At 44.0% G+C, this 56,553-nt stretch overlaps 2 protein-coding genes across 2 annotated transcripts; one reads left to right on the plus strand and one right to left on the minus strand.

The window, feature by feature from the left end:
• The first annotated feature begins 8,233 nt into the window (after positions 1-8,233).
• Positions 8,234-27,537, plus strand: CMTM4 (CKLF like MARVEL transmembrane domain containing 4). The gene is made up of 4 exons (XM_075838635.1): positions 8,234-8,740; positions 19,939-20,115; positions 21,928-22,026; positions 23,212-27,537. The coding sequence occupies exons 1-4, from the start codon at positions 8,555-8,557 to the stop codon at positions 23,383-23,385; spliced, it is 636 nt and encodes a 211-aa protein (XP_075694750.1). The 5' UTR covers positions 8,234-8,554; the 3' UTR covers positions 23,386-27,537.
• A 4,455-nt stretch (positions 27,538-31,992) lies between these two features.
• On the minus strand, positions 31,993-50,770 carry LOC142661258 (CKLF-like MARVEL transmembrane domain-containing protein 3). Its single transcript, XM_075838637.1, has 5 exons — positions 50,639-50,770; positions 43,316-43,471; positions 41,109-41,204; positions 39,455-39,581; positions 31,993-32,218 (listed from the first exon to the last, which is right to left on the minus strand). The coding sequence occupies exons 1-5, from the start codon at positions 50,753-50,755 to the stop codon at positions 32,190-32,192; spliced, it is 525 nt and encodes a 174-aa protein (XP_075694752.1). The 5' UTR covers positions 50,756-50,770; the 3' UTR covers positions 31,993-32,189.
• Between the last annotated feature and the right edge of the window lie 5,783 nt (positions 50,771-56,553).

Consider the following 56,553-nt stretch of genomic DNA (forward strand, 5'->3'; position numbering starts at 1 on the left):
ATTAGTAATAGTAGTAGTAGTAGTAGTAGTAGTAGTAGTAGTAGCAGCAGTAGTAGTGGTGGTAGTAGTAGCAGCAGCAGTATTATTATTAGTAGTAGCAGCAGCAGCAGCAGCAGTAGTGGTGGTAGTAGTAGCAGCAGTATTATTATTATTATTATTAGTAGTAGTAGTAGTAGCAGCAGCAGTATTATTATTATTATTAGTAGTAGTAGTAGCAGCAGCAGTAGTGGTGGTAGTAGTAGCAGCAGCAGTATTATTATTAGTAGTAGTAGTAGTAGCAGCAGCAGCAGTATTATTATTATTATTATTAGTAGTAGTAGTAGTAGTAGTAGTAGTAGTAGCAGCAGCAGCAGTATTATTATTAGTAGTAGTAGTAGTAGTAGTAGTAGTAGTAGCAGCAGCAGTATTATTATTAGTAGTAGCAGCAGCAGTATTATTATTATTATTAGTAGTAGTAGTAGCAGCAGCAGTAGTGGTGGTAGTAGTAGTAGCAGCAGCAGCAGCAGTAGTAGTAGTAGCAGCAGCAGTATTATTATTAGTAGTAGTAGTAGCAGCAGCAGCAGTAGCGGTGGTAGTAGTAGCAGCAGCAGCAGTATTATTATTATTAGTAGTAGTAGTAGTAGTAGTAGTAGTAGTAGTAGTAGTAGTAGTAGTAGCAGCAGCAGCAGTATTATTATTATTAGTAGTAGTAGTAGTAGTAGCAGCAGCAGCAGTATTATTATTAGTAGTAGTAGCAGCAGCAGTAGTGGTGGTAGTAGTAGCAGCAGCAGTATTATTAGTAGTAGTAGCTGCAGCAGCAGCAGTAGTGGTGGTAGTAGTAGTAGTAGTAGCAGCAGCAGTATTATTATTATTATTAGTAGTAGTAGCAGCAGCAGCAGTAGTGGTGGTAGTAGTAGCAGCAGCAGTATTATTATTAGTAGTAGTAGTAGTAGCAGCAGTAGCGGTGGTAGTAGTAGCAGCAGCAGCAGTATTATTATTATTAGTAGTAGTAGTAGTAGTAGCAGCAGCAGCAGTATTATTAGTAGTAGTAGTAGCAGTATTAGTAGTAGTAGTAGTAGTAGTAGTAGTAGCAGCAGTATTATTATTATTAGTAGTAGTAGTAGTAGTAGTAGTAGTAGCAGCAGCAGTATTATTATAAGTAGTAGTAGTAGTAGTAGTAGTAGTAGCAGCAGCAGTATTATTAGTAGTAGTAGCAGCAGCAGTATTATTATTATTATTATTATTAGTAGTAGTAGTAGCAGCAGCAGTAGTGGTGGTAGTAGTAGTAGCAGCAGCAGCAGCAGTAGTGGTGGTAGTAGTAGCAGCAGCAGTATTATTATTAGTAGTAGTAGTAGCAGCAGCAGCAGCAGTAGCGGTGGTAGTAGTAGCAGCAGCAGCAGTATTATTATTAGTAGTAGTAGTAGTAGTAGTAGTAGTAGTAGTAGTAGCAGCAGCAGCAGTATTATTAGTAGTAGTAGTAGCAGTAGTAGTAGTAGCAGCAGCAGCAGCAGTATTATTAGTAGTAGTAGCAGCAGCAGCAGTATTAGTAGTAGTAGTAGTAGTAGCAGCAGTAGTGGTGGTAGTAGTAGCAGCAGCAGTATTATTATTATTAGTAGTAGTGGTGGTAGTAGTAGCAGCAGTATTATTATTATTATTAGTAGTAGTAGTAGTAGTAGCAGCAGCAGCAGTATTATTATTAGTAGTAGTAGTAGTAGCAGTAGTAGTAGTAGTAGTAGCAGCAGCAGCAGTATTATTAGTAGTAGTAGCAGCAGCAGCAGCAGTATTATTAGTAGTAGTAGCTGCAGCAGCAGCAGTAGTGGTGGTAGTAGTAGTAGCAGCAGTATTATTATTAGTAGTAGTAGCAGCAGTAGCGGTGGTAGTAGTAGCAGCAGCAGCAGCAGTAGTGGTGGTAGTAGTAGTAGTAGTAGCAGCAGCAGTATTATTATTATTAGTAGTAGTAGTAGTAGTAGCAGCAGCAGTAGTGGTGGTAGTAGCAGCAGCAGCAGTAGTGGTGGTAGTAGTAGCAGCAGCAGTATTATTATTATTATTATTAGTAGTAGTAGCAGCAGCAGTAGTGGTGGTAGTAGCAGCAGTAGTGGTGGTAGTAGTAGTAGCAGCAGTATTATTATTAGTAGTAGTAGCAGCAGCAGCAGTAGTGGTGGTAGTAGTAGTAGTAGTAGCAGCAGCAGTATTATTATTATTAGTAGTAGTAGTAGTAGTAGCAGCAGCAGTAGTGGTGGTAGTAGTAGTAGCAGCAGCAGCAGTAGTGGTGGTAGTAGTAGCAGCAGCAGTATTATTATTATTATTATTAGTAGTAGTAGCAGCAGCAGTAGTGGTGGTAGTAGCAGCAGCAGCAGTAGTGGTGGTAGTAGTAGCAGCAGCAGTATTATTATTAGTAGTAGCAGCAGCAGCAGTAGCGGTGGTAGTAGTAGCAGCAGCAGCAATATTATTATTATTATTATTATTATTAGTAGTAGTAGTAGTAGTAGTAGTAGTAGTAGCAGCAGCAGCAGTATTATTAGTAGTAGTAGTAGCAGTAGTAGTAGCAGCAGCAGCAGCAGTATTATTAGTAGTAGTAGCAGCAGCAGCAGTATTATTATTAGTAGTAGTAGTAGCAGCAGCAGTAGTGGTGGTAGTAGTAGCAGCAGCAGCAGTAGTGGTGGTAGTAGTAGTAGTAGCAGCAGCAGTATTATTATTATTAGTAGTAGTGGTAGTAGTAGTAGCAGCAGCAGTATTAGTAGTAGTAGTAGTAGCAGTAGTAGTAGTAGTAGTAGCAGCAGCAGCAGTATTATTAGTAGTAGTAGCAGCAGCAGCAGTATTATTAGTAGTAGTAGCTGCAGCAGCAGCAGTAGTGGTGGTAGTAGTAGTAGTAGCAGCAGCAGTATTATTATTAGTAGTAGTAGCAGCAGTAGCGGTGGTAGTAGTAGCAGCAGCAGCAGTATTATTATTATTAGTAGTAGTAGTAGCAGCAGCAGCAGTAGTGGTGGTAGTAGTAGCAGCAGCAGTATTATTATTAGTAGTAGTAGCAGCAGTAGCGGTGGTAGTAGTAGCAGCAGGAGCAGTATTATTAGTAGTAGTAGTAGTAGTAGTAGTAGTAGTAGTAGCAGCAGCAGTATTATTATTATTAGTAGTAGTAGTAGTAGTAGCAGCAGCAGTAGTGGTGGTAGTAGTAGTATCAGCAGCAGCAGTAGTGGTGGTAGTAGTAGCAGCAGCAGTATTATTATTAGTAGTAGTAGTAGCAGCAGCAGCAGTAGTGGTGGTAGTAGTAGCAGCAGCAGTATTATTATTATTATTATTATTAGTAGTAGTAGTAGTAGCAGCAGCAGCAGTATTATTAGTAGTAGTAGCAGCAGCAGTATTATTAGTAGTAGTAGTAGTAGTAGTAGCAGCAGCAGTATTATTATTATTAGTAGTAGTAGTGGTGGTAGTAGTAGCAGCAGTATTATTATTAGTAATAGTAGTAGCAGCAGTATTATTATTAGTAATAGTAGTAGTAGTAGCAGCAGTAGTAGTAGTAGTAGCAGTATTATTAGTAGTAGTAGCAGCAGCAGCAGTATTATTATTAGTAGTAGTAGTAGAAGTAGCAGCAGCAGTATTATTATTATTAGTAGTAGTAGTGGTGGTAGTAGTAGCAGCAGTATTATTATTAGTAATAGTAGTAGCAGCAGTATTATTATTAGTAATAGTAGTAGTAGCAGTAGTAGTAGTAGTAGCAGTATTATTAGTAGTAGTAGCAGCAGCAGCAGTATTATTAGTAGTAGTAGTAGTAGCAGCAGCAGTATTATTATTATTATTAGTAGTAGTGGTGGTAGTAGTAGCAGCAGTATTATTATTATTATTTGTAGTAGTAGTAGTAGTAGTAGTAGTAGTAGCAGCAGCAGCAGTATTATTAGTAGTAGTAGTAGTAGTAGTAGCAGCAGCAGCAGTATTATTATTATTATTAGTAGTAGTGGTGGTAGTAGTAGCAGCAGTATTATTATTAGTAATAGTAGTAGTAGTAGTAGTAGTAGTAGTAGCAGCAGCAGCAGTATTATTATTATTATTTGTAGTAGTAGTAGTAGTAGCAGCAGCAGCAGTATTATTATTAGTAGCAGTAGTAGTAGCAGCAGCAGTATTATTATTATTATTAGTAGTAGTGGTGGTAGTAGTAGCAGCAGTATTATTATTATTATTTGTAGTAGTAGTAGCAGCAGCAGCAGCAGCAGTATTATTATTAGTAGTAGTAGTAGTAGCAGCAGCAGTATTATTATTATTATTAGCAGTAGTGGTGGTAGTAGTAGCAGCAGCAGTATTATTATTAGTAGTAGTAGTAGCAGCAGCAGCAGCAGTAGCGGTGGTAGTAGTAGCAGCAGCAGCAGTATTATTATTAGTAGTAGTAGTAGTAGTAGTAGTAGTAGTAGTAGCAGCAGCAGCAGTATTATTAGTAGTAGTAGTAGCAGTAGTAGTAGTAGCAGCAGCAGCAGCAGTATTATTAGTAGTAGTAGCAGCAGCAGCAGTATTAGTAGTAGTAGTAGTAGTAGCAGCAGTAGTGGTGGTAGTAGTAGCAGCAGCAGTATTATTATTATTAGTAGTAGTGGTGGTAGTAGTAGCAGCAGTATTATTATTATTATTAGTAGTAGTAGTAGTAGTAGCAGCAGCAGCAGTATTATTATTAGTAGTAGTAGTAGTAGTAGCAGTAGTAGTAGTAGTAGTAGCAGCAGCAGCAGTATTATTAGTAGTAGTAGCAGCAGCAGCAGCAGTATTATTAGTAGTAGTAGCTGCAGCAGCAGCAGTAGTGGTGGTAGTAGTAGTAGCAGCAGTATTATTATTAGTAGTAGTAGCAGCAGTAGCGGTGGTAGTAGTAGCAGCAGCAGCAGCAGTAGTGGTGGTAGTAGTAGTAGTAGTAGCAGCAGCAGTATTATTATTATTAGTAGTAGTAGTAGTAGTAGCAGCAGCAGTAGTGGTGGTAGTAGCAGCAGCAGCAGTAGTGGTGGTAGTAGTAGCAGCAGCAGTATTATTATTATTATTATTAGTAGTAGTAGCAGCAGCAGTAGTGGTGGTAGTAGCAGCAGTAGTGGTGGTAGTAGTAGTAGCAGCAGTATTATTATTAGTAGTAGTAGCAGCAGCAGCAGTAGTGGTGGTAGTAGTAGTAGTAGTAGCAGCAGCAGTATTATTATTATTAGTAGTAGTAGTAGTAGTAGCAGCAGCAGTAGTGGTGGTAGTAGTAGTAGCAGCAGCAGCAGTAGTGGTGGTAGTAGTAGCAGCAGCAGTATTATTATTATTATTATTAGTAGTAGTAGCAGCAGCAGTAGTGGTGGTAGTAGCAGCAGCAGCAGTAGTGGTGGTAGTAGTAGCAGCAGCAGTATTATTATTAGTAGTAGCAGCAGCAGCAGTAGCGGTGGTAGTAGTAGCAGCAGCAGCAATATTATTATTATTATTATTATTAGTAGTAGTAGTAGTAGTAGTAGTAGTAGTAGTAGCAGCAGCAGCAGTATTATTAGTAGTAGTAGTAGCAGTAGTAGTAGCAGCAGCAGCAGCAGTATTATTAGTAGTAGTAGCAGCAGCAGCAGTATTATTATTAGTAGTAGTAGTAGCAGCAGCAGTAGTGGTGGTAGTAGTAGCAGCAGCAGCAGTAGTGGTGGTAGTAGTAGTAGTAGCAGCAGCAGTATTATTATTATTAGTAGTAGTGGTAGTAGTAGTAGCAGCAGCAGTATTAGTAGTAGTAGTAGTAGCAGTAGTAGTAGTAGTAGTAGCAGCAGCAGCAGTATTATTAGTAGTAGTAGCAGCAGCAGCAGTATTATTAGTAGTAGTAGCTGCAGCAGCAGCAGTAGTGGTGGTAGTAGTAGTAGTAGCAGCAGCAGTATTATTAGTAGTAGTAGCAGCAGCAGTAGTGGTGGTAGTAGTAGCAGCAGCAGCAGTATTATTATTAGTAGTAGTAGTAGTAGCAGCAGCAGCAGTAGTGGTGGTAGTAGTAGCAGCAGCAGCAGTATTATTATTAGTAGTAGTAGCAGCAGTAGCGGTGGTAGTAGTAGCAGCAGCAGCAGTATTATTATTATTAGTAGTAGTAGTAGCAGCAGCAGCAGTAGTGGTGGTAGTAGTAGCAGCAGCAGTATTATTATTAGTAGTAGTAGCAGCAGTAGCGGTGGTAGTAGTAGCAGCAGGAGCAGTATTATTAGTAGTAGTAGTAGTAGTAGTAGTAGTAGTAGTAGCAGCAGCAGTATTATTATTATTAGTAGTAGTAGTAGTAGTAGCAGCAGCAGTAGTGGTGGTAGTAGTAGTATCAGCAGCAGCAGTAGTGGTGGTAGTAGTAGCAGCAGCAGTATTATTATTAGTAGTAGTAGTAGCAGCAGCAGCAGTAGTGGTGGTAGTAGTAGCAGCAGCAGTATTATTATTATTATTATTATTAGTAGTAGTAGTAGTAGCAGCAGCAGCAGTATTATTAGTAGTAGTAGCAGCAGCAGTATTATTAGTAGTAGTAGTAGTAGTAGTAGCAGCAGCAGTATTATTATTATTAGTAGTAGTAGTGGTGGTAGTAGTAGCAGCAGTATTATTATTAGTAATAGTAGTAGCAGCAGTATTATTATTAGTAATAGTAGTAGTAGTAGCAGCAGTAGTAGTAGTAGTAGCAGTATTATTAGTAGTAGTAGCAGCAGCAGCAGTATTATTATTAGTAGTAGTAGTAGAAGTAGCAGCAGCAGTATTATTATTATTAGTAGTAGTAGTGGTGGTAGTAGTAGCAGCAGTATTATTATTAGTAATAGTAGTAGCAGCAGTATTATTATTAGTAATAGTAGTAGTAGCAGTAGTAGTAGTAGTAGCAGTATTATTAGTAGTAGTAGCAGCAGCAGCAGTATTATTAGTAGTAGTAGTAGTAGCAGCAGCAGTATTATTATTATTATTAGTAGTAGTGGTGGTAGTAGTAGCAGCAGTATTATTATTATTATTTGTAGTAGTAGTAGTAGTAGTAGTAGTAGTAGCAGCAGCAGCAGTATTATTAGTAGTAGTAGTAGTAGTAGTAGCAGCAGCAGCAGTATTATTATTATTATTAGTAGTAGTGGTGGTAGTAGTAGCAGCAGTATTATTATTAGTAATAGTAGTAGTAGTAGTAGTAGTAGTAGTAGCAGCAGCAGCAGTATTATTATTATTATTTGTAGTAGTAGTAGTAGTAGCAGCAGCAGCAGTATTATTATTAGTAGCAGTAGTAGTAGCAGCAGCAGTATTATTATTATTATTAGTAGTAGTGGTGGTAGTAGTAGCAGCAGTATTATTATTATTATTTGTAGTAGTAGTAGCAGCAGCAGCAGCAGCAGTATTATTATTAGTAGTAGTAGTAGTAGCAGCAGCAGTATTATTATTATTATTAGTAGTAGTGGTGGTAGTAGTAGCAGCAGTATTATTATTAGTAATAGTAGTAGTAGTAGTAGTAGTAGTAGTAGTAGTAGTAGTAGTAGTAGCAGCAGTATTATTATTATTAGTAGTAGTAGTAGTAGTAGTAGTAGTAGTAGCAGTATTATTAGTAGTAGCAGCAGCAGCAGTAGTAACAGTTGTAGCAACCTTTTCATTGACCAAACCAGTTGTTTTTTTAAATATATGTCAATTGATGCTGAGCATCTGTACAATGTATATAGTGAACATGCTGCTCTGTTTAATGTACAGGGTATCTATATGAAGATAACGCTAAGTATTTATACTATTGCCGCCGACACGTGAGGAGCTCATCGTTGTCAATCTGTAAACGCCCCGAAAAATGGCTGAAAATACAGGGACTTGAAAGCCTCCAAACATCTGCCCATTGATTTCGGTGTTTCGTTCCAATAAGGCGTTTTACGGAGTGTAAAAACACGTCCCATAAAAAAGAAGTGCATGTCACTTCTTTAGCCGTCTTTGGGTCCGTTTTTCATTGACTCAATAGAGAAACAGCTCCAAAAACGGATGTAAAAAACGCAAGTTGCTTAAAAAACGGCTGAAAATCAGGGGCTGTTTTCGCTTGAAAACAGCTCTGTACTTTACAGACGTTTTTTTGTTTGCCGTGTGAAAATAGCCTTGAAGTGGAGTTCCATTGCCCTGCTGTCTTGTTATAACTATTATTAGAATGATTAGTTATGGAGAGACTTGTACTGTAGCAGCGCTAGAACCTGGCAGAACATGCCATCACCAGAAGTACCGCCAGCTACCCACTGGCAGGGCATAGCAGGGAAGGAGTCGCACTTGGGGCGTATGGGCGGAGCTATAGTAATGATCCTACCCGTGACGTCACAAAGAGCCTCGCCTATGATTGGCCGGGGCGCAGTTTTACCTGCAGAGCGCGTCTGTGTCGGGATCACGCTTCTAGTTGCGCGTCACCGCGGAGAGAGCCGGGGCCCAGGACTGCACGGAGCAGCGGCGAAGCACATCCCGACACTAGCGGAGGGGGGTGTGGAGCTCCGGGACTGCGCCCTGCACGGTGCTGTCTGGTGGTCGCGGCGCTACAGGTTGCTGCATGGATGATTGACATGTGGGGCTCCTAATCCCGGGGCTGCACAGTGTCTTGGTGTGAAAACTGCCCCTCGCCATGAATTGTGGCCCCCAGCACTAATCCGCTCCTGGAGCCCCAGGCATGAGAGTGGCAGAGGACATGGATGGCTTTGAAGCGGAGGCATCTACAGCCTCCATGGTGTCCGGGGCCAGCAGCCCTTACCAGCCGACCACCGAGCCAGTGAGACAGAACCGGGGCTGGAGGGGCGTCCACTGTGATGTGCAGTACATCGGATCAATCTATGGGGTCCTGAAGTGCAGCCAAGTGGTGAGTGTTGGGGGGCAGGGCTGGAGGAGGGGGCATGCAGGGATCATTACCCATTGATGGATGTATTACTATGCATGATTGATTCATTGCATGTAACATTTAAACCCCCCCCCCGCCCCTAAAATAAGGGGTAACATCCCCCTATACTCAGTCACCTCACCATTGTTTCTAGTACAGCTGGGTGACAGCCAGCTTTCCCAGACTCCTGAATGGCACATCTGCATAGTTTTGCAGTCATATAACTAGGCAGACTTGCATTCTGGGCTGTAGGAAAGCTGGGTGACAACCTCTGGGGGTTGTATTGTCACTTATCTTATCTAGACTTGTTACCAGGGAGTCTTGTGACTTTGTATGCAGCCGTGCCCCAATGTATTATAATGTATGCCACCCAGATGATATCACCAGTGCCCGCTTATTAACATGTAATGGGCGCATATAAATGCTGTATGGTCTGCGGCCGCCCTGATGCTGTGATAAGGGGCAGTGCCAGCGTCCTAGTTTACCCTGTGACCTCCGCTTTCTACTGCGGCGCCCTTTTATTTGTCACTGAGGTCATTGGCCCTCATAGGAGTATAGGACGGTAACCCTGGAGCAGTGATCAGGTGTTGTCCTTCACAACCCTCGTGACTGGTGTCTGTGCTGGTGGAGGAAGGAGAAACTGGAATTAGATCTGTTCTACTGGTGGAGAAAGGAAGAAGTGAATGTTGTGCTCATCAGCTTTAAAGGGCATTTCCTTAAAATAAAAATCCCTAGTAAATCGAGGTCGTCTGACTCTTCTGAATTTTGGAAAGCTGGGTAATAACCTACTGAATGGCGGCTGTGGCCAGTTCTGTAATGACGTTTCTATATTATTGGGTAGATCTGCTGTTCCGGGCTCCTTTTAGTTGGGTGACCATTCTGGGAGCATTAATGGCCGCTGTATTAGTTGTCACCCAGCTCTTCCAGAAACGAATAGAACTAAAAAACTGCTGAATATAGACCATGGCTGAGCAGGACAACTCCAGGAGATAGGACGTGGACATCCGCAATGTCACAAACTGTTGTTGTTGCGGAAATGGTTGATGGAACTCTAAAGCTGGACGTAGACTTGTTTCTTCTTCTTCTTATCCTCCATAAATCAGTAGTATATGTGAAACTACAACTCTGTCGTGTCAGATTGTCTGTAAAGGAAGTCTATGAAAAAATGTCTTCGGTATCTGAAGGGGAGGAGGGGGTGATGCTGCAGTTGCTGTGAGAGGGGAGGAGGAGCGCCGGGCCGAGTAATTTAGCCACTTCATTGTAATAACTGACACACCAGTTTGTCTTGTGCTGCAGCTAAGCTTCATTCAAGTGGGGCTAAACTGCAGTACCATTCACTGCCTCATGGTCCAGTGTGATGCTGTGTTGGGTACTAGCTTTGCAACTTTATTTTTTTTCTGTTTGTGCTGGAACCCAAGATTTTAGAGATTAGAAACCTTTACCAGAAATGATCACCCGCCACACACCGACTGTGAAGGAAATGCCCAACATCTTACAAGATGGCAAGTCTTCGGATAGGACACAGGTAAAGACCAAATGTCCGGGCAGACGTTTTTCTGCATCACTACTGATAGTTCTTCATCAGTTTTCTGCAGGGTGGACCACTTGACCTACCAGGACATTAGAGCTGGGCAGCCTCGTTGGGTGTGATGCCGTGGGTTGGTGCGGGCAGCCATGTAGCCCTTGTCTTGGTTGGTATGAACCACCTGTGGTTTGGCGGACACATACGTTGACTGGTGTAGTTGGCCAGGTTACCAGATCCTGGTTGGTGCTGCGTGCTTGTATTTAGATTGCGCTTGTGAACTCTTTGCCCTTCGTAAAGGTCAGACACGAAACATATGGTGCTCGCATTCCTGGTTTCGTCCAATGATGAATACGCCGTAGATTAACTCCACTCGTTCCCTGGTTACAAAAATGTAACAATTACAGATTATGATGAAAGCAAATTCCTTCTTGTGTCCGGGATTGTGTGTGTGGGAAGCCGCGTTTTGAGGGGTCTCTTTACAGTCAGAACTACAACCCGTCGGCAATGCAAAAGATGACTGGATCGCTGAGCTGAAGTTAATCCCCTGAACCATCGCTGTTAAAGGGGTTCTCCAGGACTTAAACACTGATGGCCTATGCTTTTAGGACTGGCCATCAGTGTTTGATCGGTGAAGGTCTGATCTATGGGACCCCTGCTGATCAGCACTTCAATGAGGCGAGCTGCAGTACCCGGCATAGCCACCCGTGGGGCAAGCTGCTGTGCCTGTGTTTAACAATGAAGGGGCTGCGGCACTCGTATACACCCCCCCCCCCCCACGATCAAACATTGAAAACGTATCCTGAGGATAGGCCATCAATGTTTAAGTTCCAGAGGACCCCTTTAAGTTCCATGGCCACCATAGAATGATAGATCGGGGGGGGAAGTCTGACCACTGGGACCCTACAAATCGCCTGAATGTGTGAACTGTGTCCTCCATCCTTTCTCATTGGGATAGCTGAAATGAACAGGAGATATATGAAGTAGCCGAGAATTAATAAAAATCCTCTTCACCGCTGCTGTCCTAGTGAAGAAACATGGGGTCGCCGTTCTAGTGATTGGTGGGTTCCCCGTTCTAGTGATTGGTGGGTTCCCCGTTCTAGTGATTTGGTGGGGTCCCCTGTTCTAGTGATTGGTGGGTTCCCCGTTCTAGTGATTTGGTGGGTTCCCCGTTTTAGTGATTTGGTGGGTTCCCAGTTCTAGTGATTTGGTGGGTTCCCAGTTCTAGTGATTTGGTGGGGTCCCCTGTTCTAGTGATTTGGTGGGGTCCCCTGTTCTAGTGATTTGGTGGGTTCCCCGTTCTAGTGATTGGTGGGGTCCCAGCAGTCTGACCGCCAATGATCTAATGTTTATCACTTATCCTGTGGATATAGGATAAATCATATTCCTGGGTAAACCTCTTTAAATAGTTTAAACTATATTTCTATTCAGCCGTTTCTAAGCAATGTCCACCATGAAATCCTAAAATCAACATTATTGATCCACCCCTGCTCCCCCTCTTCTGCCTATCAGGACATGCTAGGAGTTGTAGTTTTACAACCGCAGTTAAGTCACAGGTTGCAAATCACTAATTTACGCTGCTTCTCTGTACGGAGCTATAAGGCCTAATGCACACAACCGTGTGGTCCGCAGAACCACGGATCCGTTGTCCATATTTGCAGTCCGTTCGTCCACAAACATCTGTGTGTCATCAGTATTCACAGATTCGCAAAGAAAAAAGAGGCTGGAATTGATGTCACGTGATCGTTCAGGAGCCAATTCCCTGGCGTTGCTTGGCGATGTATCCGTAATTGCGACACATGGACGGCAACCCGTATGATGTCCGTAATATTCACGGTCCCATAGACTTCTGGGGGTGAGTGTGCTGCAAATACGGACAGTAAAATGACATGTCCTGAGTCTTTGCGACCCCCCCCCCCCCCCCCCCCCACACACACGGATCAGTGAACATTACATTTGTGTGCGCTGGGTCCTGGTGCTATCGGCAGATTTGCGGATAGCACACGGACAAAAAAAACGACATGTGCGTTAGGCATTAGACGTGTGTCTGCAGGTAAAGGAACCAGCCGTCCCTCCTGACAAATCCCTGTCTGGACCACAACCCTGGAATGTGCTGAGCATCCCCTCCAGTCCTCGGATGCTGAGCTTTTGCTGCTGTAGGTTTTTAGGATTGACTTGGTATGACCAGTAACTTCTGTGACAGGAAGTCGCTGTCTGTGCACTTAAGATATAGACAAGTCAGCGAGAAATTCTCCAGCAGCTGGAGGAAGAAAACGTTCTCCGTTCCAGAAATAAATGGCTTGTGGTTGAACGAGGCGAAGAGCGGCCCAGACTGAGGAATGTGTTGTTGGATTCATCTAGGAGCTCGTGCCCGGTTTCCTTGCTCTCAGAAGCAACGCATTAATCTTGTGCCAAATTCCAAGACTGTGTCTACACGTGTCATGGTCAAGACCTGAAGATTGTCAACATCCTCCTCTAGTCACTAATCGGGTCCTGGTGGCTCATATTAGATGACGCCTCGTGATGTCTCCGGTTTTTTGTTTTTTTTTTCTCCAAAAACAAAATCTTTGTCTTGGCCAGCACCTGACGCATAATCTCACCTGAGGTAAAAAACGCCCAAAAACCCTGGTGTGACCCTGGCTTTAGCCAACTATTCAAAGCAGAATTCATCCTATATACATCTGTGTAATCTAGTTTATAGGGACAGAGGTGCAGCATCAAACAGGGTGTCCAATGGCTGCCTCCTGATCTGGACCACCCCCAGTCCAGCGCTGTCAACTACAACTGCCTAGTGCAGGGTCAGAGGGGGCGGTGCATGACAAACTTCAAAATAGAGAATCTTTGTCATGCTCCACCCCTTGGGCATAACACAATGTATCCTCGGGACATTAGAGGATTAGCAAGATATTGTCCAAACTTTTCCCATATATATATATATATATATATATATATATATATCTCATTTATATTCGTTGTATATTTTGGACATTCCTTTAAAACCGTTTTCTTTGCGGCAGAAACTCCTTCTTCAGTGTTATAAACTGAAATCCTCTGTATTCCAACACCTCTGAGGAGTTTACATTGGCACTGAGTGAGGCGGCTCCTTATTTAACCTTCTAAAAAGACAACAAAGACTAGGTAGGGAACTCTCACTGCGGATCATGTTACCGGAGCATGAGAATACGGCCGCTGTGACGAGCATTGTATAGGTCGACACCAAACGTGGCAAAGCTTCAGCACCAGGATAAGCCGATGCCCGCATGCACCCTACAGGATGTGTCTGACATAAGCTGCAGATGATGGGACTTTCACTTGAGGTGTCTGGGGGTGATGTAGTCCTCAAGACCATGAATGGCTGATCATTCAGCCGACACCCCGATCAGATCTCTCGCTGTATTGTCTGAAGTTGGCCTAAGGCACCCGACATATAAGACTTCACCAGATAAGTGAACGCCCTGCGAAAGATGAGCATGATCTACTTAAAAGGTGACTTGTTGGGAAACCTGCAAACAGCTGAGGGGCAAGTATAAACATATGTGATGAGGATGATATATGCAGATGGGTCTCCTATGACCTGTGCCTACTGGAGACCCCTCTGGTCATACGTGGGTACGTTCTTGTAGGGGGCATCGGTCTGCAGACACACGTAAACTAAGTGAATACCCCCTGCCCCCCATCGAATGCCATTTTTCTTATACACCCAAAATCCTAATCTAATCTCTCCATATATCGTATTGAGCTCTGTTTCTCCTGATACAAAGCTCCAAATGATAACATTGTCTTCCTACCGCCACTACTAGGGGATAATTGGCCCTACGTGCGGTTGTCGAACTTCCTAAAAAATGTTTTAATACTGCTCGCCCTTGTGTCAATAATCAAAAGCATTAATAGTCACATGATCCATCCCCTGCTGCTCGCTCCCTGTTCCCCTGTCGGTCTCTGTTCTTTCTGATCCAGCGATGACCTGTTGACATCACTGAGGTCACCGCTGCAGCCAGTGGTTGACTACAGCGGTCACATGTCGTGTCGGCACTTTATCGCTGGAGCAGGAAGAACCGTATTACTGCTTCTGTTTTAGCGCCATTTCAAAAAAATAATTAATGGTTGGACAAGTTGATTAAACTTTTCAATAAAATTATATGCAGTAAGCGCCCTCCAGTGGTGGCTGCAGGCAGTCCGAATACTATTATTTAACTACCTATGCAGAAGATTCGTAGCTTTGTATCAGGGAAAACCGACAACAATAAAGCAACCTGCACAGAACGTTGAATCAATGATGTGTTAAACTGAAGATTCACTTTTCAGTATAGAAAGTACAAACTACATGTCTACTTATAAAAAGATGGACTCCAGCACTCCGTGGTTTTAAGTTGCGGCATTCTTTTAATCAGAAAAGGGCAAAGGAACTTGTGCAACATTTCGGCCTTTAATTCTGACCTTTATCAAACGCCATTGCCGCTGTCTAGAAGATGAGATTGCTAGATAATGTAGCGCTAGGGATCGGTAATGATCACCAGTGATGGGCGCAGTGAGGGTGATCATTACCGATCCCTAGCGCTACATTACTCAGCAGTCTCATCTTCTAGACAGCGGCAATGGGGTTTGATAAAGGTCACAATTAAAGGCCGAAACGTTGCACAAGTTCCTTTGCCCTTTTCTGATTAAAAGAATGCCGCAACTTAAAACCACGGAGTGCTGGAGTCCATCTTTTTATGATTTACGGGGTGGGAACTCTACAAAGAGCCCCCAATCATTTACACAGAGTGCCACAGATAATATCAGAATATATGTCTTAGTCCAACTCAGAAAAATCTAATTTTCAAGGCCCGGTCATGTTGGTTATGGTTTCATGCTCTCCTATTTTGCTGGATATTTCTTTTTCATTATAATATTTTATCAGGGACACCTAGAAACTGATCTGCTGATCCCTATGGAGAAACCTAGAGCACATTTCTCAACGGGGATCATAAGTCCCTACAGGACCCAGTATCCTTCCCTCCTCCGGTGATGTGGGAGCAGGAGATGGGTTATAAATAACTTTTCTTGCAGTTTGTTTACAGTGTATGGTCTATTAATTCTCTGAGAAGGAAGGAAACCTGTAATTATGTTGTCAGAAGCGTCACATTTGTTACCCCGCCGCCGCTTCTCTCCATATACTGCTGCACCGGTTCTGTTTATTTGGCTGACGATATATTTAGTAAAGGAAGAAGTATCTTGTGACCATATTCTATGTTGATGTGGATAGTCCTGGCCATGTATACACTGCGTGGTCCATGATCTGTGGCCACCTGAACGTTACACTCCAAAACCATGGCCATAAAGAAGTAGGTCACCGCTTGTTCTCCACCAGATTTCCAAACGTGACTATGGGGTTGGCGTCATTTGTGAGGTTGGCTGATGATTCTTGGGCCACCATTGATGTTTTAGTTTGTCCTGTAGGTGATCTCTGGAGTCGTGGTCAGGCCCGCCTGCAGATTCTCAAGTTCTTCCAAACCAAACTCTGTCAACAATCGGTTCAATAGTTTGGACCTAATTGTACCAAAATGGGATAGAGCCTTTCCCAAACTTAAAGCCCTTCTCTGAAGAAGTGGTCTCCGCCTGTGGTCCTCTTTCTCAAGCTTTTGAAAAACTTTTCGGCATACCTTGACAGTCCCAGGATTGTCTGGGCATGCTGAGAGTTGTAGTCATACAACGGCTGGATCAAGATTTTACTGAGGGACCCAAACAACAAAAATATACTCCATCCTTGGCATTGACGTGTCCTTGCTTTGTACATGTAACCCCCCCCCCCCCAGTCATCATTCTCGTGCCTATACATTTTTCTGCTGTATTTGCTGTTTATGTTGGAAATGTTTATTGCAGCTATAAATAATTTTCTCGGCAGCGGCTGAACTTGTGAAATCCTGGTCTGCAGTGCATCTGCCTTTTTATACAGTGGTTTAAAGGGGTTGTAGAGGTTCAGAAAAACATGGCTGCTTTCTTGCACAAGTGGTGCCACACCTGTCCATGGGTTCTGTCTGGTATTGCAGCTCCATTCTATTGAAGTAAATGGAGCTGGACTGTAATACCACACACAAGCTGTGTACAGGTGTGGCGCTGTTCCTAGAAGAAATCAGCCATGTTTTTCTAATTCTCAGCAACCCCTTAAGTGATATTTAGTAGCATTATTGATATGAGCAGCTTTCAAAACCTCTTGGCTAACCCAGCTACACGTCTTATTTACTGCATATCCATAGGATATGATCTTCAGTCTATTGTCGGAGCTCCCCTTAATTGTATGGGCACCTTAAGTAGCATGGTGAATGGTAGCAGCGTATCTAGTACTACCGGCGTGGCACACTGTTTCCTTAAAGGGGTTTTCCCACAATTGACACTTATCACCTATCCACAGGCTAGAAGGACCCACTGATCACTAGAACGGGGGGGGGGGGGGGGGGTCCTGAATCCAATGAGGAGCTTGAATGGAGTGCTGTTGAGCAGGGGCCCTGCCACCCCATTCGATGTCTATGGGGCTGATGGAAACAGCTGAGCACTGTACTCCTCCTCTCTGCGATTGTGCTTTGACGAGTAAGGTGAAGTTTGGGACCCCCATTTTAGTGATCGTGGGGGGGGGGCCCAGCGATCAGACACTTCTAACCTATCCTGTGTATCGGTGATAAATGTAAATTGAAGGAATACCCCTTTAAGTAAGGAAACTAGCTTATAGGCTGTACTAGGTCCAGGGCCTGATATAAATAAACCCCTTCTGTAACCTGTGGCTCTCCAGTTGTTGTCAAACTACAACTCCCACCATTGTGGTCCTGGCATGCTGGAGTTTGTAGTCTTGCAACACCTGGAGATCCACACGTTCCAGACTCTTTTCTATTTCATACTCTACATGAAGCTTCATGGGCGCTTCTGTTTCCTCCGCCTTCGGTCGTCGTCCACCTGTAACCTGAAGCAGCCCAGTAATGGTTCCTTCCCCTCCTCCTGTATGATATGAAGCCGTACCCGTCTATTGTATGCTCTGCTGCGTTATTTCATACTTCGGTGCTCCCAGTTTAGTAGATGCCGGGTGGGAGTCTGGTCGCTCCGCGCTGTGATTTATCCTTTCCGACACTCCAAACGGGAAATATTAACTTCTCGCTTCCTTCATCTGGGAACCTTAATTCTTAGTGATGGAGAATCCTCGGGGAGGTCTTTCTTAAAGGCAGACCATAGATTATTTATAAGGAGTGCAAAAGAAGAATTTCCCCCCCCCCCCATCTTTGGTGAATGGGGGGGGGGGGCGATTACTGGCTGCAAATTTTGTGAATTACAAAGTGCATTAGGTAATGGAGAGCGGCCTGTGTACACTGGAACAAAGTGCAATGCTCATAGTGAGGGATATTTACGAAGCAAAATGTGCAAAAAAGTCGCATGTGCCAAATTTATTAGGTTTTAAACACTATTTATAACTCCCTTGAGTTTTTTAAAGTGTCTAGAAAAATAGACGTGGCTCAGGAGTCGTAAACTGCACCAGATTGATTAACGCCATGTTATTTTATGTGCAAAATTATGTAAAGTGTGCCAATCATTAGGTGGCATAAAAAAACGTTGCACCAAATTTATCATACAATGTGCGCCATTTTTATAAATTTGGTGCAGTTTCAGCTGTGTGTGTGTGTGTGTGTGTGTGTATATACATATACACACACACACACACACACACACACTCTACCGTTCAAAAGTTTGGGGTCACCCAGACAGTTTTGTGTTTTCCATGAAAACTCACACTTATATTTATCAAATGAGTTGCAAAATGACTAGAAAATATAGTCAAGATATTGACAAGGTTAGAAATAATGATTTTTATTTGAAATAATAATTTTTCTCCTTCAAACTTTGCTTTGGTCTTGGAATGCTCCATTTGCAGCAATTACAGCATTGCAGACCTTTGGCATTCTAGCTGTTAATTTGCTGAGGTAATCGGGAGAAATTTCACCCCATGCTTCCAGAAGCCCCTCCCACAAGTTGGATTGGCTTGATGGGCACTTCTTGCGTACCATACGGTCAAGCTGCTCCCACAACAGCTCTATGGGGTTGAGATCTGGTGACTGCGCTGGCCACTCCATTACAGATAGAATACCAGCTGCCTGCTTCTTCCCTAAATAGTTCTTGCATAATTTGGAGGTGTGCTTTGTGTCATTGTCCTGTTGTAGGATGAAATTGGCTCCAATCAAGCGCTGTCCAGAGGGTATGTCATGGCGTTGCAAAATGGAGTGATAGCCTTCCTTATTCAAAATCACTTTTACCTTGTACAAATCTCCCACTTTACCAGCACCAAAGTAACCCCAGACCATCACATGACCTCCACCATGCTTGACAGATGGCGTCGGGCACTCTTCCAGCATCTTTTCAGTTGTTCTGCGTCTCACAAATGTTCTTCTGTGTGATCCAAACACCTCAAACTTCGATTTGTCTGTCCATAACACTTTTTTCCAATCTTCCTCTGTCCAATGTCTGTGGCTTTTGCCCATATTAATCTTTTCCTTTTATTAGCCAGTCTCAGATATGGCTTTTTCTTTGCCACTCTGCCCTGGAGGCCAGCATCGCAGAGTCGCCTCTTCACTGTAGACTGGATTTTGTGGGTACTATTTAATGAAGCTCCCAGTTGAGGACCTGTGAGGCGTCTATTTCTCAAACTAGAGACTCTAATGTACTTGTCTTGTTGCTCAGTTGTGCAGCGGGGCCTCCCACTTCTCTTTCTACTCTGGTTAGAGCCTGTTTGTGCTGTCCTCTGAAGGGAGTAGTACACACCGTTGTAGGAAATCTTCAGTTTCTTGGCAATTTCTCGCATGGAATAGCCTTCATTTCTAAGAACAAGAATAGACTGTCGAGTTTCACATGAAAGCTCTCTCTTTCTAGCCATTTTGAGAGTTTAATCGAACCCACAAATGTAAAGCTCCAGATTCTCAACTAGCTCAAAACTGTTTACAGCAGTGCTAACATAATTGCACAAGGGTTTTCAAGTGTTTTCTAATCATCCATTAGCCTTCTAACACAGTTAGCAAACACAATGTACCATTAGAACACTGGAGTGATGGTTGCTGGAAATGGGCCTTTATACACCTATGTAGATATTGCATTAAAAACCAGACGTTTGCAGCTAGAATAGTCATTTACCACATTAACAATGTATAGAGTGTATTTCTGATTCATTTAATGTTATCTTCATTGAAAAAAACAGCTTTTCTTTCAAAAATAAGGACATTTCTAAGTGACCCTAAACTTTTGAACGGTAGTGTGTGTGTGTGTGTGTGTGTGTGTGTGTGTGTATATATATATATATGTATATCAATTACCCCCCCATTATTGCGTTAATGGTTTTGCATGGGAGGGTCAACCCTCAGATGGTCTCAAGCACTGGACCCATCATGACGGATGAGAGCCATGGGGTGGGCTGATCAGTTGAGGACAAATAGGGCTTTGAATAATGTATCATACAAGTCTTCTAGGTTCTGAATATGTTGAGATGTCTTTAAATCGCGACCATACTTGTAATCCTATTTGGGAGCGTGTTTTGCCATAGACGGTGGGGTGTTCGTGTATCGGGTGTATAGTTTCTGGGGTTCGTCTCGTCAGTGTATATGCACACAAGCTCTACGTCTAAGTACGTTTTGTGTTTTTGCCCTCCTAGGTCTTGGCTCTCCTCGCTTTCATCTGCATTGAGACTATAATGGAGTGCTCGCCGTGTGAAGGCCTGTATTTCTTCGAGTTTGTCAGCTGCAGCGCGTTCGTGGTGACCGGTGTTCTGCTGCTCATGTTCAGCTTGTCCCTACATGAACGAGTCCCTCACATCAACTGGATCCTGACGGTGAGTGCTTAGGAATCCTTCCCCACACTCCTGACCACTGTGTATAGTGGCCTAAGCGGCTCATGTGGCATTGGTGGCTGTGTCCAGTCACGTGTTATTTGCCATTTCACTCGACTTTTAAAGGGGTATTCCAACTACAGACATTTAGTGGCATCTCCCCAGGAAAACCGGAGTCCTCTGACCGTCGTTCAGCAATACAAAGCGGCTGCTTAAAGGGGGCACCAAAGGGCTTTCTTGTTTCTGTAACTCCAATAGGCTTCAATGGAGAAAGCCCCGCACACGTCTCGCTCTACATTTGGTTTCCTCCACATGCTGCCGTCAGTGAACCCATTCGCCCGATACATGTGGGACCCCCACCTATCAAACATTTTATATCCTGTGGATGTGCTATAAATTTGTAGTTGGCTACATATTAGTGATTCTTACCTTACTGTTTTCTCAGAGTTGGTCTATGGTATTGGAGGGAGTCTATGGCTGCCTCTCTGCACTGTTGTACGTACGGATGTGACATCCATCCATACATACGGATGTGACATCCATCCATACATACGGATGTGACATCCATCCATACATACGGATGTGTTCTACATAAGCATTCACTGCCCCTGCTGTAGCGCCGACACCTAGGCCATTATCTATCAGCACTGTCTCAGCCAATCAGAGTTGAGCTTTCATTTCCTAAACTGCACAGGAGGCATAACCTGTAGACACTGATTGGTTGCTATAGGTAACAAGGCCCCTAATACGTTACAAAACGTGAGCAGGTCCTGTGTTCTCCATAAATGTTATATGTGCTGTCTGGGAGGACCCTGAACATCGAAATAATCCCAAGATGTGTTTACACAGAACCTCTGCTGCCGGCCCAGATGTTGGGCAGGAGGTCTGCAGTACATTTGGTTCTGTTCTTGCAGGGAGAGGGATGAGGCGCAGGGCGGCCGCCTCAGGAAATCTGCTGACTTGTCTTTGATTGCCATTGTCAGCTGAGCGCCGGTGCCTGTGATGTGGGAGCGTTCACATGTCTGCGCTGAGGAATCTGTGTAATATTCCTGTCGCCTGCGGAAGGATTTGGCGTCTTGGGACGGGGGTCTGTGTGTGAGGGGGGGGGGGGTGTTTCCTTCTCTTTCTGCCCCATCTCCTTGGTGTAATGTTCCCTTATGTGGATGAGAACGCATGTCAGTGCGTTTGGTTGTGCTCCTTGTAACTGGGGGGGGGGGCTGTGGGTTTTGTGATGGGCTCTCTGGGATTTATTGTCCCAGCCGGTTCATGAATATAATGGGTGACATGTCTGCTTCCTGTTGGGGCCTCTCCTGTAGATAACTTAACCCAGGAGCTTACAGCAAGCGCTAGCAATAGGCGGCAGGCGGTTTTAATGGCGTGTGAAAATATTTTTGGGTTGCGCAATAGGTTTTCAGTCGTCTTGTACGTTTCTAAACAAGCAGCAGGCACTCGGGGGCCGTATTACAGCCATGTTCTTCCTATAGAGGTCACTGTAAATGGTGGCCCTACACATCCGAGTCCAGGCTAGAAGTATGAATGTGATGCCCGCTGCAATCCATCATCAAATGTGCCCTAAGTGGGCATCAAAAAGTGTTCTCAAAACCAAACCATCCATGTACTGGATATCTGATTAATCTGCAATTCATTTATTGACTGATTTTAGTACTTGCATGGTCGCTAGAAGGACAAATTCCGGCATGAAAGCCCGCTGACGCCCTGTCCTGCCACGTTTGCCCACGTATTTTGGGCGCTGTGTTGGACAATGCTTCCTGGTTAGAAATGCCTCCCTTTCATTGTCCGTTTTTTTTGTTTTAGGATTTGGTGAACACGGGGCTGAGCGCTCTGTTTTTCTTCATCGCCTCTGTAATTTTGGCATCCCTGAACCACAGATCTGGGGCGGAAATTTCTGCAGCGGTAAGAATCACTTTCTGAAGTTTTTCCAATGAAAAGACAAAAAGGAATGCATGTTAACCCTTCCAATGCCTCATCTTCTGATCTAAATTACAGCATCGGTTCTCCCCAACCATGTAATAGCAGCACTAGTTATTCCAATTAAACGTTGCGTTTTCTTTGCATTTTGTGTACCTGTCGTATACCAATCCAATAATGAGTTAGAAAAATGGCAATTTTGTACCTGTGCCAAACACAATAGAACGTCTTCCTGTTGACTCTGGTACATTAATAGTTAACCGCACTCTGGAAGTATTCTGTTACTTGGCAACAGATGCTGAGTGTATATCCAGTACAACAGATGTCTTATGTGCAGTACACCGTGGTGTCTGCTGCCACCTAGTGGCTGTGTGAGTAATCCTCTAATTCCATAGACACAAAAAATATAGTCGCGCTAAATTGGTCTTTTTAAAGGGTAAGTCCACTTTTGTGCAAAAAAAAAAAAACCACGCAGTTTGCCATTAGTCTGTTAAAAATCTCCTACGTTTAGTGTCTACAGCTCCTATGCAGATCTGAGTCTCCATGGTTACAACCTGCCTGTCTGTACCCAATCAAATGGTCTGTAGGTTAGCAACAATTAAACTGTTCTTGGAAAGCTGGGTGATGACATATACAGACCAATTATAGATGTCATCCAGCTTTCCTTGAGTCCTGACTAGTTTGGGTATAATATAGTGCTTTAGTTTTCTTTCTCAGGAGTCTTAGAAAGCTGGGTTAGAAACCAGACCACCTTTTTAAAATAACTTTTTTTTATTATTTTGTAGGAATTTTGAGTTTTATAAGGGAGGGTTCCACACTTAGGATCCTTATCTACAGTATGTCGGCACTCTGGAGGATCCCCGTGCATTACACTTCAATCGTAATACTTTATTTCCCCTGTGGTGGTGCTGCAGTATAATTGAACACTTGTTGCTCGATGTCCCCACAGATCACAGCTGATCACTAGGGATCTCTGCAACAGGATACCCTATGATCAGTTTCTTTTATAAATTTTGTCCTCTTCTTTTTTTTTTTTTTTTTGTTTACTGAGAATCTTATGGGCACCAATCTGGCCGTCATCCGGTTTGGTAGAATGTAACGAGATAAATGACTCCAGCGTTCTCACTAGTTTTTGATTTTGTTTATTTTCTTCCACCTTCCCCTCTGTAGGTTTTTGGCTTTTTAGCCACTATCTCCTATTCCGTGAACACCTACTTGGCATTCAGGAAATGGAAATCTGGCAGCAGATCCCAGAACATGCGTCAGTCCAGCGACTACATGAGGGCACGTAGCGAGTCGCGGGATGTAGACTGCCGTCCGGAAATCCAGCGTTTGGATGCATAACCTGCTGGAGCCTAATGGGGGAGGGTTTCCATCCTCGTGGTTTCTTCTCTTCATGCGGGAGCGCTCGGCAGTAGGACTACTTCCTGAAGGACTGTTTTGGGATCAAAGATGGAATTTCAGAAGATTCCGGATCACATGATCACATTCCCAGCAGGTGGGTCACTAACTTTCAGAGGATCCGCTTTGAGAAGCCAATGTCACAGATCCTACCATGGACTGTTCTTAAATGGACCAAAACCCGGGATCAGGCAGATGACCTCAGTGACCGTGGTTCTGGCACGTAGGTTCCTCCGCGCTGACAGATTATTTGATTTTTCTATCTGTAGAGTTATCAGAACGTCTTCATCTTTTAATTCATCACTTTTTTAATTCGATTATTTAATTTGATTCTCTGACTCTCTTAATTTTAACATTTGTAAGAACAATTGGACTTTTTTATAGAATTTATCATTCCGGAATCATTGAAGTTGTGGCAACGAATAAGTCTGAAGCCTCACTGTCGCAGCGAGGTAAAATCTGAGGTGGAAGAATCTTTTAAAGGTTGTGATTTTGATTCTTCGTCTTAAATATTTTTAACTTAATTTAAATCTGTTTGGAAATCATAAGGAGGAAAACTACAAGAAGATTTAAAAAAACCAAAAACCTTATTCCGGTGTTGTATTCCAGAGGTTGACGATACAAGCCCTTGAGTAAGAGAAGCTGCTCCTGTGTGTGTCCCCATGACAACACTTCCTGGAGCTGGAGTCTGGCTGCTGAAAGGCCTAATTAGAATCCAGTTCTGTTTGAGGGAGTATAAATGTCCCTATGATAATATTGAGCTGGGGATATCACTATCACGGGAACATAAGCAGAGGGATCCGTCCAGGCGTTCCACCTGAGCTTCCTGTTAGAACTGAACCCTGACTGAAACAAACAGAAACCATAGGTTTCCGTTTGCATCACCATTGATTTCAATGGTGACGGATCTGGTGCAATAGGTTTCCGTTTGTCTCCGTTGGGCAAGGGTTCCGTTATTCTGACGGAATGAATACCGTAGTCGACTGCGCTATTCATTCCGTCAAAAAGACGGAACCCTTACACAAGGAAGACAATCGGAAACCATTTGCACCGGATCCGTCACCATTGAAATCAATGGTGATGCAAACGGAAACCTATAGTTTCAGTCAGAGTTCCGTTCTAACAGAACGCCCGGACGGAGCCCTGACATAGATGTGAACGAAGCCTTAGCCGGCCTGTAACTTGGACCACTGATCGCTTGGCGAGGAATAAGAGATATTTGTTTTCATGTTATGGGGGGTTTGTTTGTGATTTTCCGGTAGTTCTTCTAGGACACCGTTTTATATGTATTTCTCCCCATTTTTATTTTTTTTCCTCATTTATTGTCATATCAGCAAGGTAATTCTCATAACCCAGTGATCATGGCAATATGATAACACTCTATGTATACAATATATAACACTATGGACTGAAGTTACAGATTTATTTATTTTTCATTTTAAGCAATATTTTAACACATTAAAGGGAATCTATCAGTCAAATCTGTTCTTAATTTGAACTTTTAAAGAAAGCCCCCCCCACACACACACAAAAAACAAACTCTTGAGAAATGAAGGTTGTATATAGGGTTGTCTTTTTTTGTTTCTCGTAGTGGACTTAAAAATGAAGTAATCAATGAAGTATTTGCCCGCTCCCTGACACTATCTGCTTGTAATAGACCGTTTGGGTGGAAGATGTAATTTATTATAGCTTTTTTTTTGTGTCAGTTTATCGTATTGTGGTTGTGCAAAAATCATAATTTTTTTTTTTGCACATTTTCAAATATACAGTCCATACCACTACCAGGCTCATTTTTACAGGGTTGTCTTGCTAAGAGAACCTTTTTTTCTTTCCAAATGGACTATATGGATGTTCTAGAGGAGGGTCTCCGCTCTGGCTCAGAGTAGACGCCCAAGCAGGAGAGCCGTTTAAAGGAGCTCCCTCCCCGGTGGACCCAGCCCGGCCATGGATTACATGATGAGTCATTCATTTAAATGCCCAACACGTAATACTGAAAATGTATGGCTAGATGTGGCTACCCCAGGGCTACGAAGCTTGGCTTCTACATGATTAAATAGGCAATGACTGTTCTAGAGCGACTCCTTTCAAATAGAGCTGTAAAACTGATGCACAACTTTCCATCGACAGCTACGGCGTGTGCTGGACATGCAACAGTATAATTGACTTCTAGAGTGAGCACGAAAATTGCAGGACCAAAAATTGATATGAGGGTAGCACCTCTGGAATTGAAGGTCATATCTCCTCTTTACTGTTGGGAATACTAGACCGAATGTTCAAAGCAAAAGCGGCTGTAAAATACGGAGCTATTTTCAAGCGAAAACAGTCCCTGATCTACAGCAGTTTTTTAAGCAACTTGCGTTTTTTTAGCTGTTTTTCTATTGAGTCAATGAAAAACGTCTCAAGAAGTGACATGCACTTTTTACGGTGTTTTTCTACGGGCGTTCAGCCCCTGTATTTTCAGCCCAAAAAACTGCTGAAAATAAGCCGTGTGAACAATACCCTAAGGCTACATGCACGCGTTGTGTATTTTGTTGCGGAAAATACGCACCAAAACCGCAGGAAGTTTTGCAGGTAAAAACCGCACCTAATTTCTGTGTTTTTCGATGCGTTTTCATGCTGCAGATTTTGGTGTGATTTCTCCACAGAACTAGGCAGATACAAGCGGAAACGCAAGATAAATTGACATGCTGCGGATTCTAAAAAAACGCACCGCAGGTCAATTTCCGTCCTGAAAAATACAGCAGCGTGTACGAGATTTCCTGGAATCTCATTGACTATGCTGGTACTGTATTACGCATTGCGCCTTAGAAACCATCCCTTGTTTCTTCCACGCTACAAGTGTCATGCAAACACAAAGCCTAAAAAGAACAAAAACCGGTGTGACTGTAGTTAAAGGGAATGTGTCGCTAGAAATTTTTTTTTATTTTTTTTTCAGTTAAACAGTTAGTATATGAGTGATTTACACATTGTTTTCATTTTTCCACAAGTCAGGAAATATTATAAATTAGATTCTAATTTATAACATTTCCATGTGCTGGTCACTAGAGGGAGCAATTCCCAAAATTGCAGCATGGTCACTGTGGTAAAGCAACCTCATTGCTTTATGCTGCAAATTTGGGGTGGACACACTCTCCTCTAGTGTCCTCACACAATCCCCCCCTCCCTTCTTCTAGCTAGTGCCAGGAGAAGGAAGGGTTTGAATCTTCAAACCTCCTACACTGTGTGCCGCCATTTTCTGAGCGACTGCACAGTGCTAGGGGGATTAGATACAGTGGTAATCAGACAGTATAACACTAACATACACAAACATAACTTGCCTCCGCTCCTCTGCCTTGCACCTTCGCTTCATTGAACATATGGCCGGAAGCTGCGACCGGAAGTAGTCCCCTTCCCCATGAAAATGGCGCCGAATTTCGCTCTGCCGAAGGCTGTCCTTTTGGTCTGTGTGGGAGCGACGCATGAGCCGTTCCCACACAGACGGCGTACGCTATAGTGAATGGAACGGCTCCCGTTCCCATTCTCTATGGGGATGTATGTGCCGTATTCCATCTCTGTATGTGTCGTTAATCGACACATACAGATATGAAAAAAAAAAATGGCAGCCCCCATAGAGAAGTAAAAGTGAGAAAAAAGTAGAACACAAAAACAAATAAAATGTATTTTGATAACATAATAACAGCAATAACATATTAAAAAAAAAAATTTCCGCGCCACCTTCCCTTTAATGCACATGGGTCTCAGAAGCTGAGATATAGGGAGCTTTTAGCATGTCACCCACAGGCACAGGAAAGGCAGCTCTGCAGTGTAAGGACCACAACCACCAACATCCGCATATCTCAACATCATGGACCCCTGTGAGTGGGGGAGGGGGGGGGGATATCCGATTGCGTATAAGACAAAAAGATGTGCTCACCGGATCCCTGCGGATAAGGCGATCTAGATACTAGCAACCACAAATGCACATAAAAATGACGTCCTTAATAAACTTCCCGTAGACCTCTCTGGCCCGGACTCCGCCATTACAGGTCGACTCGCTGACTAAAACACATGGGTCACACAGAAGTCCGGATAGTGCAGTATTTTATACTTCTCTATAAAGTTACATAGTTACATAGTTAGTACGGCTGAAAAAAGACACATGTCCATCAAGTTCAACCAAGGGAAGGGAAAAGGGAAGGAAAAATTTCTACACATAGGAGCTAATATTTTTTTGTTCTAGGAAATTATCTAACCCTTTTTTAAAGCCATCTACTGTCCCTGCTGTGACGGCTCCTGCGGTGACTATTCCATAGATTCACAGTTCTCACTGTAAAGAAGCCTTGTCGCCTCTGCAGCTTGAACCTTTTTTTCTCCAGACGGAGGGAGTGCCCCCTTGTTTTTTGAGGGGGTTTTACAAGGAACAGGATTTCACCATATTTTTTGTATGTGCCATTAATATATTTATATAAGTTAATCATGTCCCCCCTTAGTCTTCTTTTTTCAAGGCTAAATAGGTTTAATTCTTTCAATCTTTCCTCATAACTTAAATTCTCCATGCCCCTTATTAGCTTCGTTGCTCTTCTTTGTATTTTTTCCAACTCCAGGGCATCCTTTCTATGAACTGGAGCCCAGAACTGAACTGCATATTCTAGATGAGGCCTCACTAATGCTTTGTAAAGTGGCATTATTACATCCCTGTCCCGCGAGTCCATGCCTCTTTTAATACACGACAATATCCTGCTGGCCTTTGAAGCAGCTGATTGACACTGCATGCTGTTATTGAGTTTATGATTTACAAGTACACCCAGATCCTTCTCAACAAGTGAATCCGCCAGTGTAGCGCCCCCTAGGACATATGATGCATGCAGGTTGTTGGTACCAAGATGCATAACTTTACATTTATCTACATTAAACTTCATTTGCCAAGTGGACGCCCAAACACTTAGTTTGTTTAAATCTGCCTGTAATTCATGAACATCTTCCATAGTCTGAACTATATTACATAGCTTGGTGTCATCTGCAAAAATAGAAATAGTGCTATTAATGCCTTCCTCTATATCATTAATAAATAAGTTGAATAATAGTGGTCCCAGCACTGAACCCTGGGGTACACCACTTATAACCGGGGACCATTCAGAGAAGGAATCATTGACCACAACCCTCTGGATACGGTCCTTGAGCCAATTCTCAATCCAATTACAAACTATATTTTCTAAACCTATAGTCCTTAATTTACCCATTAGGCGTCTATGGGGGACAGTGTCAAATGCCTTTGCAAAGTCTAAAAACACTAAATCCACAGCGGCCCCTCTGTCTAGACTTCTGCTCACCTCTTCATAAAAACAGATTAGGTTAGTTTGACAACTTCTGTCCTTAGTAAAACCGTGCTGGCTGTCACTTATAATGCTATTTATTGTCACATAATCCTGTATATAGTCCCTCAATAGCCCCTCAAACATTTTCCCCACGATGGATGTTAAGCTTACTGGAAGTTGAGCCGTCGTATGTACGTTCTCCTGACAATATCATTTGCTGTATTCTTTGCTGTTTGTTTTTCATCTTCCAAAATGACATTTAGGGGTCGGGCATGAGTTCCGACCCCAACGCTGGTGTCCAAAACAAAGTGGCTACATTGCCCATGTGGTAGGTCGGAGCACATAAATCTCCATCAAGGTTGTCCTGTAATGCTAAATATCAAATATTCCGCTTGATCAAAATGAGATGGTCCCGGTCTCCAGGATGAGCGCATTTCCCTGACTGCTAACTTACTATTTTAGGATATTCAGTGAATGGAAAAAGGACCAAATAGTCACCGCTAATGTATACTTTATATATATATATTTTTAATCCACAAACCTCTAAAGTGATCCTCAACATGCCAGTGTGCAACGTTTCTACTTCTTCCTTAGGAATAGGTGCCCGCTGTGGTGGTGGAGCCAGAGAGAAGTGGTTGTATAAATAAAGCTTTGAATGATCCTTTAAAAAAAGGAAAAACTTAAAAAAATTCCACACGTCGTTTTCATGTGTGAAATCTCAATGTACAATTCAGTCTGCTCTCTTGTATTGGGTGACAACCACTAATGGCCACCATTTCAATCAATGCCCATCACCCCTTCTCTAAAAATCTTTACACTACAAAATGTTTTTTTTTTTATGCCATTTAATTTGAGTTCTATGCCATTCGGAGTCTCTAGAAAGCTGGGTGGGTGCCATTAATAGTTGTCATCCACATCTGTGTAGGAAATGTCAGAATGGAAGATTAGGATTTGTATGTCGGGAAACGTATTTTTATAATTGTAAGGTTTTGTTGTACATTGTACCAGTTCTTCCAGTCGTGATAAGATTATTAGTGTGAAATTGACCATTCTTGATTTATTGATGCCACGGATCACTTCATTAAAATCTTGATATCAAACACTCCGATCCCCAGAGAACTAACCTTCCATTTGGGACTGAGGAAAGGAATGGCGCCCCCTATCATCCAGCATCGCTTGTATATAACGATACCGCCCCTTTATGTGAAGCAGATACATAGCATTCTACATGGTGCTTATATATATATAATATTTTGTAATCCACGTTTTTGTATGAAGGTACAGACTGTCTTCTGGATGTTGTCATTACGCTTTGTGTACGCATTTTTTTTTTTTATTTCTCCAGTTTTTGGAATTGTCTCACCTCGTGTGCCTTTTGTATCGATCTGCACTTGTCAATCATCCGATACTTGTATCATTGTAAATACTGAAGACTGGATGTGTTACTTCTTGTTTTCCGGCACCGTATGGAGACCGGATTTGATTTTTTTGTAACGTGTAATAAAAGATCAAATACCGTTGTTTGTGAATTTAAAAGGTGTTGTCTGGCTTTTTATTAAAGGGAACCTGTCAGCAGTTTTGAGGCCTCAGGGGAGGGGAAGGGCATTTTAAACTTATATTCATTCTCAGTCATTCAAGTTGCAGGATCGAACAGCTGATGTTTTATTCCCCCCATGTGCCAACAGCCAATCAAAAGACTGCCAGAGCTGTCAATCGGCAACAGGGCAGGATTTGCAGCGTGCGGTACAGGAGCACTTGCACATCAGGGCTGACTGAAGAAATAAAAAAGTTATGTTTAAAATCCCCTCCCCCCCATATCACACTGCCAGCAGTTTTGAGACTTTAAAATATATTCTAGTAGGGGATTCTGAGTAAAGGGGAACCTGATGTATTAGTTGGAGTGGAGTGCTGCTACAAATATAGTCTCTTACTCTAGAGGACTTGGCAGGTCCATGTGTTAAATGGACACCCTATTCGTTTCAATGAGAACTGTGTAACGCTTCCTTTCTCCTGTGGTGGCGCTGTAGGGAGACTGAGCACTTGCTGCTGGGTTACCCCACAGATCACAGCTGATCTCTGGAGCAGGACACTCTGATCCGCTTTTGAAGTACAAAGTAATACAGATAAAATTGTGTGCATGGGTTTTATTATACATAGTTACTCAAGTGCAAAAATAATTTGATAGACAATGGAACTAATATGGATTACAGGCTGTAACAAGGCATATCTTACATCCGCAGCACAGTCTTTCAGACAGTTACTATGATTGATTTTCCTTGACTACTCCGTACCACTTTTCAGTACAATGTTATTGCTAGAAGGTTGCAGGGTTACCCATAACCCATGTGGTTCTACTAAGCCCAACTTAATGGTGACATTACTTTGATGCAGCAGAACTGCTGGCATTTTACGGCCGTTAGTGTGGACTTAGTACAGCCATCTGCAACCAGCCCTATTTGTAGTGTAGAGAATGTCTGTCTGCACAGCCGAGCTCTCAGCTGCCATTGTTCGGACGAGTGCTTTCTTACCTCCCCTAGAACTACGGTAGTTCAGACATGGGATAAGAAGATAAGGGGTACCTATGGGGCCCACTTCAGTAAAAGGCCTAACAGACTCCTCTGTATCAAAAATAAATAAAAGTGATACCAGATAGGAGACAGACCTTTTGATAAGGGTACATTCACATGTCCAATTTTATTTTTGGGCGCTGCAATAATTTAAATGTCACATTGTAGTAAACAGGATTTCAAAAGTCCCTTGACACACGATGTGACAGCTGCAGCATGAAAGTTACTCCCCATACAATCCAGTATTCGGATTCTACAGCCATCAGTGCTGGTGACACATTCCAACCTCCGGTATGTCCTATACGGAGTGACGCTGCTTGATCTTCACATGGAGAATGAACGACGTCCATCGTGGTGGCAGCCGCCTAAATATAATCAGATGCTACCTGGAATGCAAATTTATCTGATTTTGGTATTCTATTCAGGTGGAAATGTGTTTGATCTATTAGCCTGCAGACCTAGAATCCCATTACATGTTCAGCTATACCTTGCGCCTATGCGAATATAGATTATCAAACCATACGGCCCCTTAAAATGTGCTGGAAAACACACGAGTTGCTGGGAATAATCATTTGCACAGAAGGACATTGTGGAATCTCATTCTCTGTCGGTGACTTAAGTGTCCCTGTCCCCTAAACAGTGTCCATATATGTGTAATGTCCATTGAGTGACAGCTCCACGTCATATTACCGTCTCTTCTTCCTTAGTCCTCATTGCATTGTACACAGTTTCTCTCAAATAAAAAAAATTAAAAGGTCCTTAAGTCTTCCTCGCGAACTGGGGCAACAATAACATGTCTGTGGGGTTCAGTCTTGACCACAAATATCCACAGCGACCAGATGGTAAATATCTCCACTTCTCATTGGAAAGAAACATCCTGGGACCATCAGTCGGAGTCAGAGTCTGTATGTTCATCTGGGAAGTGATCACAACAGCCGGCATTAGTTTAGGGGTACTTGTCATTTTTAGCCCTGTGATGGACGCTGCCATACTGGACACTGCCCTGTGCTGTCTGGACTTTATATAGTAAAGCTTTAGAGGTCTAATGCAGTTTAAAAATAAAACTGCCTTCTTCCAGAAACAGCACCACTCTTGCTCATGGGCGGTGTCTAGTACTGCAGGTCAGCCATATTTACTGAAATGGGACTGACCTATAATAGTGATACAGTGCATGGACTAGAGTGGTGCTGTTTCTGGGGGGAAAAAAAAAGCAACAGGATTAGGAAAGCCCATGACTGCATTCCACCAGAAACAGTGACACATCTGTCCACAGGCTGTGTGTGGTATTGCAGCCCAGCTCCTTTTGAAGGTTAAGCTGAACTACCACACCTGTAGACGGGGTGGCACTATTTCTGGGGAAAAAAATCAGTCACATGTTTTCTAATTCTGTAAAACCCCTTAATCTCTATTAAGCCCTTTCATTCCAGAAATCAGTGGTATCCAAGATCAGACTTTTCTTAAAGTGGCCAACCCCTTTTATGTAAACTATCAGCAGTGCATTCACAGCAGTATTTTGGTAAACTTACTCTGACTTTATTTGCAGTTTAGCGCCTTTTGCCTTGGGTCCTAAGTCACACTCCCCTGTTATGACGACGGCAGTATCTTCCTTATGGCCGAGGAGGGAGAAGCATGTGACGCAGCCGCCTCCTCTATTGCAGGGGTCTGCAGCCTTCGGTACTCCACAAGTTGTGAAACTACATTCCCCAGCAAGGCATTTGGCTGGGGATCCCATGTCAGGGGATGCTGGGAGTTGTAGTTTCACAACAGCTGGAGTGCCGAAGATTGCTGACCCCTGCTCTAGTGTAACGATCTGCACCGGCACTAATTTTCAGGATGCCCTGTGTAACAACGGAGGATGCAGAGTGATGCGTCTAGTCACGTGCTCCTCCATCCTCAGCCATATGTACGGGAGAAGTGGCCATAACCAGGAGGCGAGGCTCATTAACCCAGGAAAACTGCGCTCTAATGCAAACAGAAAGCTATCAGCAGTGCGTTCTAAACAGTTTTGGTAAACTTATTTTTACTTTAAGGCGGAGTTCACACGTTGCGGATTTTACACTTTGCAATGCAAAAGGGTGAGATCTGCGTCAAAACCGCAACAAAATCTGCGACAAATCCGCAACGTGTGAACTCAGCCTAAGTGGTCAACCCCTTTAGGCCAGGAACACACACAGGTTTGATGCAGTTTTTGGCACTTTTTTTTCTAAACCAAAACCAAAAGTGGATCCAAAGGAAGGAAAGGTATAAAGAAAAGACTGATGCATCTCCTTCTCTTTGTGTCTGCCTCAAAAAACTGCATAAAAAAAAAAAGACAGATCAGAAGATCATTTTGACTACATTTCCCCTTTAACAACTACTAAACCAGTCTTGACGCTGGCCAGTGCGGGTTTTGTCAGTCTGCAACTCTGCATGGACGGCTTTTGGGTTTGCTCCAGTAGAGGGGGAGGGGGTGAACAGCACGCTGAGCTCTTCTGCTCTAATAATGAGCCAACAGCTCCCGTTCTTAGAGCAGCCTTTTGCTCTACAGCCAAGATCAGAGAAGCCTCAGATCCCAGGTTTAACCCTTTGATTGCCACTTGATCAAAAGGGGACTCCCACCTTCGATCGGGTCACCAGGGAACACTCTGAATTTATCCCTAGGGACCTATAAAGAACCCCAGGGCTGTCTGTTCTGTAGGTCTACTGTTCGGACACACTGATGTCATAGTGACACAGTATAATGTACTAGAATACAGGAGTATGCTAATACATTATAAGTTTAAAATAAAGATGTAAAATAGTGATCCCTTAGTAGGATTTAAAAAAATAAAAAGGTATTTAGCATAAAATGCATTTTATAACCCATTCATTGCACATAAAAACCTACCCATTAGTTATCCACACAGCCCTACTAACCTGAAAAGTGTCAAGATACATGTGATAATTTGTCAGATTACATAGTGTGAAATGTGAACAAGTGAAAAATACAATGCCAAAATTGGTTTTCCTATATTCGCAACACAAATTTTTTTTTTTTACATAAATGATATGGTCATTTATATGTATCCCCAAACAGTTCCAGAAAAATATTTATCCTGCATAAAACAAGGCCTCATACAGCCACGTCAATGGAAAAATGATTAAAAATTATATGGCTACTAAAATGCAGAGGAAAAAATAAATAAAAATGTTGCTGGTCATTAAGGCCCAAATCGGCCAGACCATTGAAGGGTTCATCCACGGCTTCCTCTGCCAGTAGAGGTGATAAGTGGTGCAGCTTTGGTGCCATATTTGAGTGCACGGAGCTGTGATGACCACGGACAGGAACCGCTCATATAATGGAGTACTTCCTGTTTTGCTTGGCATAATCGGCTTTCATTTCGGCACCCTGTCCTCATTTCCTGATCAGACCCCCGTCCATGTTCTACATCCTGTGTCTAATAAACTATACGTGACAGAGCGCAGAATAAACATCTCCCGAGAGGATCGCTATGGCGGTCACATTCCTGTCTTATACAAGGAATATCTGTGTTTACCACATGATTCGTTTTCATTACATGATAGATACAATCCCCCGGGGACGCCTCCGTTTATATAAAAGCAGAAGCATAAAACCCTGTGGTGACGGATCGGATATCCCCTTTATTTAGGTTTTCCGAGCAAATACAAGTGTTGGGTCCTTTAATATGCAAGACCGCGTTGCATACAGATGGACGTTCTGGCGGTCAGATGCGCCATTCCACCATGATCATCGCCAGTCACTGTTTTGTTTTTTTTGACAATGATATGGACGGGCTATGAAGGCACAGCCAACCCGAAACCCTTCCTCTCCATCGTGACACCCAAACCCCTCCCTCTCATCCTTTACATGTAAGGGTATGTGCACACACACTAATTACGTCCGTAAGTGACCGACGTATTTCGGCCGCAAGTACCGGACCGAACACAGTGCAGGGAGCCGGGCTCCTAGCATCATACTTATGTACGATGCTAGGAGTCCCTGCCTCTCTGCAGGACAACTGTCCCGTACTGTAATCATGTTTTCAGTACGGGACAGTTGTCCTGCAGCGAGGCAGGGACTCCTAGCATCGTACATAACTATGATGCTAGGAGCCCGGCTCCCTGCACTGAGTTCGGTCCGGTACTTGCGGCCGAAATACGTCCGTCAATTACGGACGTAATTAGTGTGTGTGCACATACCCTTACTGCTCACAAGCAGGAAGATGTATTTCGGCCACGTCCGTGATATGACACGCAGACCACTGGCAGAGCCACAGAGGACAGGTGGTCATTACCAATTAAGAAGCGTGGTTGAGGTAATCACGTTACTGGCAATGATAATGGTGGAACGGCGAATCTGAGCGCAGCAGCGTCCATCCACGTAACGGCGACTTACAAATTTTGGCCCCTTTAAAATGTATTTGTCCGGAAAACCCCTTTTATTATTATTCAAAATCAACTGTTACATCGTTATATCGGCTTCTGTATTGCATTATCCCCCTGACCCCCACAGTAAGTCTAGATCTAGTAATACAGGTGTAAGGGATAGGTCAGGGCATAAACAGGTAGGCTTGTCATTCAGTACCCTAGGAAAACCGAGAGGCAACCAGAACAGCTGCAATTTTGGTTATAGTTATACATTTATCGTACAGGTTATGTTTGTGAGGATATCAAATAATATTTCCTTTTTGGATGTATATTTGAATGTTATTTATTTTGAAAAAAAAAAAAAATTGTGTTTGTGTTTCTTTTACTAATAATCCCAAGAGGAGGAATTTAATTTATTTTTTAACTTACATATTAATCTATACGGCAGTACATTAACCGACGTACGCCTTAACCGGCAATCTAGCCAGACAGCCCTTCAATGGACCTCGCGCGGTCTGCCATATAAGGCATGAGCACGAGGGGTGTCCTGTGACGATCAGGGCAAGATCCCTCCCCACCTTCGTCTCTGAACTCTATGCCTCCCTCAGCTTTGACTAGAATATCAGTTGTCTCCATATCCACTTTAAGGGTCGGTTCACACAAAGCGTAAATACTTTTTCCAACCAGATTTTCTGTGCAAAATTCTGCAGCGTATTACAGTAGCAGCGAAGTGGATGAGATCTGAACAAAGCCACGGGCTGCAGAAAAGGAGTGCGGAAATTAACCTGCGATGCGGATTCTCAATCTTTGGTAAAACACTGCACAATTTCTGCACAGAAAATCTGGTCGGAAATTGTGCAGAGTTTACGCTACGTGTGAACATACCCTGAATGAGAGTAACTGGTATGCGTAGAGCTGGGTAATTATAACCTAAATCAAAATCACATTTAATTGAACATGTAACCTCGATTACGATTATTTAGCCAACACCCCTTTTTGCATGCGACACCATTGAAATAATATTTATCCCCTGAGCCTGCTGTATACTACTGTATATAATATACCCTGACACTGCCCCCACACAGTATAATGTCCCTCATAACTGCCCTCACCCAATATAATGCCCCTCATAACTGCCCTCCACACAGTATATTGCCCCATACCTGCCCCCACACAGTATAATGCCCCTCATAACTGCCCTCCACACAGTATAATGCCCCTCATAACTGCCCTCCACACAGTATAATGCCCCTCATAACTGCCCCCCACACAGTATAATGCCCCTCATAACTGCCCTCCACACAGTATAATGCCCCCATAACTGTCCTCCACACAGTATAATGCCCCTCATAACTGCCCTCCACACAGTATAATGCCCCTCATAACTGCCCTCCACACAGTATAATGCCCCTCATAACTGCCCCCCACACAGTATAATGCCCCCATAACTGCCCTCCACAGTATAATGCCCCTCATAACTGCCCTCCACACAGTATAATGCCCCCATAACTGTCCTCCACACAGTATAATGCCCCTCATAACTGCCCTCCACACAGTATAATGCCCCTCATAACTGCCCCCCACACAGTATAATGCCCCCATAACTGCCCTCCACACAGTATAATGCCCCTCATAACTGCCCTCCACACAGTATAATGCCCCTCATAACTGCCCTCCACACAGTATAATGACCCTCATAACTGCCCTCCACACAGTATAATGCCCCTCATAACTGCCCTCCACACAGTATAATGCCCCTCATAACTGCCCTCCACACAGTATAATGCCCCTCATAACTGCCCTCCACACAGTATAATGACCCTCATAACTGCCCTCCACACAGTATAATGCCCCTCATAACTGCCCTCTACACAGTATAATGACCCTCATAACTGCCCTCCACACAGTATAATGACCCTATAACTGCCCTCCACACAGTATAATGACCCTCATAACTGCCCTCCACACAGTATAATGCCCCTCATAACTGCCCTCCACACAGTATAATGCCCCTCATAACTGCCCTCCACACAGTATAATGCCCCTCATAACTGCCCTCCACACAGTATAATGACCCTCATAACTGCCCTCCACACAGTATAATGACCCTATAACTGCCCTCCACACAGTATAATGCCCCTCATAACTGCCCTCCACACAGTATAATGCCCCTCATAACTGCCCTCCACACAGTATAATGACCCTCATAACTGCCCTCTACACAGTATAATGACCCTCATAACTGCCCTCCACACAGTATAATGACCCTATAACTGCCCTCCACACAGTATAATGACCCTCATAACTGCCCTCCACACCGTATAATGCCCCCATAACTGCCCTCCACACAGTATAATGCCCCTCATAACTGCCCTCCACACAGTATAATGCCCCCATAACTGCCACCACACAGTATAATGCCCCCATAACTGTCCTCAACACTGTATAATGCCCCTCATAACTGCCCTCCACACAGTATAATGCCCCTCATAACTGCCCTCCACAGTATAATGCCCCTCATAACTGCCCTCCACACCGTATAATGCCCCCATAGCTGCCCTCCACACAGTATAATGCCCCCATAGCTGCCCTCCACACAGTATAATGCCCCTCATAACTGCCCTCCACACAGTATAATGCCCCCATAACTGTCCTCCACACCGTATAATGCCCCCATAGCTGCCTCTACATAGTATAATTCCACTCGTAACTGCCCCCACCCAGTATAATGCCCCCATATATGCACCCTACACAGTATAATGCCCCCACAGCTGCCCCCAATAGTGCCTGATAAAACTAAATAAATCGACACTCACCTAACCCTGTTTCAATGACGAGTGGAGGAGATCCCTCTGTTCCATGCGGCACGGCGCAGATAGGCGCGATGATGTCACTGCCTCGCATGCAGCGATACACAGTGAATGGTAGAGCAGGGACCTTACGTTCTCCTGCTCTACCATTTGGTTCAACTGTATCTGCGTCCTGAAGATGCAGATACAGTTTAAACCAAGAAAAAATTATTGATAAACCCAAAATTCGCAAGATGACGTTGATTAATTGCGTTGAATTTCGATTTCGATTAATTGCCCAGCCGTAGGTATGCGCGGCCACTTCTCTTCCCCATTCCCAGGATCAGGCCATAAACTCTTTGGTGTGACGACCCCATTTATTAATGAGTCACGTGAATCTATACTTCACATATACAAGGTACATTTTGCAGGATACACATATTCTACGTACAGTAAATTCCGACATACTAACACCCAGATTCTAAACCTATCGTACATGTATCTGAGGGGTTTATGCCAGGTCTCTAGGAGGTGCTCCTACTGTGCCTTGAATAGGCTGCACAGCGTATAAGAATCTCTATGTGCTAGTAAAATCACATCTAAGGCGATGATCGATGGGGTAATCGCTTTCATAACCGGAACGGTTCCTCCCAAGGATCCCTGATCTTATTCATATTAGCGGTTTTCCCATCTTATAAAAACGATGGCATATGGTTAGAAAATCTGGGACCTGCAGCGATCCCGAGAATAAAGGGGCCGCAGCGAGAATTTAGCGCTAATATAATTAGCACTGCGACCCCTTTATTCTCAGGATCGTTAGGACAAGAGGGTCCTAAGACCTGAGGACTATAGTGAGGAGTTGTTTTTTGTGTTGGCTACAAGCGGTTTCCGGCTTCTTCATTCTTGTTTCCCAGTCATCTCATGGTGTAGGCGCTTACCCAGAGCCTGGTTATACTATTGGGGGGCTGCAGATTAGTGGGGGTTGAACATTTGCCTCAAACCATAATATACGTACCATCTGACTTCCGTCGCTGAGGTTCATCGTCATCTGCAGAGTCTCCCTTCTTTAGGAATTTAATCAGATCATTAAAGATTATGTAGAAGTCAAAAGCATAGACAATTGTGGCAATAAATCCGAGCACCTGGAAAACAAGCGAAGCAGAAATAACATGATGCCACAAGAGGACTTCAGGTTTTGGTTGAGCTTTTTAGGCCTCATAAGCAGATCACAACTGGTGTAAACCACCTAAAGCGCCACTACCATTACATACTTTATTACGTAACAGAATGCCCTGATGACACGGATTCATTTAAAGAGGCTCTGTCACCAGATTTTGAAACCCCTATCTGCTATTGCAGCAGATCGGCGCTGCAATGTAGATTACAGTAACGTTTTTATTTTTAAAAAACGAGCATTTTTGGCCAAGTTATGACCATTTTCGTATTTATGCAAATGAGGCTTGCAAAAGTACAACTGGGCGTGTTGAAAAGTAAAAGTACAAGTGGGCGTGTATTATGTGCGTACATCGGGGCGTGTTTACTACTATTACTAGCTGGGCGTTCTGACGAGAAGTATCATCCACTTCTCTTCAGAACGCCCAGCTTCTGGCAGTGCAGATCTGTGACGTCACTCACAGGTCCTGCATCGTGTCGGCACCAGAGGCTACAGTTGATTCTGCAGCAACATCAGCATTTGCAGGTAAGTAGCTACATCGACTTACCTGCTAACGCCGATGCTGCTGCAGAATCATCTGTAGCCTCTGGTGCTCGTCTGACACGATGCAGGACCTGGGGCAGGAAGTGAGTGACGTCACAGCGTGATCTCTGGAGAACACGGCTGTGTCTGCACTGCCAGAAGCTGGGCGTTCTGAAGAGAAGTGGATGATACTTCTATACACAACGCCCAGCTAGTAAAAGTAGTAATCACGCCCCGATGTACGCACATAATACACGCCCAGTTGGACTTTTACTTTAAACACGCCCACTTGGACTTTTGCAAGCCTCATTTGCATAAATACAAAAATGGTCATAACTTGGCCAAAAATGCTCGTTTTTTAAAAATAAAAACGTTACTGTAATCTACATTGCAGCGCCGATCTGCTGCAATAGCAGATAGGGGTTGCAAAATCTGGTGACAGAGCCTCTTTAATGCTATAGTGTAATAGAATTCTCAGCTCTGTCTGTGATGCAGAAATCAGTTTTTTGCAGCAGAAGGCGGCCACTAGAGGGAGCAAAGTGATGCTTTATGCTATGTAACACTATTTAAGAGGTTGTCTAGGAGTAAAATACATATAAAATGTAGCATTATAAAAAAATAAAATAAAATGCTCAATGTCAGTGGAACTGCAGTGTGATTGACAGCTATTCCCTCAGCTCTTGTAATGCCAACATCCTGTGTTGTACATATATATGTGCATGTCTATATGTGGAAGTGGGCATTTACAGTACTGCAGGCGGAGTGCATTGATCTCCCACCACAGCAGAGAAGAGACAAAGCAATCTACAGCCCTCTCTCTCTTTCGATCGTGGACGTCTCCCCTGGATCTCCTGAAGCAACCAAAAAGTAGAGAGAAACGGTGCAGATCTAGAACACAATGGGGGAGGAAAATGCATACTGGTCACAGCAACCAATCAGAATTCACAATGGCAGAAAAGAACGGAGAACTCACCGCAGCAGCTTTTGATGCCCCACAGGAATATTTTGACACAGCCACAAGTGATATCACAAAATAAATGATGGCAGCAGAGACGCAACGGATGAAGTCCTATGGAGGAGCACAGAGAGTAGAGTAAATGGTGTAGCGGTCAACGAATGCAAGTTAATGCACTGTAATCCAAACATACAGCGGAGCTATAAATCACCAGCCCTAAGATCTGCCACAAGGTAACAGTAATATTTATTCTCAAAGGATCTCTTCACCACCTCCCACCGTGACCCTCTATATAAACAAAAGCGGAGCAGTGAAGATAATTTAGGTCCACGTATCAGGTTTCAGACAGAACATGCGATGCTTACAATGTGCAGATTCATTTTATACAATTTAATTTGAACTATTCATTACTAAGTATTTCTTGATTTATAACACTGTATAGATATAGAGGCATCCGTCACCCATAGGCTTCCATATTTAAAACACCACCCGCAAAAAAATAAATACTGCGCGGTATACTTTTTTTGATGGATGCCTCAGTTGAAAATAAGGTATACTGACATATACCAGCCCAACTGAGGCCAAAAAGACACTCTTTTGACCTCCGTGAGGTGGAATGGGGGCCTATGGATACGTTTGACGTATAAACTGGGATCTTTCCCAATGCAAACGCCAAACAGGCATTGCGGACGCAGTGTGAACTCAGCCTTAGACTCCCAAATAATAATATTAATAAAAATATTTTCTCTGTTTGATTTGCTAGCCCTGTGTCTCACAACAGGCGCAGCAGGAAATAGATGTCAACATCTGTGTGACCGGCGAGGTCGATCACCAGTCACCAGCGCTCCTGCACCACTTCCACCGCCAGGATTTCTCTGGAGAAGATGTAAAAATGGCTGTGTGACTGGAGCCTCCTTATGTAAGGTAAATGATGGTTAATCAATCTATAACCAAAAGTTCTACAACTTTCTATATTTTGTGTTTCAATTGCTCAAGATCTGTTGCTGTCAGTGAATGGAAACACAATTACATCCCGGAGGCTGAAGCCCCAAACAGACCTAACAGATCTCATAGCTAATAGATGGTCACAATGTATCTGGTCTACACAATCCGTAAGGTAAACAGCCTGAACTCCAGGCTGATACATGTCACCTTCACTGATACATTGTAGCAAATCTTCAGCACAGGAAAGAGATTTGCGCTGGATAAAATTTTAGCAAACTCAACTGTGAGAAGCATTAGTTCTGTAGAGTTTTTATCCTCTGAATGTAATAAAGAATGTTTCTATTGCTTATAGGGGAGAATATGGGTCCCCAATGAGGCATCATATAGTGGCGCATGGAGTTCCTATGGGACTTTAATACAGACCCATAGGGACTCCGCGTCCCACCATACAGAGTCCCATCACATGGCACAGCTGTGTGCATGAGCCCTTAGGTTAAAGCTGCAGAGCAAATTTTTCACGCAAAATCTCAAAAAACTTTGGAGATTTCGGTTATATTCTATTAGGCGGGAAGAGGGTTAAATGCATGCAACATATTCGAGAGCCTGTTAAAAGTATCATGGGGTGACGGTTTTGCCATATAAAACCACTTATGGGGTGTTCATGGTTTACTGAAAATTACTGCAAAAAATAAATAAATCACAATTTCACTGTGATGTGTGAACACGCTCTTAAAAAGGTTTTCCAGTCCTTAGAAATTGATGGTCTATCCTGAGAATAGACCATTAATATCTGATCAGGGGGAGTGAGACTCCCGGCACCCCTGCCAGTCAGCTGTTATGGAGGGGCCGCGGCGCTTGTATGAGTGCTGCTTCCCCTTCATTTAAACCTGCTCGCACTGTGAATAGCCGACACACTTGTAGCGGTAGTTTACAGTATTACAGCCTTCTCCCAATCAAGTGAACCACCGCTACAAGTGTGTCGGCGATTCACAGTACGAGCAGTGACAGCAATGAAGGGGAAGCAGTGGTCGCACGAGGGTCGCGGCCTCTTCAAAACAGCTGATCGGCGGCGGTGCTGGGAGTCGGACCCAACCGATCAGATATTGATGGCCTATCCTGAGGATAAGCCATCAATTTCTTAGGACTAGACAACCCCCTTTAAAAAGTCACCATGTGAAAGTAAATACCACATTTTATAATCAAAGGGCACAAACTTTCCACCAAACTTGTAAATGGGTAAGCAAAACTGCATCATGGGAACAAGACGTCAGATCACTTACCAGCAGTGGCCAGAAAACTCCCTTCAGCTGTTCATTTAGTTTGGTGGAATAGGCAAAGAATGTAAAGAAAGCCCAGAGGAATTCGATGAGGGGAACAGTCATGAGACTCACGGCCGTCGATGCCACGTAACAGATAAAGGTGATCAGTGACACCACCTGCAAAAAACAGACAAGAAATAAAGGTTTATTAAATACCTAAATGCAATTCAATGTATTATTTATTCTCTAGTGCCATAAACTTCCAGCGCTGTACATATGAAATGCAGAGAGGTTGAAATAAATACAATGGACAATAAAAACAAGTACAATAAACATGGGCACACGGACTCACAGACTGGCATATAAGGAGGACCCTGACTGCGAGGGCTTAAGCTGGCCATACACTTTGGATGGCTGTTGGCCGAACGCTCATTCGACCCCCCCCATACACTCAGCCCGGCCCAACGTGCACGTTTCCCAATAGGAAGAAAGCCGCTGCTAGAAGATTCTGTCTCCTACGAACAACAGGATCAGGCATGTTGAAATCCAACACGTCCGATCATTCTCTCCCCCGATTTCAGCCTTGTATGTCATTGGGCAATGGTTAGCCAGTAATGGCACCGGTAAAGTGAGGAGACCGTAGAGGATGAAGGGGAGGGCTGGATTAACCGGGCTTCCTGTTACGTTGAACATCGGGAACCCAGGAGATTTTTTTTACCATCATAGACATTGGTGACCCGTCTCAGACTACCATGCATTTTGTCAGTCAGAAAGTAGAACTTTTGAGCAAGGAACTTGTGTTATGACACGTATGACAATAAGGTTGGGACGGCACTTGATCACAACTTCACTAGCGAGGGAGGCATGCAACGTGACGTGACATACATAATTTTTGCGAATACAGACATCTTCCTTCAGGTGTACTGCCGGAGGGGGCATCCCAAAGACCCTCAGTGACAGTCAAATAGGACACAGAAATATTTACACTGGAGTAACCCTTCAAGACGGTAGAGTCGCCAACACATAGATGTAAAAGCCAATGACATATATAAATGGATACAGGCAGCCCATCAATGGCCAAACTTCTGATACATGCTCGACTATGAAGTTTGCTCTGTACAACCCCTGAAAGGTACACAGAGGGGTACCTTGCTGAGAGCCACGACAAGGAGCTATACCCGCTATGGCAGACCCCAACACATGAATAGGAGCAGGGTGATAATACTACTACGTGCTGCAGGGGAAATGGTTACATAGCATGGGGTTCCCAGTGATAATGGCAGATAGGACTTTTTCATTCATATGTGTAAACGTCCGTAATACGGAGGATATTACATCAGTATTACAGATCCCTATTACCGATGGGCTGTCTTCTAGGGAAGAAATTGAACAACATAGGACAGCCCCTTTGAAAAACCGGATGACATACAAATAACTCTCCGTAGACTTCAATGGGCGTTTTCCATTATGGATGAAAGTAGTGAATGCTAGGGTTTTCAACAACGCACGTATTTTATTAGTCTATGTGAATGTCCTCATTGAATAACATTAATCCGTATTACGGTCCACAAAAAACGGATGCAAAATACACTCGCCTGAAAGAGGTTATAGCAGGAGATCCTAGCAGTGTGATCCTCAGCTCATTCCCAGCGGGCCGGTCACTTGAAGAGGTTGGTTTAATGAGTAACTACACTTTCAAACTTTTCATATGTCATAGTGACCTACTAAAAGTTTGGATCGGTAGGTCCAGGTGCCGAGACCCCCACCGTTGCTGTAACGAAGGTGCAGAAGCGCACAGCTGAGCACTTTGCACCTTCGGCTGTGATCAGCGCTCGTCTGGCTGAAAATGGCTCTCATAGACGTTATATGTGAGAGGTCTACAGGTGTCGAGGGGCGCTGATCACAGCCGAAGGTGCAAAGCGCTCAGCTGAGTGCACCTTTATTTCAGCAACGGTGGAGGTCTCAGCACCCGGACCCCCACCGATCCAAACTTTTAATATGTCTCTATGACATATCAAAAGTTGGATGAAAGTGTAGTTACTCTTCAAATTGCATTTTTAGGAAATAAAAGTACTCTCCCTGCCACTTATCACCAGCAGAGGGAGCAATCATTCATGAAAGGCAGTTTGAGACACCAGAGATCAATCCATGAACCACCCAAAGAAGCCGACAAGAGAGAAACCCCAATGTAAATAAGATCACGGGGGATGGGAGATTTACCTATCTCTGGGTAAAAATGGAATTTGGACAATATTCAATTTACACCATAAAATGTTTGTAGCTGCCATGTAGCCTAGAAACATTCTGTCTTTAAGACATTAAAACAAGGTAGAAATGAAACAATTCTGTCCGTTGTGCGACCTCTGATTCTAGGACTGCTCAGATCAGCGACACAATAAGACTGTTCTCTAAGATATGACATATTTTACATATGAAATCATCTGCACAGCATGAGATGAACTGCATTATATCACAGCTGGCAGCGATCCAGTGGTAGGAAACGATCAGACCGAACCTCCCATGTTCTTTGTAGCCCCAACCCCAGTACATCCATCCTGTTCCACAAGATCTACTCCGCTTTTCCTGCCTCCTGAATGGCTTTCCCAGAAACAGATATAACTGGTTAGGCCTCATGCACACGACCGTAGTTTTCATCTGTAATTACAGAATTTGTAATTACGCATGAAAATGCGGACCCATTCATTTCCATTGGCCACAGACACCTTTGCGGGCCGTAGAAATGATCCACAAAATACAGAACGTGTCCTATTCTTGTCTGCAATTGCGGCACGGACTCACCAACAGAAGTCTATGGGCGCAATTGTGGACGCCGACAGATGAGCTTCGTATTTGCAGATCTTAAAAATCACTATGGTCGTGTGCACGAGGCCTTAATGGAATGAACAAAAAATAAAGACTTTTGCAGAAGTCATTTGATTATAATCTAGTAACACAACACCGGGCAGGGAGTGGTCGTTCATAATCGAATCCCCAAACTCCTAATGCCCTCAAGTCAACCAAGAAGCTGAAAGAAAAGATGCATTTTCCATCTGGAAGGAGTGAACTCCCGCACCCCCTCCTCCTCCTCGGGACACATGATGATTGCATTAAGTGGCTGACGGATAGTAATGAGGTTGAGCAGCCAAGACAAGGGACGGCTACAGATCAGAGAGACTCATCACAGGCGTGAGGCGGGGAGATGCCACAGGGGCCGGTTAGAAACACTCCAGAAGGACCCCAAAAAATGAGATCTATTATCTGATTGGTTGCTATGGGCAACTGCTCCACTTTTCTCTTGCTCTACTCTTGATGAATCTGCCCCAAACTGTGTGATTGGGAGTTTATAACATCACAAAATCTGTGCAGAACAAGTAACCCTCTATACAAGACGCAGGGGGACACTGAGAATCCGACCGGGACAGTAAGGGCCCATTCACATGAACGTGAATCTCGTCCGTGTGCTGTGCATGGAAATCACGCACAGCACACGGACCCATTGATTTCAATGAGAGTTTTCACATAGAGAGAGTCCGTTGCGTGAAACGCACTGCATGTCCTATATTGGTGCGTTTTCACGCACCTACGTGCCCGTTGAAGTCAATGGGTGCGTGAAAACCACGCGCCGCACACTGATACACATCCGTGTGCTGTGCGTGATTTGCGCATCAATTCCATTAAAAAAAAGTGCTTGCGGGTGCGTGAAAAACACATGCCACTCGCAAAGCACACGTTTTTTTTACGCGCATAAATCTGACACGCTCGTGTGAATGTAGCCTAAAGCATGAGAAACTAGCAGACTGCGATAATAAACTTCTAAAGTTCTGGCGCTCTGGCCACCAATCCTGAGAATGCGGGTGCAAAGTTCCTGTTCCCATCGATGTAGGCACAGACGCCCGGCCACTCTTCATTAAAGAGGAGAGATATGAAAAAACATTTTCGATGCGGTTGCAATATAAAAACATAACCACATAAAAAAAAACACCAGTTTGCAGCATCTGGTAGCGGCTTATTCCTCTCTCCTCATTGAAACCCGCCCCCCCCCAAAAAAAAACATGCACACTCAGCTGATCGTATGTGTGTAGGGGGAGTTAGGAGAAAAAGTAGCGTTTATCTAAGGCCCTGTTCACATCATGTTTTTTTTGTTTGCGTTTAGCATTTACGTAGGGAAAGATCCTAACGTGTCCATAGGAATCCATTGTCAGGCAGAGGCCAATAGAGGTCCCAACTTGCCTGGTATACAAAGCATTCAAGAGAAAACCTACACGTTAAACATATACATTTTTTCCATGGGTGACGGAAGCCACTGTATAGCATTAAGGAGCGCACATGCTATTTCCCCTAGCTCTTTCACCAACCCCCAGTAGTAACCACACGACACACCTTCTTTGGCGAATTCAGCCAATTTTATTAGTAAAATAAACAAAGTGATAAGGGGAGCCCGACCAATCGCGACACCACACTCTATGAGCCGGGACACGCGTGCCCCCGGCCCGCCTACGCAAGAACAGACTTGGCCCATCTGCCCTCGGCCGGCCTCCCGGGCAGCCGTCAGCTGTCCAGGTTGACCTCCGTAGCTACCCGGGCCGTGATCTTACCTGGGAACCTGCCGTACAGCTCGTGTTCCCCCTAGCAAATGTCACTCTGCCGTACGGCTTGTGGCTTACTCGCTGTGGCCAACCAAATCAATCCGCCCTTCTCAAAGCGTAGTGTCGCGATCCGCCTTACAAAGCATCATAACAATAAAAACAATTCAACAGGGAGGGAGGGTGACTATCTTTGCTTTCTTCCAGCAACTGACTAGCCCCTTACCAGGCTGCCTATGATCTACCCATCTAATCATTTGGTGGCCTTTCCTACCGAAACGCCCCTTTTCACTACAGGTGGGCTACCTACCAAGCCCACCTTAGACTCGTCGGCACCGCGCCATGCGGCTGCCGCCATCTTAAGCCAGCTAAAGAGGATCTGTCACCAGATTTTGCAACCCCTATCTCCTATTGCAGCAGATCGGCGCTGCAATGTAGATTACAGTAACGTTTTTATTTTTTAAAAACGAGCATTTTTGGCCAAGTTATGACCATTTTTGTATTTATGCAAATGAGGCTTGCAAAAGTCCAAGTGGGTGTGTTTAAAGTAAAAGTCCAACTGGGCGTGTATTATGTGCGTACATCGGGGCGTTTTTACTACTTTTACTAGCTGGGCGTTCTGATGAGAAGTATCATCCACTTCTCTTCAGAACACCCAGCTTCTGGCAGTGCAGACACAGCCGTGTTCTCGAGAGATCACGCTGTGTCGTCACTCACTTCCTGCCCCAGGTCCTGCATCGTGTCGGACGAGCGAGGACACATCGGCACCAGAGGCTACAGTTGATTCTGCAGCAGCATCAGCGTTTGCAGGTAAGTCGATGTAGCTACTTACCTGCAAACGCCAATGCTGCTGCAGAATCAACTGTAGCCTCTGGTGCCGATGTGTCCTCGCTCGTCCGACACGAAGCAGGACCTGCGGCAGGAAGTGACGTCACAGCGTGATCTGGCAGAAGCTGGGCGTTCTGAAGAGAAGTGGATGATACTTCTCATCAGAGCGCCCAGCTAGTAAAAGTAGTAAAAACGCCCCGATGTACGCACATAATACACGCCCAGTTGGACTTTTACTTTAAACACGCCCACTTGGACTTTTGCAAGCCTCATTTGCATAAATACAAAAATGGTCATAACTTGGCCAAAAATGCTCGTTTTTAAAAAATAAAAACGTTACTGTAATCTACATTGCAGCGCCGATCTGCTGCAATAGCAGATAGGGGTTGCAAAATCTGGTGACAGAGCCTCTTAAGGGAGACGCATGACGAACCTTATGCCTTCTTGCTTGGATTTGTTCCAAGCTCGTCGCTCTTTGTCACAGGTTAGGTTTAATGCAGACAATAGGAGCTTTTCCCAGCGTATATGCTAAACGTAGGGAAAAAAAACGTAACTTAAACATAGACTAAAGTGTATGGGCACCCTAAAGGGGTTTTCCAGGACTTGCATATTAAGTCAGCGGATGGTGCCGGGAGTCGGACACCCCACTGCTCGGATGTTGATGGCCTATTAAATAAGTATAGACTAGGAGTATAAAAGCCCTGGAAATCCCCTTTAAAGGCACATGATACGACAAAGCCATGCTCCTTCCTAAATATTATATATATAAAAAAAAAAAAATTGATATATATTTTCAGCAATGCTCATAAATCATATTTGCAACAATTCGAGGCAATCCAGTTGCAGTATATGCCCCTAAGGGTATGTTCACACGGCAGCGTCCGTAACGGCCGAAATTACAGGGCTGTTTTCTCCTGGCATGTGCAGGCGCTTGAACGCCGCGTCCATTACGGACGTAATTGGCGCTGCTTTTCATTGGAGTCAATGAATAACGTCTCCAATTACGCCCCAAGAAGTGTCAGGTCACTTCTTTGACGCGGGCGTCTATTTACGCGCCGTCTTTTGACAGCGGCGCGTAAATAAACGCCTCGTGTGAACAGACAAACGTCAGCCCATTGCTTTCAATGGGCAGATGTTTGTCAACGCATTCAAGCCGTAATTTCGGACGTAATTCGGGGGTTAATACGCCCGATTTACGTCCGTAATTAGTGTGTGTGAACATACCCTTAAACAACCAGTGACGCGATAGTGAAAACGCATTGATTTTGGGCTTTAAACCCACATTCACATGTAGCGGAAAAAATCCAATTAAAAATCAGAGCACACAGCGGATATTAAAAATCGGCAGCATGGTCATTCGTTTGCGGAAAAGCGTTGGATTTCACAATTTGCACTGCATAGGGTGCAATCCAGGTTGAATTTGCAGCAAAATTTTGCTGCCAAATTGCCAGCGGATTTGCGGCAAAATGTCTGGAAGTCGCCTTAGGGATTTGTACAACATGGATCAGTAATTCCACCGTATATAAGAGCCCTGATCAGATATAGGTTTGAACATTTTTCTTGGTCATCAATAACAAAAACGTTTCTATTGTTTGCATTTTATCATTTCATCGACTACTTTATGAGACACATCATATAGATTTTCTAGTCATTTGGGGTTAAATTTGTGGAAAATCCTTGTCATTGTTGCTGATATCTGTATTTAAAGACATAGTGACCAATATTGGATTGTAGGCTGGATGTGTGGACTATTATTTCATCTATGCCCAGCTTCATTTCTACAAGTCCATGATCAGAGTCTGTAGCTCTGGGTACCAGTCATGTCAGTGAGAAAGTTGCCAGTAGCAGAGTGTAGCCGCCTGTTCCGCTGCCTAGGGTCTCATCATGTCAGGGGTAGTAGTACATCGCAGGATGATGAGGATGCTGTACTCACCCATTCAGCCAGCAGCAGTTGTCCTTTCCTTGATGTCAGGAAGTCTTTGCCCGGTATGAGGGCGCTGAGGGCAGATCTGGGTGCCGGGGGCTGCTCCTCTCTCTCCGGGTCTTCCATGCTGTGTGCGGTGCAGGAGTTTTTTGGGAAGGCAGAGGGGGGAGCGGAAACTGTGACAACGCGGAAATGTGCACACAAAAAAAAAAGTGCAGCATGTGTGAAAGTGAGCAGCCTTAACCCCTGCACTGCCGGAGCCCACATCCTGTGCGCAAACCACAGGCTGCTGCGCTCCACTCACCAGGGTCACACTCTACCAGCCAAGCATGGCATGCCCACATCCTCAGCGCTACTACTAGGCTCCCTCAGTATGTCTCCCCAGATTGAGAATATAAGGGGTTAACCCCCCCCCCCACCACCATAAGACGATCCCAGTACATTGTTTTCTGTATTATCAGGTTATTGCTGCCAATGGGAGTTACTACCAACTGTTCAGGGGTCTTCAAGGCAAAGCAAATCTACAGGTACATGCATAACTAGGCAGATCTGCCATTCAGGAGCCAGGGAAAGGTGGGTACAAATCTCGTGGGAGATGTCAGGGCAGGTGTATTGGTTGTCATCCAGCTTTTCCAATAGAAGATATAGAATTTCTTAACAGAAGATTACTGTCGTTTATATTTTATATTGTGGGGAAATAAAAAGCGAATTGTAGTTTTACATGGCGCCCATTCAAAGGAATGGGTGGCGAGGTAATATACTGACGGGCACCAAAGTGGGAGTCTTTCTAGCGACAAGCTCTGGTTCTCATTGGAGGGGACCCCACTCTGACATTTATATCTCCTAATAGGGCATGAGGATATGGGTTATCCATCCATGATGAGGGTGCCCCAATATCGACCAAGGCTACACAACGATTTCTGCAGCATGTCTGTTCATGGCCAGAGACCGCCACGCATGCGTTGCTGCCCAATTGGGTTTATTTGCCACGATTTCCCTAAATTTCCCTAACCAGGTCAGTTTTAAAAAAATGATGCATGTCTGGATGTGAAAATGTCTTCAGAAAACACGAGTCATATAAATATAGCCTTATAAAAAACTGTAGAGAAACAATAAAGCAGTGGTCAAAAGCAACAAATCAGATCACAGGTTTGTTTTAGGGCCATTAGGGTATATTCACACGCGGCAGATTTGCAGCAGAAATTTCTGCGTCTGAAAATCAGTTCCATACATGTATATAGGGTTGTTTCTGCAATAAATCTGCCACGTGTGAATATACTGTAATACGGCTCCATTTTAACGCCCCCGTTTCTATTGAACTGACAGATCACCAGAGGGGCTTCTATCATAGTCTACAGTTCATTCAGTGTAACCACAGGGGGTCAACGTCGTAAAGATGTAATATAGACGTAGAATGAAGGCGTATTACGTTTGTCTGGAACCGGCCTAAGGTCAATTACAAAAATGAAAGCAGCAGCTAATCGATTTCTAATACCCCATGTGTGCTCGCTGTGAAGACGCAGGGGCCAGGCCTCCGGGCAAGGTGATGGCAGGTTACCATGTAATGTGAGCTAAAGCCAAGAGTGGCATCCAGACAGATGGTCACATCCATCGATTACCACATCTGCTCTTAATGATGACTGATCCGGAGGGTGAGGGTATGTTCACACACACTAATTACAGACGTAAATCGGGCGTATTAACCCCCGAATTACGTCCGAAATTACGGCTTGAATGCGTTGACAAACATCTGCCCATTGAAAGCAATGGTCTGACGTTTGTCTGTTCACACGAGGCGTATATTTACGCGCCGCTGTCAAAAGACGGCGCGTAAATAGACGCCCGCGTCAAAGAAGTGACCTGTCACTTCTTGGGGCGTAATTGGAGCAGTTATTCATTGACTCCAATGAAAAGCAGCGCCAATTACGTCCGTAATGGACGCGGCGTTCAAGCGCCTGCACATGCCGTTACGGCTGAAATGACGGGGCTGTTTTCTCCTGGAAACAGCCCCGTAATTTCGGCCGTTACGGACGCTGCCGTGTGAACATACCCTGAGAGTGCAGAAGTTCCAGCGAAGAACCCATGTTGGCCTGGAACTACAAGTCACAGCATGCTCCACATGCCCAGTGTTCTGGAGTGGGGAGAACCCAACCAATAATCACTGACCTACACCAAAGCCCAAGGGTGTATTCACAAGGTGCGGTCTGCAAAAATTAATGTGCTTGCGGCTCGAAACACGGCAAACCTGCACCGTGTGAATACACCCTAACCCCACTCAAAACTTTATCTAAGGCCGGGTTTACATGAGCGTGTGCATTTTGCGCACGCAAAAACCGCGGCGTTTGGCGTGCGCAAAAGGCACTTAACAGCTCCGTATGTCAGCCCCATATGATGCGCGGCTGTGTGATTTTCTCGCAGCCGCCATCATTATGACACTCCGTTTGGATGTTTGTAAACAGAAAAGCACGTGGTGCTTTTCTGTTTACATCCATAGTTTGACTGCTGTTGCAGGAATCACGCTCGTCCCACGGAAGTGTGGCATGCATGATTTTCACGCACCCATTGACTTCAATGGGTGCGTGATGCGTGAACAACGCAGAAATATAGGCCATGACGTGAGTTTTACGCAACGGACTCACGTTGCGCAAAAATCATGGACTGTCTGCACGGCCCTATAGACTAACATAGGTCCGCACGACACGTGTGAAAATCACACGCGTTGCACGGACGTATATCACGTTCGTGTAAATAAGCCCTAAGTCTGCAGGTAAAATCAGCAGCAATTCCGGTACATGTGAATGAGGGGTTAATCTCAGTCAATCCTGAGAAGTCATTCACACATACTGTTAATAGTGCAGAAGAAACCACGTTACTATCACATCGGAAAAGGTCATACTGTGGTTAAAAAAAAATAATCAAAAAAAAAAATGCTATTTTCCTACAAAGTAACATTTGGTTGCTGCAGAAATATATACAGAAAATAACGGTCCGAAGATTGCAGGCTGGTGGAAACCATCAGCACTTGCTGACAGTATCCACCCAAACATGAGCAGTTTCTTCTCCCATTTCCCTGGTCCAATACAAAAGTGATGAACAGCAGAACTTATTTCTGTGAGGGGTAAAGATCTTGGTGACTTGGCAGCTGGATCAGCATTTTGCAGCCACACTTCATTTCTCAGGCACCGAAAAGAGGAACTTACAGAGTGAGCGAGGAAGTGCCCAAAACATTTATATCCTGCTCGAAAGATCTGCGGAGTGATTTGTATAATGTGATGTTCTGTCAGGTATTACAGAGACATTGCATCACTTCTGGAGAAAACATCCGTAATACTGTGTCATGCAGGGTATGATGTCACACTAATTCGTAGGGACTTCATGATCTACCGCGTAAGCTCCGTGCACATGACTGCCATCTACATGAGCCCTAAAAGGTTTCACATTACGTTTTTTTTACTCTACGTTACAGCATGTACGACGGGGAAAGCTCCCAACGTACATGCTACATGTGTCTATAGGGCTTCATTAGTGCGACGGAGGCCTCGTGCTTCAGTATACCTTCTTTTATTGCTGTGGAATGGCGTAGTAGACTACACTATTCAATCCAAAGGAATCCTGCAAAAAACGTATACCGGGCAGAATAATGTTTTTAACATAGGAGCCTATGGGTGATGTATGCCACTGTATAGCATATCACTTTTATTGTGCCCAAAGTGACGTACAGAGATTAAGCAACATTTGGACATGTTACCGTGGTTGGGTCTTTCTCAAACTCCATATGTCAATTTTGGCATAATAAATGCAATATACTAAAAAGGATGCGGTCACCTCTACCTTCTGGGTTAATTTTTTTTAATCATGAAGACTTTACCATGTATGTGTATCTACACCCTGACATTAAATCAGGCCTGCTGCTGTCTCACTGTCTACATATATGTACTGTGTGGCACAGGCGTCAGTTAAACATATACGTCATTGGCTTTTAAATAGCTTTTCATAATGTATCCGTTAAAAATGGCATAATAGTCTACGGGTGACTGATGCCGGTTAAGTGTCCATCACACCCTACATTTAACGTATGCGTTAGGACCTTTTCCCAGCGTATACCACAAACGTAGACCACAAAACGCTATGTGGCTGGGGCCTAAACCAGGGGAGTGAGTAAATGGGGAAATTATATATTTTGAGTAGAGACTAAGGGTATGTTCACACGGCCTATTTACGGACGTAATTCAGGCGTTTTACGCCTCGAATTACGCCTGAAAAGATGGCTCCGTTACGTCTGCAAACATCTGCCCATTGATTTCAATGGTTTTACGATGTTCTGTTCAGACGAGGTGTATTTTTACGCGTCGCTGTCAAAAGACGGCGCATAAAAATACGCCCGCCTCAAAGAAGTGCATGTCACTTCTCGGGACGTAATTGGAGCCGTCTTTCATTGACTCCATTGAAAAACAGCTGCAATTACGTCCATAAAAAACACGAATACATGCAAAAACGTCTGAAATTCAGGAGGTTTTTGCCTGAAAACAGCTCCGTAATTTCAGACGTATTTGGCGTTGCTGTGTGAACATACTCTTAAAGGGATTGTCCAGTGCCCAAAAATTGATGGCGTATCCTCAGGATAGGCCATTAATATCTGATCGGTCGGGGCCGACTCCCGGCACCCCCTCCGATCAGCTGCTTTAAAGAAGCTGCAGCGTTAGTACGAGCGCTGCTTCCCCCTCATTTTATTTACTGCTCATACTGTGAATCATTGGCACACTTGTAGCGGCGGTTCACAGTATTACAGCCTTCTCGTATTCACTGGGAGAAGACTGAAATATTGTGAACCGCCGCTACAAGGGTAAGTTCACATGTAGAGTAAATGCTGTGGATTTCATTGCAGACAATCCGCAGCATTATGCAGTAGAAGCAGAGTGGATGAGATTTGAACAAATCTCATCCACACGCTGCGTAAATGGGAAGCGGAAAAAACGGATGCATCGCCATGGCTACGTAAGCATGAAACTTTTTTTCTTATGTGAAATTTTCCACAGCAGACATTCTGGTCAAAAAATTGCACAACAATTTGTTGAGGTTTTTCGGTCGGAGTTCCCTGCGTTGCCCAGGGCAGATACACTGTGTGCTTTCACGTAGCGCATCCACCCTGTGTGAACACAGCCCAAGTGTGTCGGCGATTCACAGTGTAAGCCGTAAATGAAATGAAGGGGAAGCAGCATTACGAGCGCTGCTGCCTCTTAAAAACAGGTGATCGACAGAAGTGCCGGGAGTCGGACCCCGACCGATCAGACATTGATGGCCTATTCTGAGGATAGGCCATCAATTTTTGGGGACTGGACAACCCCTTTAAATGCATAAAGAACAGTTCCTAAATTAGTTGTCTACAAGAAGACTTTAGATATTATGGTCAATTGAGACAGCCACTGATCCCAAGACCAGTCCTGAACCTCAATAAAGAGGTGGCTGCGGCGGCACACGTGTGGCACCCTCCATTGAAATGATTGAGGACCGTTATATGAATAGAATGCTGCAGGTTTTCTTTTCTTTTGGTTATTAGGACATCTAGTGGCAGAAATATGAACAATCTGTATAATATGCATACTGCCATTAGTACAACTGATGGTATATTACCAGAAAACAGAAGAACACACGTCTGAAAAAGGAAGCATTACACAGTTCTAATTGACATGAAATGGTCATCCATGCAATGTACAGACATGTGTCCTCCAGATGCTCTTTGTAGCCGGTCTTCACCCCTCACAGCAAGTCGATGTGTTTTTATATGCGGTTGCAGTAGAAAACGCAATCACATCAAATCACGATATCAACTAATTTGTTTTTTACCGCACCGTCTGAATACACCCGGGAGGGTGGGTTCCCACGGGACGGATACGCTGCGTAAAAATCATGCAGCGTGTCAGACC

This window comes from Rhinoderma darwinii, chromosome 9, assembly GCF_050947455.1.
Source record: "Rhinoderma darwinii isolate aRhiDar2 chromosome 9, aRhiDar2.hap1, whole genome shotgun sequence".
Taxonomy (NCBI): domain Eukaryota; kingdom Metazoa; phylum Chordata; class Amphibia; order Anura; family Rhinodermatidae; genus Rhinoderma; species Rhinoderma darwinii.

What these genes read in the sequence shown, in the direction of transcription:
- LOC142661258 (XM_075838637.1), bottom strand. Translation starts at nt 50,755, where the DNA reads ATGGAAGACCCGGAGAGAGAGGAGCAGCCCCCGGCACCCAGATCTGCC. An exon ending in AACTGCTGCTGGCTGAATGG is followed by an intron (nt 43,472 to 50,638) that starts GTGAGTACAGCA and finishes TGTTTTTTGCAG; the next exon opens with GTGGTGTCACTGATCACCTT. An exon ending in TCAGCGACGGAAGTCAGATG is followed by an intron (nt 32,219 to 39,454) that starts GTACGTATATTA and finishes ATCACTTCCCAG; the next exon opens with ATGAACATACAGACTCTGAC.
- CMTM4 (XM_075838635.1), top strand. Translation starts at nt 8,555, where the DNA reads ATGAGAGTGGCAGAGGACATGGATGGCTTTGAAGCGGAGGCATCTACA. An exon ending in TCCTGAAGTGCAGCCAAGTG is followed by an intron (nt 8,741 to 19,938) that starts GTGAGTGTTGGG and finishes TTGCCCTCCTAG; the next exon opens with GTCTTGGCTCTCCTCGCTTT. An exon ending in GGGCGGAAATTTCTGCAGCG is followed by an intron (nt 22,027 to 23,211) that starts GTAAGAATCACT and finishes TCCCCTCTGTAG; the next exon opens with GTTTTTGGCTTTTTAGCCAC.